The following is a 71,510-nucleotide window of genomic DNA, read 5'->3' on the forward strand; positions in this document are numbered from 1 at the left end:
TCAAATTTGGCTGGAAATCTTGCATTTTTTATTTGTTAAATTGGGCAACCTCAGTCTGTTAGCCAAGATCCATGAGTCCCTGTTCAACTCTGCCTTGGTTTCTCCTTTATTTCTAAATGGGAAAAATATCAACCACCATCCTACCTCACAGGGATGTTGTGAGGATTTGTGGAAGCACTTTAAGTTTTCTTTGTGGTCATGTAAATTATTTTTAAGTATAACTTATTCTCCTATTTATTATTTATATATTTATTTAAGAATCAAATGTAGTAATATTTGTGCATGAATTTGGAAAAATGGAAAAGGAAGAAACATTGCTGATGGCATAGTTATAATGATATTGTAGTGAATTTGTATTTATTTTAGATCTTAAGTGATTTTATATTAGAGAATTTTTAATTGGGGTTTTCAGATTAAGCAAAAAAAGAAAAAGGACATTCAGTTAAATTTTTATTTCAGATAATAATTAGTCATATTTTTAGAGTCAGAACATCATTGTTTACCTGAAATTTTAATTAAAGTGACAATCCTACTTTTGATACTCCTGGTATCTTGTCATTGCCAGCCTTGTTATGCAGTGCCATGTTGAACTGCAGAATCCTGAGTGACTATCTCAAAACAGCAAAAATTGACCAGGCAATATTAGCAAAGTAATTTCTTGGTGGTTGCAACTTATTTATTATGTACAAATAGATTCTCACATTCAAATGATTGTATTTTTCAACACCAGGGTTTATTTTTTTTTTAACTTTAAGATGCTTTTATGTGTTCCCAAAGATTTTTTCTACTATTTTTGACAGTATGGAAATATAAACATAACTATAAGACATTTGAAATATAATTTATTTTCAAAGCCATCAGGTGTTTGTCTTTCATTTGTAGTTTTAATTTGTTGGGAATCTATTTATATTAGAAATCATATTTTAATTTAGGAAACATAAATGATTTCTTTTAGCATTTTGTATATTATATTGAAAATTACAAACCTTTGTGTAGAAAAGCAGAACTCCTTTCCAGAAATGGGTTACAAACAGTAGTCTCTTTCATAGAATGTCAGAAACTTTTTCTACTCCCTGCTGTATATCATTTTACTAATAAAGCTGACTTTAGATTTTCAATCAACCAGTCCATGTGTCTGTATATCTTAGCACGGTTGGGCATTTGGTTAAAGAGGGAAGAGGGTAAACATTATAAGGCGCTTATCAATGATAGAAGAGTAAAACTGATATATATGAGGCAAAGAAATTTAAATTATGATTAAAGACCATGCATATTTGAAAATAAATCAAACAATACTCTGAAAAGTAAAAATATAATTATTTAACTAAAAAACTCAGTGGATGAGTTTTACAACAAATTAGACACAGCTGAAAAAATTGGAGAACTATTTAGGAAATAGAACCAAAGAACTTTATCAAGAATTCACATCAGAGAGATAGTAAGTTGGAAAAAGAAGTTAAAAGGCATAAAAAATACAGGGATAAGTTTTTATAGATGTCTAATTGGACTTTTACTAGCAGAAGAGAGAGGAAAGGATCAGAGACAAATTTTTTTTTTTTTGAGACAGAGTCTCACTCTGTCCCCCCGGGCTATAGTGCAGTGGCATCATCATAGCTCACAGCAACCTCAAACTCCTGGGCTCAAGTATCCTCCTGCCTCAGCCTCCCAAGTAGCTGGGACTACAGGCCTGCACCACCATACCCAGCTAATTTTTTCTATTTTTAGTAGAGATAGGGGTCTTTCTCTTGCTCAGGCTGGTCTCCAACTCCTGAGCTCAAGCAATCCTCCTGCCTCGGCCTCCCAGAGTGCTTGATTACAAGTGTGAGCCACCTCGCCGGGCCCGAGACAGCATTTGAAGACATAATGACCAAAAACTTTTCAGAAATGATGAGAAACAACAATCCACAGTTTCAAGAAATCAAATTTACCAATGATTATATTTCTAGTCGATAAACAAAGACCTTAGAATTTTGACTAACATTTATCCACCTCCTAGCTCATATGCCATTGTCTTTGGGTATTTTTAGTTCACTTTTTCAAAAGCTCCACAAGTCTGCTTGCATGCAGGTAGGAAGGTTTACCTGCATATTTACCAATTTATTTGTTATCTGTTCCTTCTTGTATTATATCTCAGTCCTTCATCGAGGACTAATTTCTTTCCATCACAAAGACAACTTAGAATTTGTGATAATTTCCTGATGATCTGCTAATGACAAGTTGACAGAGACATACCTTTGCAAGCAAACCTTGAAGATATGTTATGACAACATATTTCCTTCTGCATTAGTACCTATAAGACTAGGTCACATACCTGGGTGTCAAAGGCAAATGTAAGCATGCTTTCATACGTATGCATCATGCACTGTTTTCTTTTAGTGAATGGAAGTTTTTGACCGAGAAACATCTTTGTAAGCGAACCTTGAGAATATGTTATATTAAAAAAAGAAAGCTTAATTTCAAGCTGTTCTTAAGAGATATTTTTGCTGGCATATTGTCAGTTTATCAGAAATATTTGCCAATTCTAAACTTCACACTTAAAAATAAGAATCTTAAAATATATAATGAATGGATACATTCTTAAACTATGAGGAGCAACATATAAACATATCATCTTAAGAGGAGATTTAAAATAGACTCCTAGTAGTTGATTTATCTAAGCAAACAAAAAGCACCATAGATTTAACAAATGTTAGCACATTACGTAGCATGACCTAAGGGATATATAACATACACAGCATCTAACAACTTTAGAGTACACATTCTTGTATAAGTACTCATAAAAAAGACGTGCTTCATAATTTCCAAATCCAGTGCAAAGTGAAAATGTGGGACAGTTTGTTCAAAAGTTATTAAAAATTTAGTAATAATAATTGTGACAGCAAAGCATTTACATCAAGTGTGAACCCTTCTCAGTATGGGACCCTAGACAATTACATAGGTCACATGCCCATGAAGTAGACCTTATCCACAGAATATTTATAAAATTTGACCACATTGTGAGGCATAAAACAAGTCTCAACAAATTTCAAAAGATTGATATACAGACCACAAGCTGAACATTTTTCAATTTCAATGAAGTTAGAATTCAACTACAAAAGGTAAGTAGGAAATTACTTGATTTTGTGTGTTGTACGTACAATGTATATATTATGGTATTTTGCATTTAATATAATTTTAAGTTGAACATATTATTATCATTATCTCTCCATACCTTTTTATTTTATGTATGTCTGTGTGTTTACATTCATGCTGCTGTTTGATAAAATTAGATTTGTAATCTGAAGATCACACAAATGGATTAAAGTTATGTGGTAATGGCTTTCGTGTAGTTCGTATCTAAGTCCATGTCTATACAAATAAAATGCATGCCTATATACATAACTTTACTGATATCATTCAAGCCAAATGAGGCAAAAATGTTCGATTTAGCAAATTGTTTAGCTTTTCCTTCTCTCTCATTCTTACTCTCACACCCTTTCTTTCTCTTTTTCATTTTCCTTTTTTGGATTGTTATGTGATACCAAATCTCCAATTTAACCTACCGGATTGCCTTTTTAATGGAACACTTTGCTTTCTTATAGACAGTGACTGTGTAGATGAGAGAGTGAAGAAAATCATTTGGCATGTTTTAAAGGTGATAATGATGAAATTTAGAAGTAGTTTTTTTTTTAAGTACTTATTATTAAAAAATCACCCAATTTGTGCAGAGGTTTTCACTTTACTTACTGATCATATTAAAGATATGAACTTACACATTAAGAGGTTTTGTATAAGGTTGGGAGTAGTTCTTTGATTCATCTCGAAATGGCACTTAAAAACTCCTAAAATTAGACTTTTGGGGTTGCTTTTGTGGCCTCTCACTTCCTTTGGGAAAGAGACCCCAGAAGAAAAATGGCATTTAGTGTTCATAATTTAAAATGAGGCTAATTGGAATCCTCTAAAAGTTTTCAATTCCAAATCGAAGCCCTTTAGAGCAATTAATTGTCTGTTCAGCATAGCTTTATCCACAAGCACTTATTCTGTTTAATGCCAAACTCCAGTTGCACTGGAATTCTTTACTTCTCCAATCACGTCTTACTCTTCTTGCCTACGGATTTCTCTCTCCTGTTGTCCAGACCTGTCTTCCTTACAGGTCCTTCTTCCCTTTGTGTGACTCTTACTCGCCCTGCAGACTCTAATTTAGATTTTCTCATGGAAGTCTAGGCTAGTTAAGTGAGAGAACCTCTGGCTATCTGTTTCCAAAGAACGCTGTGCATTGCCTACCAACAATTTATTAAAACTACTCATTTGTTATCTCTTTTATTCTCTTATCTATGAGATCCACAAGATGAATGACTGCAAAATGCTTCTAAGTCCCTTTCCTACCCTCAATTTTTTGTTGAAAGAATCTTTTCGATATCCTAGCTTTCTAAAATCCAGTCTCATTTTCCTTATCTCAAAATGGAGGCAACAGTCAGTAATATGCACGTATTGTAATGAAAGCTATCTTTCATATGTGATGTTACGTAGATTCTATATAAGCTGCAATTACTGAATAAGCCCTCTGAAGAGACTCAATCTTCTCCATCTCTCCTGAAATTCCCCTGCAAGTAATTACTGGATGTGGGTTGTTATGGCAGGGAGGAGAGCACAGGAAAACATATTGCCATAGAAAAAAGGATTTTAGTCTGTATAACAATTTTTTTTTTTTTAAATTTACTGTTTTGAGTTGGGCTGAGAATGTACTATTTCCTAACTGCATGGTGCAAGTCATCATGAGATCTTTAAATTTTCCCAAGATTCTGCAATGTTGGCCAGTTTCCATCCTTGTTATATTTATCTAGCGATCTAAGGAGGCCAAGGGCCCTGAGGAGATATACTGCTAATAGCAGCAGTAAAATTATTTTTGATTTCTGAGTTTCTGTGAAAATGGTTGGCAGATAATGCTAGATATTTTACGCAAATGTTGTATCACTGCAAAGAGTTAGTGACAAAGACACTTCTCCTACTTTCAATAAAAATAACTATTTGCTCTTCTAAAATGTGGTAATGTCTTTGTCACTATCTCTGGTTCCAAAATGAAGCCTCGCTCCATTGCACCACAGGATCATGCCAGGCTCATTCAAATCAATTTCACAAGAATTATTATCAAACATCTTTAATCTCTGTGCTGGAAACTTCGGGTAACATATATATGAGTAAGTAAGCTGTAATTCCTTTCCTTAAGTACTGGGTAAACAAATAAAGTAGTTATAGGTACTATTATTAAATATTTGACATAGGTACAGTCGAATGTATTATATCCCACATGCATTGGCAAATGCTGTGCAACTCTGAGTCCTCATAGATAATTCCCAAAGGAGAATTTAATATAGTAGCCATTACCTTTGTAACTTAGATGTTCGCAGAAGCCCTCTTGCCCTTGGGAATCTGGTTTAATTTGATGTAAACACTGTGTCTACGGCTTCGTGAGACTTCAGAATCTGTCCCATGAGATCCCAGAGTTTATTCATTTTTCTGTGATTATCATGGCACAATCCCAAGTCTTCACCAAATGGCATCTGCAAAAATCTATTAACTGCAGACTTTCTATGCACTCAGAAACCTGTCGTAACATTGACTGGGGAGGCAGTCAAAGGAAAAGGTCTCATTACAAATCTGCGGTCTGCTATATCTCACTGTTCATCCCCACTGTTTTTCTCTTTCTCTCTCACCTCGGGTTCTTCCACTTTATCATATAAAATAATTCTATTTACATTTAGCACCCTGGGGTTTGTCTGATGTTTTCTCATGATTAGACTGGGGTTATGGATTTTAGGAAAAGCTCTCACAGAGGCACAGTGCCCTTCTCATTACACAGGATATCAAGGTGTTATTTTTTAAGTGGCGATGTTAACTCTGATCACTTGGTTAAGGTGCTGTCAGCCAAGTTTCTCCACTGTAATAGCGCTATTTTTCTTTTCTGTATCCTATTGTTAGAAAGGAGTCCCTAAGTTCACCCCACACTCAAGGGGAAGGGAATTAAGCCTCACTTCCCGGGGGGAGCAGCAAAGAATCTGTGGTCCCAGGTTCCAACCACAACAATTAACAAATATTTTGGGGGAGAAAATTTGAGGCTATGGGCATTTACTTTTGATATCCTTATCTTATTAAATGTAATTTGTATTAAAATCACAGTTTTAAAAGTTCTAAATAATATTGTAATTATAAAATGTTTTATAGTCTGATAATTATATGTAACACAGAGTGCTTACTCTGTGCCAGGCATTGTTCCAAGTATTCTGTCTTTATTGTAACTCTTTGAGGAGGTAAGTACTGTTACTGTCTATATTTAATAGATGCAAATACTGAGGCACAGAAAAGTTATATAATGTACCCTTTATTATATGCCTAGGAAGTTACAGAGCTGGGATTCAAAGCTAGGAAGTATCAGCCTCGTACAGAGCCTACCTTTCCCTCTTAAATATTATGTTATGTTGCCTCTTTATAAGTAAATGGATAGGTAGAGAGATATATTAGGGTGTATTCAAATATATAAGAGAACATTTGTATAATATTGAGGTGTAAGGCTTGAGACTCAGAACAGAAGTAAAATAAATCATAAAACTTTTCTACTAAGATCCAGTGAAATTAAAATTGAATCGGCACATCTAATGGTCTAACAGATTAGTTTTAAACATAATGAAAATTTCATGCTTCTGCAGTTGGCATCTAGACTATATTATAAACTATTATACATCAATAAAACAAGACAAACAATCCAATAGAAAAATGAATAAGAATATGAATCAGCAATTCACAGAAACTTAATAGATTCTTTTTTTTTTTTTTTTTGAGACAGAGTCTCACTCTGTTACCCGAGCTAGAGTGCCATGGCGTCAGCCTAGCTCACAGCAACCTCAAACTCCTGGGCTCAAGCGATCCTCCTGCCTCAGCCTCCCGAGTAGCTGGGACTACAGGCATGTGCCACCATGCCTGGCTAATTTTTCTATATATATATTTTTTAGCTGTCCATATAATTTCTTTCTATTTTTAGTAGAGACGGGGTCTCGCTTTTGGTCAGGCTGGTCTCGAACTCCTGAGCTCAAACAATCCGCCGGCCTCAGCCTCCCAGAGTGCTAGGATTACAGTGCTAGGCCACCGCACCTGGCCTATAGATTCTTAATTTCATTAATTATCAATGAAAATCAAATTTAAACCACAAGGAAACAACATTTCTTATCTATCAGATGGTCAACAATTGGTAAATGTGGTAACACTGAGGTTTGGTAAGGATGTGGGGAAATAGGAACTCAGACACGGCTGGAGGAAATAAACATGCATGTAACTACTTTGGAAAACAGTTTGGTGGTACCTAGTTGAAGTTGAAGATAAGCACATCAGCATTAGTCCTTTTGAGTATCTGCCAGAAATTCTCAACCTCATATATAAGAAGTCACCTCTAAGGACGCTCATGAAGCACTGTTGGTAATAGCAAAAATGTGGAAACAGCTATTGTCCCTCAGGAGTCAAACTGATGAACAATGCAACCATACAGAGTTAAAATGAAACAATTCAATGTGATTGGATTTATATGGGTCTTTATTTATTTATTTTTAGTCTTCAGCATCTTCATTTACTTCAACTTGGTTTTCAGACAGTAGTTCTACGAATCCATTTTACTTCATCAGTAACCCCCAATATCCAAATAGATTAGAAAATTCCATATGCTATCTGATAGGTGAAAGAGATTTTAGCTGTGTTTGTCTTTGATCTGAATCTATTAATGCAATGGAAGACAGCATTCTTTTATTTTTATGGGTCTTTAAAGTGTACTTTACAGTAAAAGAAGATGCAAAATGCTATATTCAGTACTATGCCATTCATGCAGATGTTAAAGCACCAAATATTATATATACAAACCTGCATACGTGATAAAGGTTCAGAGAAAGGTAATGAGAATGACACTATTATCGTAGGATTTGGGCAATGGAGAGAGAAAAGAATTGGTGAATGAGACTTTAGTGCTTATCTAATGTTTTAAATTAAAAAAAGACCTGACCAAACAAAAAAAATTGTTAGTCTTGGAGGTAGGTAGATAGGTAACTGTTATATGCACGTATATTTTACTTTTTTGCTAGAAGGTTTTATAATTGAATGTTAAAAGGGTTAATATGTGGCATTTTTGTCACTTATCAGGGAAAAAGAAGGGGAATTTCAGTATTTTCTCCTTCAAAAATCCCTTTGAACATTTATTTGCCAAGTTTCCTTCTTCCTTGTTACGGGGATTAGTAACCCCAAACCATAATTTACTCCTGTGGTTTCATTCTGAAAAAGAAAATCTGGCTGGTTTATAGACAGCCCACATCAATCTAGATTCTGAGCTAGAGGTTCTAAAAGGAAGTTTTGTCTGGCAGGGCTGCAGGGAAAAGCCAAAACATGTTGATGTTGACACAACTTCTGGTGAAATGCCATGTAGGTCACTGAGTCTGTGATCCTTCATGGTGTCCAAAATACGGGCCTGGAAATTGTCTCAGCCCTGCTTATCATTTGGTGCAGGGATCTTCAGCACAGAGTGGAAACATTCTGGGATCATGCATGTTACTGTTCCTGGATTAATACTTGATAGTTAATGCATTGCTTTTATTTGTTTTTGATATTGTTCTCAAACTTATGTCGAGTGTCTATCTCAATCTTTGCAAGCCAAAGGGTGCCAGCCACTTGTTACTACAGATGGTACATTGCATGTTAATGTTTTTTGGCTTATCTAATACATTTATATTTTATAAAATGGTTATTTTCTTAAAGGTATAAATGTATCAAGTGTGCACTTTTGCATGGAGAAGCAAAGGATTTGTTTCCCTATACAAAGACGATGAATTCTATGTTCTGTACAATGCCTCATACCTTTACCGGCGTTGAATAAAGGGCTCATCAACATTTATGATGACAGTGTTATTAAGAAAACAAAAAAATTATGATAGTGCAGATGTAAAAGTGACATCTAACCTGTGTTATTTGAAATACTTGTAATCCAGAGAGATGCTTCCTGTAAAATATTATTGAATATGGAAAATATCTATTTAATACGTTTTACATAAAGTCTCTAGAAGTGGATATAGTTGATTTTAAGTTAACTGGTATATGATTGTAAAATAAACAAAAGATTATAAATACCATAGTGTTCAACAATTTGTTTTAAATCACTAGAGAAACATTAAAAGTATACTACTTTTGCTTTTTGTAAAAGTAAATTTTAAGTAAATAATGCATGCTGAGCCAAAATGAATAAAACTTTGGCTTGCAAATAGTATTTTAAGATTAAGGGGACAGATTCATAAATGACTAGCATGTTTTTATTTTTCCACATTTTAAAAGTATAAAATTTTATTCTAATAATGATGCACACTCACTAATTTTTAAAATTAGTCTTCACCTTTTTTCTTCATGCTTATTGTCATTCATTGTCATTTATCTTTAAAATATAAAAAGTTTTAAAATACTTCAAAATTATTTTGTTCAAATTATGTTTTCCAAAAGAGAGGGCTCTGTATTAGTCATCTTTGAAGTTTGTCATGCCATTTGCTGAAACTCTCTGAAATGAAAATTTCAGATGGGCTTGATGTCATCTGGGCCTCAGAAACAGCAAATGACGAAGCAAAGGGGCAAACTGTCTCATATTTTATGAATCACGGAGTGAATGGATCAATCTAGGACACTGCAGCATTGCCCTCTGGAGTCTGTCTGTGAGTCTGCTGAAATTCCAATCTGAGCAATAGATGGCGTACGGACAATATTTATGGCTCCAAAAGGGCGTTAGGACCTGTAATTTTGAAGTGAAGATGACGTTTTGTTTCCCATTTGTGACAAATCCTAGGAATTGCCATACTAGTATTCTATTTGAATAAGAATATGAAAAAGCAGAATGAGGTGTCTCTTATGAACAGTAAAAATATATCCTTTAAAAGTGTTGTAGTGTTTAATATCAACCCATATAGCCACACAGTCAAGATACAGACTATTTACAAATGTCTCCAAAGTTCCCTCTTGCCCCTTTTCAGTCACTCTGACACCCTACCAGTCCCAGATAACCACTGATCCAATTTTATCAATGTAGAATTTTATATAAATAGTATAATACACTATGTACTCTCATGTTTAACTTCTTTCATTCAGCATGTTTGTGCAGTAGCTCATTTCTTTTAGTTACTGAATAGCATTCCATACCATAGAACTATACTGCAATCTTTTATACTTTCCCTGTTTTTAGTTTTTGATTATTTTGAATAAAGTTGCTATGAATATTTTTTTACTATATATCTTACTATATATTTTTATGGGCATATGCTTTCATTTCTTTTGGATAAATACCTAGGAATGCAATTACTGGGTCACATAACTCTGTAGATGATTTTATGAGAAATTGACAAACTGAGTAAATGAAAAAATTAAGAAGGGAATTTAAAAATTTCTTGAAACAAATGTAATATAGTTAGATCGTTTTGTCTCATTTTGTATTCCATCCTGGGATCTCTCAATCTCCTAAATACTTTTTAAAAAGTTTGCATACTTTAAGGTTCACTCTCTGCACTATAAAGTTCTATAAGTTTTGACAAATGCATAGTGTCCTGTATACATCATTATGGTAGCATAAAAAATAGTTTCACCACACTGAAATATTCCTTGTGCGTCACCTATTCAAACAATCCCCCACAAAATTCCTGTCAACCACTGGTCACATAATTGGAATAATATAGTATATCACCTTTTTAGAGTGGTTTCTTTCAGTTAGCAATATTCATTTAACATTTAGCCATGTCTTTGCATGGCTAGATAGTTCCTTTCTTTTTATTTCTGAATAGTATTTCATTGTATGGATAAACCAGTTTATTTATCTATTCACCTATTTAAAGACATCATGTTTACTTCCATTTTGGCAGTTATGAATAAAGCTGCTACCAATATTCTAGTGCAGGTTTTTCTGTAGATATAATTTTTCAAATCAGTTGGGTAAATACCTCAGAGCATGACTGCTGGATTGCATGGTAAGACTATGTTTATCTTTGTAAGAAACTGCCAAATTGTAATCCAAAGTGCCTATACCATTTTGCATTACCACCATCCAAAGAAGAGTTCTTATTGTTCCATATTCTCTCCAGCATTTAATGTTGTCAATGTTTTGAGTTTTAGCCATTTAGCTAGAGGAATAACCACAGCAAAATAGAATTCTAATAGGTTTGCAGTGATATTGCATTGTTTTAACTTGTAATTCCTTAATGACACATTGTGTTAAAGATCTTTTCATATGCTTATTTGCCATTTGTGTATCTTCTTTATTAGAGTGTCTGTTCAGAATTTTTGTCCATTTCTTATTGGATTGCTTACTATTGAGTTTTAAAAGTTCTTTATATATTTTTGATATAAGTATTTTATAAGATACATAATGTCCATTGATTTTTAATTCAAATCCAACAATAATATATTGGGCAACTACAATGAAATATTTCAGGGTGCAAGTTACCTAGAATGCAGACATAATATATGGTTCCTTTTCACAAAAAGTTTATAATAAACTAGGTCATGAGATGAATACGAGATAAACTAAAAATAGTCCTTCGATGGAGAATATAAAACGACCACATAAATGACATAGCCAACAAATGACTCTTAAGTTAGGGGGAAAATAAGAGGGCTGAAGGCAGCTTGATAATGTACCATCATAGAAAGACAGAGCTACTGAGACAGTTGAATAAGAAATAATTATTTTGGTGGTGATAGTGAAGAAAAAGAGTAATGATTAAATGATCCTGCTTCACAGCTGAGGGGAGAAAAAGGAAGCCTGTAGTGATAATAAAAAATTGAAACTTTACAATTTGAATGTTTCTCTGCTTCTCCACGGGAATGACAAATAAATATGTCATTTGGAAAGTACAAACACAAATTGATGAGAGACTAAAGCGATCAAGATGGCAAAATAGAAATTTCCAGCCCTCTTCCCCTCACAGAGACACCAATATAAATAATCATTTATACATAAAAATACTTTCACAAGAGCTCTGAATTCCAGGTAAGAAATTATAGCACCTGGATGGAGGACAGAAACAAGAAAAGGTGAATGGAGGAGGGTAGAAAGGACAGTTTTATATTGGCTGTGACACCCTCCCCTAAGCTTGTGCAGTACAGTGCCAACAGGAATACCCTCTGCTTGGGGAAGGGACAGTGAAATGAGTATTCTACTTTACCCTAGACAACAACACCAGGCCAATCCTAGTGCACCCCAGTGCTATACCAGCCATAGACCCAAGCTCCAGGCCTGTTCCTGCAGACTCAGGCTCTCAACCTTTCCCAACACCAGGCTAACTCCCATGGATCAGGACCTGTAATATATTATGGTAAATGAAGTAAGTCAGACCCAGAAAAACAAACACTGCATATAAGACTGCTTTTATATGCAGAATCTAAAAGAGTCCAAATCACAGAGAGGGAGAACGATGATTGCCAGGAGCTTGGAGGAGGGGTAATGGGGGAGATGATGGCCAAAGGGTACAAAGTTTTAGTTCTTCAAGATAAGTAAGTTCCTGAGATCTATGACACAGCATAGTGCCTATAGCTACTAATATTATATTGTACACTTAAAGTTTGCTACAAGTGTAAACCTTATGTTGTTTTACCCCCCCAAAATAAAAATAATAAGAATAATAACAATAATAAGGGGTTCTGGAGGAAACTTGGAGGCAACGGTTATGTTTGGGGCCTTGATGCTATGATGGTTTTGTGTGTGTATACTTATGCCCAAACTCATTGAGGCGTATACATTAAATATGTACAGCTTTTTATATGTAAATAATGCCTCAATAAAGTGGTTTTTAAAAACCATAAATTTATCACAAAAATAATTATGCAATAGAATTTAATTAAGTTTAGTAATAGTGGTATATTTGAGAATAAGACTGAAAAAATGGTAAGACACAAGGCACTGTAGTCGGAGTTTCAAAGCTATCTACCCAAAGTAGCCTAGGACCCCTTATAACACAGGCACTGCAAATTTTCCATTAGCAGGATTGTTGCAATTTCAGGCTCTGTTCGGAAAGTACCTCTTTTCTCCCTCAAATTCCCCATTTACTCTATGTCTGAAATTCTTTTGTGTAGATAACTGCCCTTCATTCTCCTTCATTAGACACTTGGATTAAAATACCAAAAACAATGGCTCAATCACTCCGCCCAACATAAAAAAAAAATTGATCATGGGGAAGTGCTAGAAAGAAAATAAAGAGATTTAGAGAAGGTAGTTAGGCGAAGAGGAAGACAAAATCCCCTCCTCACAGCTTGGTCTACTTACTTCTGTGGTCACTGCTTTTGGTTTCATTGTAATTCACTCCTAAGGAGATATGGCTAGTTATTTATTAACCGACCTAGTATGGCAGAGGGGAATGAGCAGCATTTCAGAGGGCAAACAGACTTCACACATTCGTTGCTCTGGGTGGAGCAAGAAATTTAAGCGGATAGAATAAACAGGTGTGGCTTTGCATTATGTTTTATCCTAACCGAACCTACAGGAAATAAGTTCCTTAAGCAATGGTGCCTTCCTTTATGGTGATTCCGAGAAAAGAGTTCTGGAAAATATTATTCTTGGAAAAGCCATTTCATTTTTTTCTCTGTGATCGCTTGATAGGAGCAGACAATATTTTTAAGAGTTCATCTCTGGTGCTTTTGGCAATCTCACTTGCTCCATGCATTCCACTGCCATTATGGTAGATAATTTTGTTTTTACAGATACATGGAAGGAAGAGGAGGTCTGTGGAAACCCCTAGAAAATTTTATATATTGTTTATTCATCTGTTTTTTTAAAGGGAACACCAAATAGTAGTTTTGAAGTTAAGACAGATTTGTCACATGATTAAGGTGGTGAAATGACTATGAGAAACTGAGGTAATAGGAAATACGACAATAGGAAAATATAATTATTTTCGTGTTCCAGGATGCACACTTGGTATAGAAACTCTCTTTTTTGTGCATCCCCTTTTATTTTTCACTTTCTAACATTTTATTGCTTAGAAAGACACATGATTTTTCTTAAAATAAAATTAACAAAAGTAGTATATTTCCACAATTTCAGAGCCAAATTAATTCCTCTGACAGGACTAGCAAGTCCACACAGAGAAGAGTCTGCATTTACCACATCCCCAAAGAGGCAGGAAAGATCTTTGTTAGAATTTCCCAACCCCAAAATACATTTAATCCTACATTAAGTATGGCGGTGGCCCTAATGCATCTTTATGTTTTTGAGAATGGATTGTGAGAATGGAGGTTGTGTGCGTGATTTTTGCACCTGAAGTACGGTGATGGTTCCCACACTGCCAACAATAACACACAGGGTCACGTATCTGCTGCTGAATTCTTAGAAGTCCCTGAGGAAATTCCTAAGTTCATAAGGAAGTTAGCCAAGGTTTCGACAGGAATAGAACAGACAGAAAGTACCAAGGTAACATACATAGTTACTGCCACAAATAGAGTGAGAATGTAACTCGTTTTTCAATTAGTAAGAAACAGGTGACAAGGCTTCTAATAAATTAAATCATGACATAAAAAGCCCAGACTGATGTTATCTATGGATGTAACAATAGGTCTTCTGGTTATGCAACTTAAAAATTACTGGGACTTCCATTCCTTTCCCCAGCCTTGAATATTTTCTTCCATTCACCTGTTATTGATTCATCACACCTTCCTTTTAGAGGTTCCTGGGAAGTGGATGACAAATTATGGGGTATACTTCATTAATATAAATTAATTTGTCAGGTAACCCACAGAAAGTCCTTGTACCAGCTTCTATACTCTTATCCAAAAATGGGAGGAAAATAGTACTTTGGAGCATTAAATGAAGATAATTTATAAAATGCACTTGGTTCAAAGTAGATGTCATCAAATATTAGCTATTTAGCAGTAGGTCATTAAATATGAAATGTCCGATTTTGCTTTGAAAGTTTAGTTTATTATATCACAAACAAGAAGCAGTACAATCAATCAAAGTATGTGCCTAAACTACTGATGCAGTTTTGCCATCTAAATGGTAGCTTGTTTATGCCAGAAGCAAAGAAGCCTGAAGAGCAAGTGGTGATGAAATCACAAAGGGCATTTTCCAGAGCTTGTTGAGAATTGAATATTTTCCCTTACAAGAAATGTTCCAAAGCCTGGAGGAAGTGGTAGTCAGTTGGTACAAAGTCTGGTGAATACAGTGGATGACAAAGAGTTTCCAAGTCCAGCTCCTGCAGTTTGAGCAGCATTGTTTGTGTGACATGTGGTCTAGCATTGTCTTGCAAGAAGATTGGCCTGTCTCTATTGACCAGTCTTGGCTGCTGAATCACAACCATGTTCATCATTTCATCCAGTTAGGTACAATAGACATCCACTGCAATTGATTGACCAGGTTTCATGAAACTGTAGTGGATAATACCAGCGCTGGACACCAAACACACACCATTAGCTTTTTTTGATGAATATTCGATGAATATTTGGTTTGGGACTGTATTTTGGTACTTCATCTGTATCTAATAATTGTGCCAAATGCTTGCAATTGTCAAAAGGAATCCATTTTTCATCACGCGTAATGATACAGTGTAGAAATGGTTCACCTGTATGTCGTGACAGCAAAGAAAGGCAAGCTTCGAGATGATTTCTCTTCTGATGTTCTTTTTTTAAATTTTTTTTTTATTTCAGCATATTATGGGAGTACAAATGTTTAGGTTACGTATATTGCTCTTGCTCATGTGGTACCCATCTATTCAGATTCTTTACCTTGCCAATTTGCTTCAAATGGTCCAATATTGTTGGCCTAGTAACGTCAAACCTTACTGCTAACGCACGGGTGGGTTGAGATGGATTTGCTTCCACTACAGCATGCAGCTCATCATTATCCACCTTGGTCTCAGGTCGCCCACATGGTTCATTTTCAAGATTAAACTCACCAGAATGGAAATTCTCAAACCATCAACGTACTGCGTATTCATTAGCCACATCCTTCCCAAACACTTTGTTGATATTTCAAGCTGTCTGCATAGCACTGGTTTCACGATGGAACCCATATTCAAAAATAACACGAAATTTTGACTTATCCGTGGTTTCACAAAAATTGCTCTAAAAAAATTTTGAAAGATAATCACAAGCCAAACTATGCATTTGAAAGAATGAGGATGTAGCTTCACAATAAAAATAAAACAAGAGTGTCAAAGTGAACTGTCAGAGATATCAACTGTCAAACTTGGTACTTAAGGAAATTGGACATTTCATACTTAATAACCCAATATTATGTAAAAGGATGAAAAGAAGAGGTTCAGAAGAGCCAAGATATTACGTTTACTCTGCCACAAATATTTAGATAAGAAAGAGATTTCTTGCCTGTTAAAATGCTTATTTACAGTAAGAAGTAAGTAGAATACCAGCTGTCACAATCTTTCTAGGGTTGACCTAGTTAGATCTTTGTATTTCATGAATAGAGGGTAAGGCATAATCAGATCAAGTGCTAGAAGAAAAGAGGAAGGCAATTGAGAAAAGCAAAAAGCTTGATTCAGCAGAGGATTTAGTGCGTCATGTACACCACATCCTGTTATTCTGTTGGGTCATTACCCGATGTTATGTGTCCCAGCAGCACAAGGATAGTTCAGATCAACTTTACTCAACATCAGCAATGATTGCCGGAGGCACCCAACTCTTGCATTATCAACATGGCCATCAAATGACAAAGAAAAGAACAAATGAGAAATCTCCTTATAATCCAAGTATTTGAAGACACAATAGATGAACCACAGCACTTCATAGATATAGAATTATATTTTTACATTCAATCATAATAATTGGAGTGAAGAGACCAAAAACTGTTAGAACGTTTTAATGTATTTTCTCTGTTATTTCTATTTTCTCTCCACTCCCCAATATACATACACATCTTTAATAAGTTCTTAAGTCTCCCAAATATTAGCTCATATCCAGTCATACTATTCAGAGTTTCTACAATTCATAAGCATGCTTAAATATATTTGGAGCCAATTCACAATTCCAGCATTTACCAAAATGTTAAGTACTAAGATTTGTATTGCAGGTATCAACATGATTAAAGTAACCAGGTTGGTGAAACCTCTCTTAGAAATGACATCTCAGTCAGGGAAATGCACCATTGGCCATGAATATTGTTTTTATTGGAGATCTCTGATTCGGCACTCCAACATCTCACACTGCTAAATCAACAGGCAACTCATTCTTACCTCTGTTGTTAAATATCAAGCATTTTCCAAAAGCCACAGTGTTGGATGAGTTGACCAGTAACAAATGAATCTTTAAGTCAGACACTGAAGCAGAAAACCGTTGTGGTTGAACATGAAGCAAACATTTAGATGTAAAATCCAACATTTAAATCACATCTGCTATAGGACTCCAGGGAAAGAGATCTACTCAGAAAGAGAGAAGAAGATAGATGGAATGAGTCTTGGAAAGGCCCCCTCTAAGCACGTTCCTCCGCAGAGAAAAAGGGCTACCCAGACTGCCTGCCATGGTGGGCAACTGTGGTATATGTAAAAGAACCACCAACCAACCGAGGCTGTCACAGGATGAGGTCTGGCCCCAGCCTTGCAGCTGAGTCGATCAACTGCCCTGCTAGGTCTTTCTGTGATAAAAAAGAAGAGAAAGGTGGAAGTGAATACGGCTTCCCTGAGGACAAATGAGGAGGATAAGTCTCTGGTGCTGCTTAATCTCAGACACAGGCAGCGCTGGCCTGGGCATGAGGCACAAAGGGCAGTGGAAGGCAGGGCAGAGGCACGCAGGAAACATGCTGTCCCAGCCGGGCATCTCTGGGCTGTGCTGCCCTGGGTTCCAATGAGTCAGATCTAACTGGGGCAACTTAGTATCAGCCGTCTGGAAACTACGGCATTTGAAAATGGCTTGACAGTGAGGGAGAATATAAATGCATGAGTTATTTCTAAAGAATAACAGACTTTGTAATTTAATAACGTGCCTCACATGGCAGATGCTTATTACAAGTTGGTAAAATGGTGTTATGTTTAAGGATTTAAGCCTTGTGAAATTCAGGCTTAAATGATATTTCAGGCATTAGAGGAAGAGAGAGGAGTCACGTATTTCTCTATCTGAGACATCACTATTTTCAGATAGAAGCAGTAGGGGCATCTTTCTCGTGGCTGCCTGACTGTGAACTAAAGAGTCTGACAAACTGAGAGGACTAAAGGATCCATATTGATCCCTCCTATATCTCCTGGTCTTGACAATACCACCTAGAGATGATGTGGCAGCTGTTAAACCCTTATTTCTGCCCAGAGCACTCAAATTAATACATAATATGTGAAAGAGAGAAAAGCCTAGAAGGTTTTATGGGAACTGTTCAAGATGGCAGGAAAAGAAGACACCTGGAAACTAAACTGTAAGTCAATAGCTGTGGTCAGCAATTTTGCAAACAAACCAAAGGGAGGAATTTTTCTCTTACTAGAAGCCCAAGCCTTTCCTTAGCCTCCCAGGAAGACCTCTCTGAAGGTTGAGCTGTAGCTGCAGAACTGGTGATTGGATACGTCTCCACGTCCATGACAGAATCCCTGATGTCTTGCAAAGTATAGCTGTCATTTAAGGACTACATCTTCCCGGGAGGAGGCTAAATCATCCTAGAGAAATGGAGCAGGAATGATCAGTTGAAAGAGGAGATTGATGAAAATCGGTTGACAAGGTCCTGCTCGGGAGGTTGCTCAATGACCAAAGACTCTCAATATTTCTGAAACTGTGGTCTTACTATTAAAGTCTATTGAGTGGATGTTTGAAATGTGGGGAAGAGAAAGAAAGGAAAGGGAGGGAGAAAGAAATGAATGGCATAGAAGGACGGGTATGTGAAAGTCTTAATACCACCAAAAGGCAGGGGAAAATAAAAACCTCTTACGTGCTGATGCTGCAAAAGCAATTTCTGAGGACAGTGGAGCAATAGAGCAGATCAAGTTCATGTAAAAAAATGTAAGAACAGATGCTAGCCACAGCTAAATGCTGAGTGACCACAACATCACCCTAATTTTTGGTGGTTACAATTAGAATGTGGGAGAAGTGAGAGAGCGAAGTGGTATCAGAGGCTTAACATAGGGAGAAGAGGAGAAGGACACAAAGTCAGCCCTGAGGCCTTGGTTCCTGCCTTGGCTGGAGGCACTGCCGTGGCCATGACAGAGACAGCGTGTTGAGGCTGTGCCCACTACATGAAAAGCTTTGGAGGTTGTGGGTAGCCATAGCTCCTTCTCGGAGTAGGCTGTACATATCTTTAACCCATGTAAAACCAATGATGCAGTGATATACTTGGGTTTCTGCTACCACCACGGTCAATGTCATTACCCACCAGAGGAACCATGATTTGGAACCAAGAAAATGGCCCCTAAGAATCAGTCAGAGAACCAAAGGAATTCAAATGGCACAAAGCTTTCGTCTCTTAATGACAAACCAGACTCAGAAGTACTGAAGTTTATTTTCTAACTAGGAAGCCTGTATCAGAGAATTAACTGAAGATAGAAGGAAGGACAATTTAAGAAAACCTTTTCTGATTATTGCCTGTCTCTCCTATCACTTAATGTTAAGAGAAGACAGCCTTGCCCCTCGGACAGAATCAGTAACCAGCGATGTCTGTGGAATAAATGCATCAAGAAATGAATTAACAGCAATAGGCCTTTTGTGGTTTGAGTTCTAGTGCCTTTTCAATCCGGGGTACATTATGGAGAGATTAAATTGTTTGAACAAATTATTACATTAAAGAAACAGATGGCCCTGGCTTCTCCATTGCATGAAGATCCAACATGAACCACTGTGGCAATAGCATTAACAGGTCTGTTTTTCTCCTCGCTAAGGTTCTGGTATATTATCCCAAGAGTAAGCTAGTAAAAGATAATCAGCTTGACTACCAGAAGCTAGACATGGGGAGAAAAACACAATAATCAATAATCTCTTTTTCTCCTGAGCATATTTTTTGAAGATCTCAAAAATTGAGTTCAAATAGCTTTTAATTGAAGAAAGCTTCATTCCATATGTATTAGTAGCATATATTAAAGGGGAATTCAAGGCCAGGGTTAGGTACTTTCTCTACACAAAATGAATGTTGGCTATTCATGAGACAAGACATCAAAATGTTAAATGATTCATGGCAGTGTTAGAATAAACCTTAGAGAATTACTATATTAGAGGTTAGTGACCTAAGGACATCCACTATAAAATAATTGGCTAACAGTTGGCTAGAGAGTTAGCATAGGATCCCATTAACCACATATCTCACCCATTGAAAAAGAATGCTGGATAAAAGCATGCAAATGTCTGTCGATTATGATACTCTTAATTGTCTATCGAAGGCTGGACAAAAAGCAGTAGTTCTGGCTCCCATGCCAAGCAAGACAAATTTTTCAGCTTGCTACAAAATTAGCATTTTATATTTAAGAAGATAGCACCAGGTACTAAAAGATGATGAGAACTAGGGAAAACCCACCTTTGCTCAATGTAGTTTCTCATGCCTTTAAATAAATGTTTCAGGAGATGCATCAGAAGCCCCCGATCGGTACCAATATTTAATGAAGAAGGTGGTCTATGGTGAGCTCCACCTACAGCAGGTATAGTAACTTCAGCAATGGGTAGTGGCAGTATGGCAGAGATATCACATTCCAGCAGCAGTAGCTGCACAGTTCTATGATAAAATCCACTGTCCTGCACTGTAAGTGTGTCAGTGATGCAAGCTGTGGTGTCTATGAACAGCGGGAAGAGCTTGTGTTGTCTTCACTCGCCTGGTTCTGCCATGTGCGTTTGGACATTGTTCTTCAAGTGGTTCTTCTGACACTGGCTCTCTGGCCTTCCTGGAAATTCTGTGAGCCTCTCAGTATCTTCTCAATACATTTCCTCTCTGCTTCAATTGTTGTTTGTTACTTCCAACTAATGATCTCACTGTCTTTAGCAAGATACTGGGGTTACACAAGAGCCTGCATAAAGTCTGTTTGAATATCTCTCTAGAGAGGGCCAGTTCTTTGAGGCTTTTATATACAACAGGGAGCAGATCACACACCAGGAGGGAGTGAGCAAGAAAGCAAACAAAAGGGATTCCTGACATTTCACCAATGATCAGCATAAAGATCTCCCCTGGAAGCAAAGTAGCAAAGTGAAAAGATCATGGGCCTTGAAATCAGAACTCTACCATTTATACAATCTAAAACAAGTTGATTAAACTCTTTGGGATGTTCTTATTCTTGTATGTATACAACGGAAAACAGCATTCATTTATTTTTCAGGGCTATCATAAGATTTATAGAAAAATGGAGATGAAGAACTTAGGCAGATCCTGGAGAAAATAAAAAGAGTTGGGTAATGCAGACAGAAGGAAATGACTTGAACTTGAGACACACATGCTTTTAGACTGGAGACCAGAAAGTATCAGTGTCTTCCATTCATCATTTGAGGCCATAATTTCTTTCTAGATCTCTCACTAGCTGGATTTCATAAGTAATTCTCTAAGCAATGTCTCTCATATAAATAGCTTCAGCACAAACTTCTTCCCTAATTTCCAGACTCATAAACAACTTGCTCTATGGCATTTCTACTTGGATATTTTACAACCATTTCAAACCGCAGGTTTTTAAAAGAGGATTTTTAATTCTACTACCATGTAAACATGTTCCTCCTCAGTCTTTTACATCTCAATAAATGCCATTACCTTACATACAATTATTTCCATCGAACAACTAGGAATAATTATTGAATCTTCTGTTGCCTTCATCTAACCCATCAGCCTGTCCTGAAGTTTGTATCTATGAAATATTTAGAGAATCTTTCAATATCTCTACATCTTCATTGATATCCTAGTCCAATCCATCCTAATTTCTCATCCAGCCAGGGCCTGACAAGCTTTTCTATAAAGGACCAGATTATACATATTTTTGCTTTGCAGGCTACAGTGTTCCTGTCATAACTACTCAATACTGCCATGGTAGTGTGAAAGTAGCCATGGGAAACAATGCATGCAAATGATCTCAGCTGTGTTTTACTGAAAGTTTACTTACTAAAACATGTGGCAGCCCAGACTTGGCCCATGGTGATAGTTTGCTGATCTCTCACCAGACTGTTAGAGTTGCCTTCTAACCTGAATTTCTGAATCCAAATTTGACACTGATATATTTCTACACTGAAGTCACAGATTTATTCAAAACACAAAACAGATAAGATCTTGTAACATAAAATCCTTGAAAGGCTTTCTATTGCAAATAAAATAAAATACAAACCTTATACTTTGGCCTAGAAATTTCTGTATGACCTGGTTTTTGCTTACCTATCTGACCTCACTCATACCACTCATTTCTAAGTTCTAACCATCAGCAGCCTACTTTCAGTTACGAACACACAGCAAGCTTTTTCCTGCTTCTGACTTTTGTCCTGAAGCTCCTTCTGCCCAGAACCCTCCTCTTTAGACTGTTTGCAGGCCTGTGTAATTTTTATTCTTCTGGAGTCAGCTTAAAACGTCACCTTTTCGATGACTACTGTTGTAACATAGGCATTCCCAGCCCACGCTACCTTTTTATCTAGTGATGAAGTTACTCTGACTCTTTCATAGCATCTACCATGGTCTCTATCTTGTTTCTTTGTTTATTTTATTTTTACCTCTCCAAACAGATTATAAACTCCATGAGGACAAAGTCCTCTCACGACAGCCCTACTCACGACAGCATCTTGAGCTCTCAGCACAAGGAAGATTGTCAATAAATAGAAACTGAATATTTGAATGAATACAATGAAAACAGGCCAAGCCAGGTGCAAATATACAAGAGTCTGAAGGCCAAAAGAATTAAGAAAGTTTTTACCAGAGAAAGAGAAATAGAGGAAGAGGGAGGAAAGGAGAGAAATAGAGAGGGAGACAGACAGAGAGAGAGAGAAAGAGCACTTGAAGAGACCAGACTAGGGAAGGTTCAAGTTATTCCTTATGGGAACAGACGAAAGAGTTGACCAAGACCAAAAAGTCTTTACACGGCACTGAGTCAGCAGAAAAAATTGGAGAACATCACATCTTGTGATCTTAATGATTGCACGATTTTTAAAAATTTGCTAGACACATATGGTAGCCATTTTTATTATTATTATAGACTTATGTAGACTTATGAAAAATTTCATTTTTATGAGGTCCTGTAAAGGTATATTCTGAGGACTTGATAGGAAAAAAAAGACTGGAAAGAATAGTCTAAGCACTAGTAAGGTAATCTTTTTTATGAATGATTTAAAGGAATACTTCAAAGAAATGCTTCTCAAACATTAGTCTGCATAAGAATCACCTTTTCATTGAGATTCAATTTACACGCTATAAAATTAATCCTTTTAAGGTGTTGAATTCAGTGGTTTTTAATATATTCACAAAGTTATGCAATCATCACAAGTATCTAATTCCAGAACATTTTCATCATCCCCAAAACTCATACCCATTGGCAGTTGCTCCCCATTTCGCCTGTGCCAGCCCCCTGGAAACTACTAATTTTTCTCTCCTATGGATTTACCTATTCTGGATATTTTACATCAATGGAATCATCTAATATATAGCTTTTTGTGTCTAGCTTCTTTTACTTAGCATAATGTTTCCCAGGTTCATCCATGATGCAGCATAAATCAGTACTTTTTATGGCTAGATAACATTCTATTGTATAAACATAGCACATTTTGTTTATCTGTTCATCAGCTGATGGACATTTGAATTGCTTCTAGTTTTTGGCTATTGCAAATAATGCTGCTGTAAGCTTTCATGGACACATTTTTAGATGGACATATATTTTCAATCCTCTTGGTTATACGCCTAAGAGTGAGATGGCTAGGTTGTATAGTGGCTCTATGTTTAACATTTTAAGGAACTGTTAAACTGTTTTCTAAAACTGCTGCACTATTTACATAGAATAAGGTATGCTATACAGTCTCCTCAAAATAGAAAGTGAAGTCCTCTCAGAGGGTCAACAGAGGTATTAAAGGATTGCCTGGACATGTACTTGGTGGTACTAAATAGAAACTAACAGGAGTTCTCCCTCCCTTGATTTCAAACCACAAGAGTGGTAACAGCCATTCCTACAGCACATACACACTAGCCTGTTACATTTGTAATATCCCTAATAATGATGTTATTGGCTTTGTTGCTAGGTTTTTTGTATTTGTTTGTTTTAGATTTGGTTAAGGGTTATGGCTGCCTAGAGGCATGTGCTTTGGCATGGAGATTCTAGAAGTTCCATTCAAGATGAAGCTAAAGGAAAGAAGAAATTTTAAAAGCTAAAGAGAGGCAGGAAGCATCCAAATTGGTCAATTCTACAGCCCTCAGCTTATGTTCTAGTTAGTCATTCAGTGCAGAGCCAAAGCAGCACAACAGTCTGCAGTAAAACCCAATATTTGTACCCTGAACATTTATAGAATTTGAGGACCCCCAAATAGGCATGAAATAGCAAACTATTAGAAAACTTCAGCCTACTTAGTCATGGCATGGTGCAGCATATTATCCATGTACAATGTACAGGAAGAAAAAGAAAGAAGCCTGATTATACATACAATGAAAATCTCTTACCAGTGAAGGAACCAAACTAACAGTTTTTGGGCAAGGATGTGAGATATTCCTCCCAGGAGCTGGAGCTTTTTAAGAGCCAAAAGGCTAAAGTGTACAAAGAAAAAGGAGCCGTTAATGTTTAGGCACATCATCAGATATATAAATGAAATTAAATTTGTAAACTCATGAAGTTACTCTGTAAGAAATCAGTGCAGCTCCTTGGACAAAGACTGGGCTGTGCAGGCATAGGGTGAGACTCTGTGAGGCCTAGAACACATGGCCTCTTGTGTGACTGAGAGCTGGATGGTGACACTAGACTCAGGTAGTAGTAGGAATGTTGGGGCTACAGCTTAGGAAAAGTAAAGCGACCTTGAATATCTCTGATATTCAGATTAGGTGCCAAAAAAGCTTTGATGTGTGCCCTAAAGTAAAGGACATGCCCTAAGATTAAAATCAAAATCAAATAGAAAAATAACCAAGCTGAAAGGACCAAAATAATCTGCAAGTAATTTAATACTTGCCAGGGCAAAAATCAACACATCTTATAAAAGAAAGCAGCATTATCCCAATTCTTGGGAAGATTCAATACACAATATTTGCATATAATCAAATACTGCTAGATGTATGAGAAGTAGAAAATATGCCCCAAAATCAAGAGAGAAAAGAACTCATTCAAATAGGACCCAAGGTAAACCAGACATTAGAATTGGCAGGCAAAGATTTTAGAATAGCTATTATCAATATTTTCAAGAATTTAAAGAAAAACAAAAAGTCATAATGAGTGAACAGAATGGGAATATTAAAAGAAAATGGTAACTAAACTGAAAATTTAGAACTTCAAAGTGCAACATCAGAAATAAAAAATTCACTGAATAAGAAGTTGAACACAAATCAAAGCCACAATGAAATATCACCTAACTCCAGTGTGAATGGCCCTTATCAAAAAGTCCCAAAACAACAAATGCTGGTGAGGATGTGGAGAGATAGGAAAACTCTTACACTGCTGTTGGGACTGCGAATTAATACAACCCCTGTGGAAAATAATTTGGAGATACCACAAAGAGCTAAAAATAGAAATACAATTTGATCCAGCAATAGCACTACTAGCTCTTGCTCCACTCCACTCTCCCATGCTCCATGGATTCCCTCTGGCATATGTTGGCAGACATGAGCTCAAGCCAACCAAGCTCTCCCACAACTGTGATGTGGGCCAGGAAGTTCCCCGCCCAGAATCCCAGTCTGAGCTGAGAGTGCAGCCCTCCTGTGTGGGGAGGGGTATCCCACAAGAATTCTGCAGCTAGGACCCACATTGTACTCTCCCCGCCCATCTGCCCATGTGGGTTCCCTCACCTTCCAAGACTAATTCACAAATCTTCCCTCCTTGCCCCCAAGCAACGTGATCAAGACCTGGGAGTATGGGATCTGGCCTATGGGCCCATTCCTAGGTTCCCAATGATCAATACTTGACCATGACAGGGAGAAGCATACTGGTCCTGAGTTGCCCATGGGGTGCCCAAGCAGGTTCAATGTCCCTCTGTCTTGGGCATGCCCCACTTTGATGGAGTCACTGCGCAAGCAGCACCAGGGAGGGCCAGTTGGCAGGGTGCTCGCAATGCGAGCACCCCTCGGTCCACTGCACAACCCTAGGAAGAAAGGTCTGAGCCCCATTCACTGTGGGAGCCTTGGTGTGATGGCTCAGTTGTCTCTTTTGGCAACTATGGGTGGTAGAGAGGAAAAAGAGAAAAACAATCTAAATGAAGAGAAGCTAGCACTCTGGTCACGGCCATCCCTCAGTCTGGGAGGCTGTCTGCCAAGAATGTCCAGGCACTGGAGTCACACAGATCACCTGGGACCCACTGTACCCCTGTGGCTCCTGCAGACTGAGCCAGAGTTGGGAAATGTCTATGTGGGAGTGAGCAAGATGAAACCTGAGGAGTTGAAGCTCCCTGGGGAGGAAAAAGACGCATGGTGGGTAGAGAAGCAATATGGTGCCTGCTGTTAGGGATTGGGTCTATGGGGGACGGAAGCACCCCAGGAGGGCTGGGAGCCTGATGCCCTGTCCACAAGAAGCTCCCAGCTCACTGGTGGCAGCAGCCTCTGGGCTTGTGTGGGCAGAAAGTCTCTCCAGCAGCTCAAGAACCCACTAACTGTCAGAGATGTGAGCAAGGAAGAAACAAACCGCTCCACCTACCCTTCTCGCTGGACTCCAAGGCTCTCGGGGGTTGATCTATGCCGATACCTTGCTCCTTCCTGTTCTGCTCCACAACTTCTTCCCCTGGAGTCTCCTGATGGTTTTGACACCCTTCCCTCAGATCCACACCTGATCTCTGTTTGTCTGTTTATTCATATTTTCTCTTTCATCTAAAACTTCTTACTAAGATGCTCTGGCATTTTAGTTTCTCTGATCAGCCATCTTGCTCTAATCTTGTTTACATTTTTCAATAGTCATTGAACTGTACACTTAAGGTGTGTGCATTTCACTATGTAAATTTTACCTCAACTTAAAATATAAAAACTAAAAAATATTTTTAACATTTTTTCATAGCCATCTTGTTTGTTCTTCTTAATAGTTTTATGAGGAAGAAAGCTGGTATTGGTATTTTCATTTAAAAAAGTGATAAATTGCTTGAGATCATACAGAAAGTTTTTGGTACAGGAATGACTATAATTCCTGACTGAAGAAACCTTTTTTTCCCTTATTTTTGCCTCAGTTTAAGTAATTTGTTTTATTTTTAAATCACCACATAAAACTGGATATACTTTGAAATAAAACTTTCACAACTTTCATTTATTACAAAGAACTGTATATAGTCATATTGTGTCAGATACCAGTGTATGGTCTATTTCTAATATATTAGCCTCTATTATATTTCTCTTTTCTATGACATAATCCCTGGTCATAGCATTCATCACTCTGGTATCAAACTTCAATTAGGTAAAAAAAAAAAGTAAAAACTGTTTGCATGGAACATTCTGTTCCAATGAAAATGACTTCCAGTCTGACTTACTAATACTGAATTTTTTGGAAACCAAAATGATTCAAAGTCAAACATTTTGTTAAAACAATTTAAGTCAAATTACTTTTCAGAGGAAGCCATGTTTTAAAATCCCAACTGGTTAGTCAGGGACTCACAGTCCAACATTAGCCAGAATTTCTAGGATTTTGTGACTTTTGGCTTGGTATTACAACACCTTTTATGTCAGCGTGAGCAATTTCCTAATGCCCAATTCTCATAAAAATAACATTTTAAGTGTGCATGAAAGTAGTTTTTCACTGGGAATTCATAATCAGATTTAATGAAAAATTGGTGGCAAAAAAATCAACTATAAGATGGTTTTGTTATCTAGGCTTTTTAGCCTTTGGATGTAAGACAATTTCTATTCTTATTTTTTTCATTTTGTCTTTGTTTTGTTGGTGGTGGTGATGGTCCTGGTTGTGTGTATGAGTATGTTCATCCTTTATGTTCATGAACATTGTTGTGGATACTTGGCAAATGACAGGTCTTGGCTATCTTTTCAAGCAGTGACAAGGGAGGGAAACAGATGGTTTTGACTGTCTAGGATATACGTAAGTCACACACATACAAATAGATCACAGTTATACCTATTTAAGCCATGATGATGAGGTTCTACTATATATATTAAATAATAATGAGATATATTGTGAGGTTATGGAGAAATAAATATTCTGCTAAAAAGTTACAAGGTGTGAAGGTAATGGTGGTGAGACATGATATAGCAAACGGCCATTATTAAGCACAGTATTGGAAGTCTAACGTCCATAAAGGACCTTTGCAATATCATACAAATGCCATCTTACAGTTATTTAGAGAAGTTACCACTAAAAAGATTTTCGTTCCTTTTCCTTTCCTTTCTTTTTTTTTTTTCTTTCTGAAAATTTCTGAAGAAAGAAATGAAAGCAACGAATGCTTCTTATTTCTGCAAACCCAAAGCTTTGGGAAACACTTAAAACTTTAATCCTTACCTTTTTTTTTTTGTATGCATCATCTCTTGTCAACAAAAACATTTTTAGGCTTGCACAGCTAGACAAAAGATATCTAGCTACCCCATTTACCCAGCAAGTGGCAAGGAAAAGCCCAGCTATGGTTACTTGGAATCTAGGTCAGTAAAAACCCAATGAAGTTTTATTGATTTACTCCTTTTTCAAGCAGATTCAATCTGTAATGGGTAGCAAGAAAAAACGGATAACGAGCAAAAGGAAGGAAAATATTTCTAACATTTCACAGTAAAGTTAAAGCAATTGAAGCAAAGTTCTTCTCTGAATGCTGCTGCTTCTTCAGTGGATTGCCAAGCCCAGTGGGGAAGAAGACAGACTACCCTGACATTGCAAAGCAAACTCAAGAGTAAACAATTATTTTCTTCCTTATATTGATATCTTAGGTATTAGTAACCTGATAAAATTGTGTCTACATTGGTAATTACTGCAATTGTATAGCATTTCTAAAAGATAATATAAAGAATAGTAGATATAAAGGAAAATAGAAACTCAGAAAAATATTTGAAAAGGCCTATGTCATACTAAACCACATAACTAAAGGCCTCTCTGATTTGTTGGGAAAGATCAATTTAGAATGACATTCCCATACTGTTAATATTGAACACAGTATAATTTGATCAGAATTTCCTCTTGTCACTTGTTATAGAAAATTTGAAATTTGGTTGATACTTTGGTGCTTTAGTTGGGTAATTTTTTTTCTTTTTTGAGAGACAGTCTCCCTCTGTTGCCTGGGCTAGAGTGCAGTGGAGTGATTTTAGCTCACTGCAACCCTGAACTCCTGAGTTCAAGTGATCCTCTTGCCTCAGCCTCCCAAAGCACTGGGATTAGAGATGTAAGCCACTATACATAGCCATAATTTTCTTTCTTTTTATAGGAAAGGTCCTGCTGCGTTCTGAGCATTCTTCTAAACAGTTCATATTTTAAAGACTGAAATTATCATTTGTATTTTCTCTGAGATGAACCAAGAAACAATGTCAACATAGAAGAAAGCCAATTCAAAATAGCAGAGTTAAAAAAAAATAGAGAAGTTAATGACAGTAAGCAGCCCTATCCTTTCCTCCTTAACTTTTAAATTCTACTTGTAAGGCAAAAAAAAACAATGTCAAATACGAAGTTATTATCATTATCCACCATTGAACAGTCGTAGACTGCTCACTACTGAACTTAGAATTTATGGGAGCTTATGTGAGAAATATTAGACATCACCATTGATTTTAAAGAGTTTATAGTTAACTTGAGGGAGATAAAAGCAAAATTAAGGAATAATTGAACTCTGTCTCATGAGGTAGTATTATCAGTACAGTAGATGTTCAAATTCCACAGGTAGAAGGAATATGTTTTAAATGGCTTTGTCCGAATAAGCCTTTTCAGAGAAGGCAGGACTTTGAATCTGTCTCGAGAAAGTGAGGGATTTAGAAAGCAGAGAACAGGTTCGGGCTGGGTAACCTGGAGATCCCTGGACCTCTGATATAATTGTGGCCTCAAAGCCAGGAGCGGATACGCTGAGGATTTCAACAGCTTAAAATATGTTTGTTGGGCAAGACAATTCAGTGGTTAACCAGACTGTGGAGAGCCGCTTGGGGGGGGTATCTTTCAGGGACCATGAACATAGCACTTTGTTAATCTGGAAACCATTAAAATTTTCATGGGGCAAAATTCTCTTCTAACACTGGAATTTCTGCTACTTAACTCTTTCTCCGGCTTTAGTTGCCCTAGCTGGAAATTGGGGCAAAGAATTTCTCTGATCTGCATCAAAAAAAAAAATCAATTTAAAGCTCAAGAATAATGAGCATGAAAGTGTTTTGGAAGCTGCGCACCATTCGGAATATCTTTATTCCTATTATATTACTCTGTGGTATGATGACTAAAATTAGATTCCTTTTGACAGACAGTAAATCTTTCAGGCTATGCCAGTATCTGGATTGTTTTACTGCAGTTGGGAACAAAAATAACAACAGTTTTTCTCTACCACCTGGACACAGTGAGGGTAAGACAAATAGCTTCTCTTTCAACTGGCAGGAAAGAAGCAACTACTTTTAAAGTGATCTGTCTCCAGTGGTTCTTGGTGTTGTCATTCCCAACTTCAGGGAGTCTTTGGGCCATCCACACTCCTATCTGTCTGCACAAGGCCGTCATCAGAGATGCCCAGACAGGAGCCAGACATGGGCACTGGGACAGAATAATTTCAACGCGAAGCCAGGTAAAGTGACACTCTGCTTCCTGATTAGCTAGGGCAACACAACAGCCCACTCAGGTGGGGACTTTCTATTACCTGCGTGCCAGCTGTAGAAATATTTTTTTTCTCCTTATATCCTATAAAGAATCTAGGGTGAGTCGATTCAGAGTGCAAACCAGTTGATGCATGAACATCTATCTACATGTGCAGCTGTCAGAACGTCAGGAGGAACTGGCAATCTTTTCTCATGACCCTTCTCTGATCTTCCCATTTGCTGCCAAAAATTAATTCATATTTTCACCTATATTTAAAATACCTATTTGAAACTAACCCCCACACACATACATACGCACACACACTTTAAAACTCAAAAAAACTATGTCATTAAACTTTTTTTGTTAAGTGAAGTCCTATTGTACTGTGGTTTATTCCCTGCGGTTATATTGAATTTAATTGTCCGAAATCTTGAATCACTTTTTGAAGTTTTCTAAGCATCTTCAGCAAGGCTTATCTTTTGGCCTTACTTCTAAAATGTCAATATAATACATCTGCAGGCTGTTTCCTACCGATCCACTGCTCAGAAGGATGAAGGATGACATTTGCTGAGTCAAGAATGATGCTGATGGTATGAGGAAGCTCTGAGAACTTCCCATTGACCTTCCCACAAAGTTAAGGGCCAAACCTCCCAGCTTTCCTCAGCCAGAGACTTACTTAAGTTTCCTTCCAGAATAAAAGTTGTAAAGGTCTATGACACCTCTTTCTTGCTCACCAGGGGAGGTGACGGGTGGGGGAGTGAATAAAATTCCCCAGTGTCACAGGGCACAAGGAAAAGATTTTCCTTCCATCACTGGTTTTGGATTCCCTTCATGTTTACAGATTACCTTAGCTGGCACACCTTGAGGACGAGGGTCTTGAGAACAATCCAGAAGAGGATCTAGTTAGATTTCCATGAAAGAAAGCCTATGTGCCATTCCAGTAGAGTCAGACACGTGGAGGACCTGGCCACAGAAACTTCCAGAGCCAACAGAGAAAGGAGAGAGAGAGGGACAGGAAAGTGGAACCTACCTCACCCTTCCATTGCAGGTGGCAGCTCTGGGCTCACTGGGGACTAGAGCAGGCCTGTGGAAGCAGCCTTACTCACCGATCATCATGAAGCTAGATGGTTCCAGAATCTTGTGGGGGACACACGAAGTTGTTTGAGGAAAGCCAAAGTGGATGCTGTCTTGCTGCCAGATTGATTCAAAACCTCAGACCAAACTTCCAGATGAGGCCGTCAATCTCATCAGCTTCCCACAGCTTCTCCAAATCCTGTCAAATACACACGTGGCTGAGGAGCCAGAGCTGGGGCGGGCTTGGGCTCTCTGGCATGCCTTAGTCTGCCCTCACCCCACCACCTCACCCCCAAGGAAGACCAAAACCTCTTCTAATTCGACACCATATTAAACGGCCCAGTACAAGCTATTATCTTCCCCAGCAATTTGCTGGGTCATTTTGGAGTTTTTTGTTTGTTAAACCACCTCCACACACACACACATGCTGGCTCCACGGCAAGTATAGAATTTCCAGTAAGCAGCCTTGATTTCAGCGCCCGTTTGGGTCACTGACTTCAAGTGGGAGTAAAGACACTTTCATCATATTTTCTTGGCTTCTAAAGCTGGCCGAAGCCCAGAGGCTGGTAAGGTAATTCAAGGAGCCTAGAATGACCTGCCTGCAAAGAGGCGAGAAAGTTCTTTCAGTTTAGCACATTACTAATCAAGGATCACATTTCCTGAATAATAATAATGATCAGAAGAATCGGAAAGGGTTAAAGACATTCTGATATTTTTCTAAATTCCAAAGCTCTCGCGACTTTGGTTTCAGTCTTTCTCTTCTGGCTGGAGACCAGGAGCCTCTCCCAGGAGGCTGCGTCCCCCTAGAGAAGTTGGCCGCTGCAAGCCCCGCGGGCCCCAGGGCAGGAGATTTCTGCAAGTCTCGCTCTTCGCGTCTGGCAGTAGGAGGTGCTCCCTGCACCGCAGGGCGGGGCTGGCAGTCCGGGGTGTGGGTGCAGCAGCCCCTCCCCGCCTCCCTCCTCCCCAGCTCGTGCTGCTGCCCAGCTCCCCTTCGCCAGCCCCCCCCCCCACCTCCCTGCCCCCAGCCCAGAGATCAGGGAATTTCCCCCACATCATCCCCAAACTTGACTTTCCTGCCTGCGGGAAGGGGTGAGCGCAGATAAAAGGAGTGGGGAGGGCAGGAGGCAGCCACAGCGCTCTGGAGCCTCAAATCTCTGAGCTTTTTTCCTGCCCTCTGGAACCCTCCTCGCTGCGCGCTCTCGGCCGCTATGAAACTCCTGCCCAGAGGCGTCGCCCGCGTGCCCGGCCCGTCCGGGTCGCTGTGTGCGCTGCTGGCGCTGCTGCTGCTGCTGTCGCCGCCGCGGCCCCTCGCCAGCGGTGAGCGCGCGGGGCACGAGGGACCGGCCGGCCGGGCGGAGCGGCGCGTCCCGGCCTCTGCGTCCCGGGCGCGGGGCAGAGCGGTCCCCGCGACGCCTGTAACGCTGCCTCTCTCTTTCCTTCCCCAGCTGGTCCCGTCGCGGCTGTGGTGCGAGAGCTGCGTTGCATTTGCCTAAACACCACTCCCAGAGGGGTTCACCCCAAAAACATTGTTAACCTGCAGGTGATCGCCCCAGGCCCGCAGTGCTCCAAGGTGGAAGTGGTGTAAGTCCTCCCGCACCGCGGGTGTCTACCGTGACCTTGAGGAGAGGGCAGTCCCCCCAGCCTGGGCCTTCGACCCCTGTGGCTCAGGCATGCATCCTCTTTGTTTCTCTGCAGAGCCTCCCTGAAGGACGGGAAGGAAGTCTGTCTGGACCCAGAAGCCCCTTTGATCATGAAAATCATCAAGAAATATTTGAACAGGTACTTGTCACTTTGGTCTTTGTGGTTTCTTAATCTCTTCCAGGGAGAGGATAGACTTCATAAGGCCGTCCTTCTCGCTCTAGGATTTGGTTACCACATTCCAGACTGTGCTTGGAATGAAAAGATTGTTCAGAAGAAAAAGGAAAAGTTTTTCTGGAATGCCCTTTGAAGACCTTGCTCTCTAATCATACATGTAATCGCCTGAGCGCTTACGCAGAGTTCCTTACCTAGACATACTTTTTGTCTACTGTTTGTTTCTATTGATTTGTATTTTTGTTTTCACCTAACGTTTTAAACACTGTGTTTTGGGAAAAAAAAAAAAAAGGTGGTGAAGAGGAAAATGTTGAAGTTTGGTTAAACTGATAGAATTCTTTTCTCAACAGTGGAAACAAGAAAAACTGATGAAGAGAAAGAGCCATGCACTGGAAAAACTGCCCAGTCTTCAGCAGAGCGATTTTCTACGGGTCTCTAGACTCAGTGAAGACAAGAAGGAAGGGTCGAGTTTTTCCAGCAGTCAGCTTTCTTCATGGTTTCCACACTTGGAAGAGGGTAGAGAAAACCCATGTTTGTTCCTGAAGCTTTCGGCTCAGCTCATGAAGTATTTATCATTGCATTTCCTGCTATTTACCGTTATTTTATCTGCTATGTTATTGGAATATTTGGTAATTAACTATATTGTGAGCCAAGAATCACTGGTTGTTAATCTTTAAAATGTGTTGAAGTGACTATTGTATTTCTAGAATATATTTCATATAGTGTTATCTGAATGATGTTTTATTAAAATACTGCTGAGGGGCATACAATTGTTATCCTCACTCTCAATATTTTAGCGTTGTTTTAGGGGGAATATGTAGGAGAACATCCTTACTTTTGAACACAGGATGCTATTTAAGTTGCATTGCATTAGGAAGCTGGGAGTATCATACCATTATTTGTAAAGAGTGTATTTCCTTATTAGAATTTCTAAGTGTTTAAGTTCTATAAGGACTAACATATTCTCTTCATATAATTTTAGACATTTAATGTCTTCTTAGTATGGCATAATGTCATGATTTACTCATTAAACTTTGGTTTTATGAGCTATTTATTATTTTACTAGGAATACTATAATTCTGGTCACTGTATGTTATGAATAGAGGAAGAAACTAGGAAACAGGTAAATTCATGTCTTTTACTTTTTATAGAAATGAATCCTTTTAGTCTTTTTAGAAATAAAACAAATTTAACATTAATCTACTCTGAAAGTTTTGGAAACATATTCTAACTATTTGAGTATAAATCCATCATTTAGTCTTCCAAAAATATATAGCATTGCTAAAATTTTTAGATGCCTATAGTGTATCTTTTAAAGGTTTTGACCATTTTATTATAAACAATCATGTATGTATCACATCTACTATATTAAAATTGTACTTTTTAACCATGTCTCATCAATTTATACCATTTTGTCCTTTGGAAAAAAAAATAAAAGATCTCTAAACTTACATGTTGTTTCTTCTTTCTTATATTGTTACAGTGAATTTTATTTTCCTTTAGTTCTACATTATTTAAAAAATTAACTCTGTTCCTCTCTGGCTAGCAGAGAGGGCCCTCATTTCTCAAATTCATTGCATTCGTTCAGCTTTTCTCACTCCCCTTTCAGTTACTCCTTCAAGACACCAACGGCCTCCAGGCTTTCAGAAAACACAAACAGGGTGTGAGACTTCCCTATCTTAAATCCTCACCTGGCTCCCTATTTCCTAGACATGGGATAAAAGTTGCTAGGCATGACACACGAGGTTCTGTCTCATCGCAATCCTGATTCCTACTTCAACTTCACTGCTCCCTCACCTTCTTTGCAGTCAGGCATTTACTTCCTTAACAGAGCGAGTTCTTTTCTGGGTCCTTGCCTTTACATTTGCTGGGGCCTCTACCTGGAAGGAACTTCTCTTTCTTCTGCCTAGGGGAGGAAGCTTATTCATCCTTCAGAACACATCTCCTTCATGAAGTTTTCCTTTGCACATCCAGCAGAGCTTGTAGTTTCCATTTTGATGTTCCCATAGTATTATCTTGTAGATATCAGAATTATAACAAATATATTGCATTGCTGTTATTGCTTTATACATGTATTCACCCTACTCTACTAAGGGCTCCCCCAGAGCAGCAGCTATATTTCATCCATCTCTGCACCCCCAATGCATGCCACGGAATGACTTAATGAATTAATAAGTGTTTTGATTCTCAGGTTGTCTGATAATATTCTAAAATCAATAAACTGGCTCATGGCAGGTGTTGAATACATCGTAATTTCTTTACCCTCTTTTCTCCTTCTTGTCTACAGATAATCCAACAAGGGCTTTGACATATGTAATCCCCTCAACCTATAACATTTACTCCTCACTTTCACCTGGCTAATTCCCATCCTTCCTTCCTTTAGGAATAGCTTACTTGTCATTTTCTGGATGCAACTTCTCTGATCCTTCCTCCTACTAGATAAAGCCTCCCTTTATGCCCTCTCATAGCATTTTGTGCTTATCCTACAGAACATTTTCTCACCAAGATGACTGTAGAGTTTATAGAGCTGATATACATGTAGTCATTTGTTTAATGCATATCTATTCCAGCTTCACTGTAAGCCCCATGAGGGCAGGGACGATGTTTATCATATTCACCTCATTTCCTAGGAAAGTGTCTAGCACATATTAGGTATGTAAGTAGATGAGTGATCTAGGCTAAACAAGTTCCACTTTCTTTCAAATATTAAAATGCCAATTTCATATAAATAACCCATTCTTAGGAAAAGCAAGGAAAGGAAAAGAAAGGAAAAAGCTAATCCAGTTAACACACACATTCACACTGTGATTGGATTAATATATCATATATGCTTACATTGGCATTATTTGTATATATTAGAATACGCTAATATATTGTTAGCATATCTATATCCATCCTAGGTTCTTCTGTATTTCTTGATCTCTCTTCTCATATATAAAATATCAATTAGATTAATATTTTTTCTATTATATGTATTGATATAGCTATATAAGATAAACAGAAAGAGAGAGATACAGAGATATGGAAAAACCTAGAGTAGATTGAAAGAGATGGGTTTGCTGACAATTTTTTCAATGATATAGAAAAGTACAAAATAACTCTAATTTTTTAAAAAATCTTTAAACTTCTGTGATATCTCTTTGTTTTCTCAAATAGTATCTTTTTTTTTTCTGAACCTATGAATTATCCACTAATCTTGGGGAAACAGTAAAAAGCAAACCAAATTATCAGAAATGTTTGAACTCTAAATTTCAGTGTTTATACAATCCTTGATTTGTTATGTCACCCTGAAATACTTATTAAATAACAACCAAGAGTAATAAATTAAACCATATTAATTGCACTTTGGATGGGTAAAATACAAGTTTTGTGAAGAAATAAACATTACCAGCAACTTTCTTTTTTATCACCATTCAAGATCTTTGTTTTTCCCTGAAGCAAAAGTGGTAAGTTTAGTTTACTCATAGACCACAGAATAAAACCTGATTTGTAATATCCTTGCAATTCTAGTTGTCCTGTCCATTCTACAATTGGTCACTCCATAAGGAAAATAGATTATAGTCTATTACCAAACAGTAACCTATGCAAGAACCTCAGTGACAACTACTGCTCACCACTATGACCACTGCTACTTGATCCTGCCACTAGCAAACTCAGGACTAACATATCTGGTGAAAATTAATATAGTGTATGTCTTCTGGGGATATGTTTTAGATTACTTGGAATTAAACAAGTGCTCAGCTAAAATCTAATCTATATTACTGCCCCAATCCAGGCAATTTTCAACACATAGTTAACGTCCTTCATTCTACCAGACTTTCCTGCCTGGTGTGACACATTCACATAATCCTTCAATTCCTAAAGGTATGACAAGATCTATGATAACATATGACTAGTGGCTTTGTTTTATATCATAGTTTTAATCCTTGCATAAGGAAAAGAATTGCTGTGGGTTACTCTCATGTTGTGTGTAGTCAGAAGTCCTTCCTGGATGTTACAAAATGAGAAATTTACCAGACATAAAGAGCACGTAGGGATTTCTAGTTGTCTCCCTGACTAAATCAAGGAAGAGAGTGTACCATGATTCTGATTTTGGCTGACAGTTCTGGTTCATTCTTAGCAAAATTAATATTATATTCTTAAGAAAGATTGTTCATACTTCAAATATGTAGGGGGAGGTAATAACATAGAAAGACCTAGAGTTCATGTCTAAAATTTTGTGTCTACAAATTCTAGAGTCCTGTTTATTAAATACAGAGAAATTACATGGAACTTTCCCTGGAAAATCTACCTCTTTAGTGTATATTTCCCCTCACATAAATTTATGATGTTTGGTTTGGATCCATCTCTAGGATTGGACAAAGAGAAAAAAATAGTTGACTTATTTACAGCAAGAGAGGCTAGTTATACTTCTTTACAGTTTGTGTGCAGTACAAAGTCAGAGCAATTGCATTTCAAATCTAGTTCTGAGTATTTCTACCTATGAGACCTTGACAATTTGTTTTAACATCTCCATTACTCATTTTTCTCATCTGTAAAATCGGTATACTGTCTATCTTACCGGCACTATCCTGTAACAAAGTAGATGCTTGATAGATACTATTCAATTGTTCCTTTCCCAAGTCTCCTAATCCAAACTCTGTTTTACAAACGAGAAAACCGAGACCTTTTTTTTTATTTATGTATATTCTTTCTATGTATGTATGAATGATTAATTTTTAGTGCTCCTAAAAATTTGTTTCTATGAGTCTTTTTAAAGAAGCTTCTGGAAACTATATATTTTGTATATATTCTCTGTCAATTTATAGAAACTATAAAAATGTATTTTCCTTCATATAAACATTCATCAAATATCCATTTATTGATAATCTTGTTACATAGCAGACCTTTTCTATTAGCTATTAAAATAAATATGTAGAGACATTGGAGGAACATTATCCGTTAAAATTAAGACATTAAGATTATCTCTCCCTTCCACAGAACATTTTGAGCTGACATTTTCCAAATTCTTCCAAGTATAAAAGAAATAAACTGTCCACCCGCAAATCAATCTTAAAAGCAATTGATACAGGAGATCCCAGTAAATTTTTATGATTTGAAGATTATGAAGATGAAGAGTTTTCAGTCTAAGTTAAGGTCTTTTTGGAGCAAATACACTCAGTTTTCCCATGAACTTCCTAGGAAGGAGAGAGGAAGAAAGGGGAGGAGAGATGAGGGGAAGGTCTAGGAAAGGGAGAGGAGAGAGGAGGGACAGGAGGGAGTGGAGAGGCTTGTATCTTGTCTTTTTTTAACTTCGTTTCTATTTTCTTCCTTCGTTTGACCTCCCTCTTCTCCTGTTCCTTTTCTTCCCCTTCCCTCCTCTTCCTCCCTCCCTCCCTCCCTCCCTCATTTCTGTTATTCCTGAGACATAAAATAATGCTACTTACAAGAAGAGGAGAAAGACAAAGGGGGCCCAACAGAAATCTCCCCCAGCGGCCAGGATCAGCTACCTCCCATGTGAATGAGGCCCTTTTTGACATTTCAGCGATTTTATTTGCTTCTGACTGCATCCACTGAAGTGAGTTCCGCTGAAGAACCTCTCATTAACAAGTAGAACTGTCAGAAATAAGTAAATTGTTGTTTTAAGCCACTAGGTTTAATGCTGGCTGACTTGTTACATGGCAAAAAAGAATTGCTGGTGCTTCGTAACAACTTTTTTGTTTTAATTTTTAATTTTTTTATTTCAGCATTTTACGGGGATACAAATGTTTGGGTTATATATATTGCCTTTGCCCCACCAAGTCAGAGCTTCAAGCCTGTCCATCCCCCAGACAGTGCACATCGCACCCATTAGGTGTGAATATACCCATCCCCTCCTCCCCCCTCCCACCTGCCCGATACCCGATGAATGTTACTACTATATGTGCACTTAAGTGTTGCTCAGTTAATACCAATTTGATGGTGAGTATATGTGGTGCTTGTTTTTCCATGCTTGTGATACTTCACTTAGTAGAATGGTCTCCAGCTCTATCCAGGATAGTGCAAAAGGTGCTAGATCACCATTGTTTTTTGTGGCTGAGTAGAACTCCATGGTATACATATACCATAGTTTATTGATCCACTCATGGATTAATGGGCACTGGGGTTGTTTCCACATGTTTGCAATTGTGAATTGTGCTGCTATAAACATTCTTAATGTGTTTCCAGGCCCTAGAACAACACTGCATTAAAATGTCCTCAAATGAATAAATAGGTAGTGAAATGCATGCATTTGAGGTTCAAGAAGTGACATTAATCAACATAAAATGAAAATAAAATTTCTAGGCCTGCAAAACATAGCAGAACTACTATGTAACCACACCCAGGAAACTATCCCCCCCCAATCCTCTTTCCCCTTCCCTCTGTACCCCATCCCCAACCTGCTCCTCAGTCCTGGGCAGTAGGCAACAGAATCTCAATAGCTGGAGGACCAGAGTAACTGAGTTCTGCCAATTCTTGTCAACTCCGAGCTATACAGAAACCACATTTGCTTTCAGCACTTATAGAAATTCTTTTATTGGCTAGTAGTTCAACTTACTGATTAAATACTTTAACAAATTGACCCAATATTTTACTAGGATCTTCTGTATCAATTGCTTCTGTGATGGACTTGCAGGTGACAGCTTATTTTTTTTATACTTGGAAGAAGAATTTAGGAAATGTCAGCTCAAAATGTTCCATGTAAGGGAGAGATAATCTTAATGTCTTAATTTTAATACATAATGTTCCTCCAGTGTCTCTAGATACTTTTTAAATAGCTAATGGATAAGTTCTGTTTGGTGTCTTAGAAAACTTGCTCATTTCCTAAATGACTCTATTTATAAGAGGACCTAAAAGGAAAAGGGATAAAAATAACTTACCACCACCCACCACAAAAACCCAGGGTGACAATGTCAGATTCATAAAAAGGGCTGTCAACGTACTTTAAAACCCAAGAACCTCTGACACTTGTTTCTGTTCCTAGCATTCATTTAAATCATAATTTTGAATAAGCTAACTTCTTTTAACTGAATAACTGACTTTAAAATACCTTTTACACACTTTTATAGAGTCAGTTCATCACCATTGGTATGGTTGTTCTCATCATGGAAACTGAAGAAAATGACGTAAATGACAGTAATGCCAGTGAACAGTAGTAGCTGTAATAGTTTTAGTGATGGCAGACTATTTGTTATATCCCATTGTTTTGCACAAATATTTTAGGTCTCATTTTAAAAAAAGAAATAGTTAAATGACCAGTCACACAGAGATGAGAACTTCATAGTGCCTGGCACATAATATAACAGATGCTCAATCAATATTTTTAGAATACATGAAATGTAGCAAAAAATTCCTTTATATCAAATGCTGACTAATACATTTGTGAAATTTTCATGGCAAGAAATTTGTTAATACTTCCCCATGAACCTTGCTGACGATGTATCTTTCGTGACAAGACATGTGTCGATTAAGACAATGACTTGGTGATATTGTGCTGTCTGCCCACCTCCTCCCTGGCGTTAACCAACTCAGATAGCATCATCACTGCAGCGCGCTTTTCATATAGTTCCCTGAAAAGGATTAGAAACTTTTGAGTAATCTTAGAGTGAAACGGAAAAGAAATTTGAGTAGTGAAAGTATGAGAAGAAAAAAGTATCCAGTGAAGCCAATAAAATATTCTCAGTGGTATATTTTGGGGGTTGTAATGAAAAGAAAAAAAAAGATACATTAATAATGTTAAAAACCTTTATATTTTGCTCTGGAAATAGTTTTGAGCTTAGGTTTAAATAAAAGTACATCTGACTTGAGAATTAATATTTCAATCATAATAATAGGAAAGGGCTGCAAAGTCATCACTCAGGAAGAACTAGAAAGAAGTAAACTCTCTTTGTTTTTTGCTGAGCTTCTTCTCTCTGTAACCGACTCCACATCTCAGCTATTAGAGGGGTAATAATTTTCAGCTTAAGCCCTTTCTCTAAGCTTGCATCTTAGATGATGAATTTTTCTGTTGGGACAGGTGGAAAATCATTTTGGTTTAACATGTTCTGCTGCTAAACTATAATTAAAAAGAAAAGCTGAGGTGGAGAAATATAAGGAATATTATCAAAAACAGGACCTAAGAACTTAAGTGGGCTTAGTCAGTAACCATTAAACAACAGAAAAACATGGGTTTGAGTATTTAAAAATAATAAGGTCAGAAAAAAATTGTTATATTCATTCTTTTGAAAGAAAGTAATTTTGTATATTTAATATTTTGAGAATATCTTCTAAAATTTTAAAGGTACAGAAAGTGAACAAGAATATGAGAAGTTTCAATAATGTCATGTTAGGGCCACGGCTGCTTGCACCTGCCTCTGCCTTTATTCCCAGTCTTCCAAATCTCTTTTCATTCCACAGGTGCTTTGGTTCATATGGAGTTTGCTTTGGGAATTGTAGCTGATTAGAAAGGAAACCTTCATCTGATACATATTCATTGATTTATTCACCAATGCTGTTTAAGATCTAATGTGAATTGCATTATCTTACATGCTATGATGATACATAAGACATTAAAAGAAACCCAGGACATGACTGCACAGTTTAGTTGATGAGGCAAGTCCTATAGATGGGACACAGGTCCAGACAATGACATTCAAGCCGGCATGGGACGCAGCATGACATACACACCTCTGTATCTCTGTGGGCTTCAGTTTATATCACGTAGCATCTCAGACCAAGACGTTTAATTAAGGTCTGAGAACTCAGGAACAAAGATTTTATTACAATTGGGAATAGTGCAAAACCGGAAACATGCTCAAGGTCACCAACAAGGCTGAGGTTGAACAACTGTTGTCCCTACTATAGGATGTTGTGTAGCCATTAAAAAAATGGGGCAAAACTCCACTGAGCTAGCATGAAAGGATGCTGAACACATATTTTTAAAGGACAAAAGTAAGTCGTATAATGATCTGTGTAGAATGATTCCATTTATATAAAGAAAACCTATGAATACCTTCATGTACATGTGTATTTCTATGTATTTTGTGTATCTCATTTAAATGCATATATGTATACGTGTGTGCACATGAATGCAGATAGAATAGGAAACTAATGCCAAATTGTTCCCAATGGTTATCACTAGAGACTAGTAATGTGGAATAATGATGAAGAGGAACTTGCATATTTTATTTCACATATATCTGTAGTATATGAATCTTTTACAACAAATTATACCTATTTTTTGTTAGAATAAAAATAAAAGAAAAAAATGAATATGCTGAGTCTTGCTTTTTAGGGTATACTCAGATGGTAGAAACAACTAGCTTATTTTATAATAGAAAGGAAGATGAGTTCTGCTTGTAGTTCTGAGATAAAATTACAAAAGGTAATATAGTTGGAAGAAAGAATGAGCCCATAAGCTAACATCCAAAATGAGCCTTTGTTGCTAATTGGATCACATTTTACCCACATACTCCACACCAATCCCAACATTTATCAGCAACCAGAACAGGAACATCTGCCTTCTTTGACAACCAAAAAGGAAACAAAACTCTCTTTTTCAAAGTCCACATGTTTGTGGTTTCACGTGCATATAAATTGTCTATTAAGCCTATAAACTGCACTATAGGAATGGCAGGGCATATTGTTACATAGTCATACAAAGGATGTATGGGTAGCATTTCAGTCTAGTTCTTACTTACCTCTAAGGAGAGTGCTTTCACACATGTGAGAGAGACAGGTATTCAGAAAAAGAGTAGGAATGGGAAGTGATGTATACAATGCAACTGAGCAGGAAGTTTGACCTATCTTGTCTTTATTTGGGTTGGGCACAGCTTGTATATCACCAATGCCCTTATTTCCCCCTTCCCTACCTCTTCCTCCTTACTGGCCTTGAGGGACTATATATAAATGACATCTGAAGGGCACAGGATTCCACTTAGCTGCAGACTTCTAGGCAGCAACTCACCCTCACGCTGAGGTCTCCTGGCTCTAGAAACAACTCTAGCTCAGTCTCCACCATGAGCCTCAGACCCAATGCCTTCACCTCCTGTACCAGTGCCAGGCCACTGCGTGTCCTGCAGGTGTTGCTGCTGCTGTCACTGCTCCTCATCGCTCTGGTTCCCTCCACCATTGGAAAAGGTAGAGAAACTTGGGAAAACTGAAGGGGGAGGCTCTGCTTCCCTGCAGCTGTGGCTGCTTCTTCTGTAGCCGTGTCTGGGGGAAAGACTATCCTGGTGCTCCTGGGGCTGGGAGAGCCCATGCACTGACAAGTCTACATGGAGGAGGCAGCGTAGTGGGCACTGCCCATGTGCCAGGCGTTCTGCTCGGGACGTCACTAAAGGTTTATAGACCATGTCTGCAATGGCCTTATGAGAGGTGCAACTACCCTCAACTTGCAAATAAGAGAAGTGAGGGTAATAACCACGATCCGTAATGGAATCACATTTTGTACCCTAGGTGGATTTGTAGATGTTGAGCCATACCTTGAACTGCGCTGCGCATGCGTGAAGACAGTCTCTGAAATTCATCCCAAGAACATCCAGAAATTGGAGATTATCAAGCCAGGAGCCCACTGCAACAAAGTCGAAGTGATGTAAGTCCCTGCTTCTGTATTATTGCCTCTTTAGGGAAGCCCACCACCTCCACCCACCACCTCCACTGTTTTCTCCTGACTCACACATCTGTTCTGATATTCATATTCACCAGGACACACACAGATAATTCTGTTCTCTCTTGCAGAGCCATGCTGAAGGATGGAAGGAAAGTCTGCCTGGACCCAGAAGCCCCGATGGTTAAGAAAATAGCCCAGAAAATGTTGAAAGGTGACGGGTCAGCTGCTTAATCTGTTCACCCTCTGCCAAATCTTTTCACCTTCCAGGAAGGGAAGCCTTGACTTTCTGGAGTTCTTATTTATCCAGGATACCTATTATCACTATATTAAAGTCTGGGTGTGTTTTTCATTCTATGTTAAAAATCACATTTTATTCTGAGAAGGCTGTTTAAAAGATGACAGAAAGCAGATGAAAATAAGCAAACCTAGTTTCAACAACTAATATATGTGTTACTGCCTAATTCTTAGATAAACCTTGTACAGTGGTTTGCATTTCTTTATTTGAAAATTCCTTTCCAAACACATTGATGTTAAATTTCTTGCTCTACTTTACTGTTAGACTAGCCATGCCCATGGTGATTGGTAGATTTCATAATGATCAATGACACTAGGAATCACACAGAGTCTGGAATAGAATAATTGCTCAATAGATGTTTGTTGTCATATTTAGGGACTTCATAGAGTTGTTCAAGGTCTTAGTCCTTGTATGTCTTGTTTCAAAGCATTCTCTGAAAGGTTTTCCTAATGTTAATTTTAGCCTTCAAACTCTAAAAATAATAAAGTTGTAGAATCTGAGTCTTGTCAGTAGTGGTTATTTCCTTTAAAGTATAGAGCAAAAATATATAATGAAAAAGCATTAACATATTCCATTAAGAAAAACTCCAGTATTTTCTGCAATAATAAAGAAAGAACAACTTGATTTTAAATGTTTTACCCTGACATTTTTTTTATGAGACAACTATGATCTAGTTAAAAGCACATCCTGTGAAGTCAGAATAACTAGGTAACCTGGCTTCACCATTTGCAACCTATATGACTTTGGTCAGGTTGTTTAATCTCTTTGGATCTAAAATGAGGGTAATAATATCGCCTGCCTCATAGAGTTGACATGAAGATTAAAAGAGTCAATACATTCAAGATATTTAAAATCACGCATGTCATACTATAACCTATACAAAAATGTAAGTAATTATTTGTTATTATTATTATTGTTAGCATTCCCAGTATTACAGACAAGAAAAGTAAAATTTAAAGAGAATAAAAAACTTGCCACTAAGTAGATGAGGCTGGGGATTTGAAACTGTGTTCTCAACCACTACACCACACCACTTTCTGTGATGCTTCTTTCTCTAATGAACAGCTTACTGTATATATGTTATATATATATATTTATATAGTGTTACTGACACACAAAATAGGACTTGACACACAAACAGCGAACTGTATATGCCATACTGGTTATAGGAGACGAAATGAGTTTGCCCACTCCCGTCCCCCCTCCCTCCCTGCTGGTGTGCTAAAGTAGTGATAAACTTTATGACCTCTAACGTCATAGAGTTTTTAATTTAGGGAACAGAACCCTTTTAAACATTTTTAAACACACACGCACATATCTGTAAGTATAATTCGTGTGTGTGTGTGTGTGTGTGTGTATCATCTGTAAGAAATAGGAAAAGCAGAGGGTGGTACAAGATAGAAAACCAAGGGAACATAAGTAGATAACAGTTGTCAGGGAAGGGCCCTCCCAGGAAAGGATATTAAACTGACACCAGAAATATGAACAGGACTGAGCCAGCTGAAAAGACGTGTGGTTGGGGAGCAGGAGAAAGAAAATTCCAGGCCCAGTAATTAAACCGCTTATTCCTGCAGAAGTCTGGTCCTGCTGGGCATGAGGACGTCGGCTAGTTCCACGCAGTGGGGCCCTGACACCCTTCTCCACTGTTGATCAGTGTGGCAGGGAGCGTCAGGTTTGGGTTGAGGGTGGACCTGCCCTGATCAGGAGCCAAACTCATTCTCTTTCAGCTTCGCACAGCGGCAGTATCATAGCCAATAGGGTTTATCCAAGGCGTGATTATTGCTAAGTGAAAACTTTCCCAGTACTCCACATGATGACGTGCAACATAGTTGGCACTGACAATTTTTGACAGTCTCTATGGAGACTGAAAAAAAAAAAAAAAGAAAGAAAAGAAAGTCATTCTTTTTCAGGGAAGGAAAGATAGTCCATGTTGATCACCTCACTTTTCCTGTGTGGGATTCCATTCCATTCCACCCCCCGCCCTGAGCTCCCCAGCATCTTACACTCAACTCCCAGGTGCTCTGTGTCCTCCTTCAGAGAGCATCGTGGCTCCCCCACAACAGTGTTGTCCCCTTCCCCTGCCATTGATACTGGCTGAGGGTGCAGCAGGCACTGGGAGACGTGACCCTGCAAACTCTCCTTGCCCCCTCTTCTGGGCTCTTATCCAGGATGGACCCAATGGAGGAACATCCAGGAGTATTGAGTATGCATTCAAATATTACTTTTGTAATTTTTCTAAGAGTAATGTATATACTAGACCTTGCCTCCTACAGTCTATTGGATGATTGTCGGTAGAGCCTGGTGAGCACCATCCAAGAGACTGGGGAAGGCTTCCACATTCAGGGGAAATTCAGAACAGTCATTGCCTGGAGACTAAATTCAACATTTTAGTAACAGGAAACAATTACAAACAACACATCTTTAGCAAGCACCGCTGCCAAACTCAACTCAATAGTAATTAAGGGCAAAGACGGGTGCTAATGGGCACTTCTTGGTAATGCCCTTGGGAGTTGGGAAGGAAACAAACTGTCTGGGTCCTGAAGGGTATTTGCTGTGTCACAACCACTACAGAGAACTCTACTATTACACGTGAGGAAGAAAACCTACATCTTGCAAGATTCAAGTACTGTTTCTAACTCCACAAATGTGCACATACGTAAGTTTCAGTTGGAGGTGTAGATTCTACTACCAGCTCCGAGTCAAGGGAAGCTGACCACAGCCTTTTGATGGGTTTTTTTAGTTGTTCATTTTCTAATCTTGGCTGCCCAGAGCCCCCAGCTCTTCACAGCGCTGTCTTAGCTTCCACAAAGCAGTTCCTTACCACCCACCCCAGGCTTCCGGACTGGGAGGACAGGGGGGGTTAAAGGCCTCTGCTGAGTTCCTGCAGCCACTGGCCTTCAGAGCTCCACATCCCCTGCACACTTGGATCCTGCTGGAACCTCCAGGACATGAGCTTCCCAGCGGGCTCAGGGGTCTCTTGCCCCCGGGCCAGCCCAGGGTTGCTGCTCCTGGGGCTGCTATTCCTGACAGCTGCTGCGGTTGCCACCACCAGCGCCAGCGGTAAGAGCAAAAGCAAGGAGGGAGGGGACCTGGATTGGGAGCCGAAGGGAGGACATCCCAGGAAGCCCCTGGGCTGGGGAGGAGTCCTTAACGCTAAGGACACCAGCCACATTTCATTGCATGCTTGCTAAGTGTGCTAGCGCATGGCCAAGCGCTGCATGCGCACTTTCCCACCAACCCAGTACAACTTCTTTCTAAGGGAGGTATGATTTGTGGCTAAGGAAAGGAGGACCTAAGCTACTGCAAACAATCGCTAAGGCCCCTCCCGCCACTTATGGAATCACCACAGCCTCCCCTACTCCTGTCTGTCTCCCCACCTCCCGTCCACCCTCAGCTGACCCTGAAGAAGGCGTTGGGGACCTGCAATGCCTGTGTGTGAGGACCATCTCCCGGGTCCCTCCCAAGCATGTCGCCAGCCTGGAGGTGATCAAGGCCGGACCCCACTGCCCCACTGCCCAACTGATGTGAGTCTTTGCACTGCTTCAGTCAGGGCCCACTCTGTGCCTGCTCTGCCCACCCTCCCCTTGTCCAATCACATCTTCAAACCCAAAGACTGACGGTCACACCTCTTCTCTTTTCCCTGGCAGAGCCACGCTGAAGCATGGACAGAAAATTTGCCTGGACCCGCAGGCCTCTATACATAAGAAAATAATTAAGAAACTTTTAGAGATTTAGCTATTAGCTACCTTAATCTGTGCCTTTGCTATATAATGCATTTTAGTTTCTTTTTACTTTCTGTCTAACTGAAAGAATTTTCTGCTGTTTGCTGTATTCTTCTAATCTTGAATAAACAAAATAAATTAAGCTGTGTTATAGTCAAAGTATTTCTTAACGATAGAACAAAAAATAGTGCTGACACATCACCATTTCATAGAAGAATAAATTTTCAGAATTTTAAGCAAAAAACATTTTGAAGGAAGGGTTGGTTTAATAAAGACTGGTTTTGCTTGGTGTTATATATTGGCTGATACATATTGGTATGTTTACATGGTTGTCTTACTTCATAGTTACATATCTACTTTAATGTTATAATTAGCTTTGCCAATAAATATAAATAGCACTAAAGTATTGCAAAACTGCTTTTAAAAAATAGTAAATAAATCAGACTCTGCTTTTGTCCCCATGAATTCCTTAACATTGGAGATATTAAGACTGTGGAAACCAGGAGAGGTGCCAGGTGGTGTTTTCATTCATCCTTTAGGGAGACACTGGTATATACCTTGGGGAGAAAGGCAAGGTGTTGCAATATGGGTATATCAGTTACCTATTGCTTTTGTAACAAATTGCCTCAAACTCAGTGGCTTAAACAAAACAAACTTATTAACTTGCAATTGTAGAGGTCACAAGTCCAAAACAAGGCTAGCCTCAAGATGTCCTTAGAACTGTGATCCTTCTGAAGGCTGTAAAAAAGAATCTATTTCCTTGCCTTTCTCAGCTTCTAGAGGCCGATTGGACTAAATAGATCATACATGCAAAACACTTGGCATAGTTCCTCGTACACAGTCTGTGCTTAAAAATTAGCAAATATTAATTATATTATTGCTATCAATATTGCTCTCATTGCAGCATCCCACTCAGTTTGGAGTGTTGCATAGGTATTAAACAGAGCAATTTTTGGTGATAAGCAGCAGAAAAGGTTGAAATAGCAATAAACTTCCTCAGATCAAATGAACTTTGATGCAGAAAATATTGGAAATGAGGTGTGAGTGGTATAGTATTTTTTTGCCCATTTCCCATGTGCTGTCTGCTCAAAAAACGTGCTTAGTTATATTCAACAATTAGTAGATGTGACTCAAAGGGTCAAAGGCCAAAATAAATTTTGCAAAGTCAGCCAGTGATGGAATGCTGGTGGCTCGTAAATTCTTGTTTCAGATTTACCTTGGTCTAACGCTATTCTGAGAATGCTTTGGAGTTGCTTTCTTTATCAGCAAGGGCATTGGGAGAGGGCTTTCCTGATGGGAAATGCGTAAGTCACAGAGCAACTCCCTGTATACTCACAGAGTAATAAAGATTAAATGTACTCCAGCCCCACAACCTGCAACCCTACTGGTTGGAGGCAGTCACCAGAAATTGTCCACAAATGAGGCATTTACTGCACAGTCATGGCTCCTATCAATCAAACAAAACTGCCAGAGCATATTTTGCTCTTGGAAGTGGTTCTGCATTTTTGTAATTTTTGCTTCTTTTCCATGTAAGGCCTTTGTGGTAAAAAGGGAATTTCCTCTGTAATGCATAGAACATTGAAGATTTAGTTGGTATTAAAGATATAGCTATATTTTTCATTATAAAATACAACACATATTAATTATAGATAACAGAAAATATAGAGGAAATAAAGAGAAAAATATTTTTTTAGAAATCCATAACTTCACCCCTCAAAACTGTCCTTTTTCTTTTTTAAAATATTAGTCATTTGATTTGGTCATAAGGTGAATTGTTAATTTTCAATAAAGTGTTATTTATTTGCACATAATCATAAAGGAAAACACTTAGTATTTACTTAATTCCCTTGCAACTAGTTAGGAAACATTCCTGTCTCAATTTTACAGATAGGAAACCAAGTCCCAGAGTAATAGAATAAGTTTTCCTTGGCCAGAGAATGAACCTGCTACTCAATATGATCTGGCATTCACTTATACATATGTAAGTCCTGTGTATGTTTATATGCATTGTGTGTGTAGGTATGTATGTATGTGTGTGTATATGTGTGTATACATATATATGTGTATATATATATATATATTACCATACATGCCCATAAACACACACACAAAACAAATTCACAATATAATACTTACACTTGCTTTATACTGTGTGTCCTGATATTTTATTTTCATACTATCCTATTCTACTGTATTCCACTTTTTCAAAGATGTTGGCCACAATCCCATAAAGTTTTCTCTTAACCCACTGATGAATCATGACATGTACTTTACAAACACTCTTCTAGTTCTTTTATTTATTAATAAGAGTCAAGTTTCAACATTCCATATTGGAGCCCATGCTCTAGATAAGATACTAGGAGAGTTGGCAGGCCAGGATGGTCAGGACCAGCTCATAGTTACATCCCCTTGCCCGTAGCCTTCCTTCCATCTCAATCTCCATCACTGACCTAGGGTCAGAGTCTCTGGGAACTCCATGAGGCACGGCTTTGAAGGGGAAGATGTCACACCAAATGGGATGTTGTCTGAATTGCTGAGATTCTAGGTCCTTTTTAGCTGCAGGCCCCTTATATTCACGGCCCGTTCTGCTTCAGCCATGTACATCCTGCTTCAGTTTCTAAAATTCAGGGCAGAAAATACATTGTATTCTAGGGGGCTTGTAAAAAAGCAAACATATGCACATTCAGTGCACTTAGCTGTTTTATACTCATTTCTTCTTCCCATATGGCTTTTTCCCCTCTTATTCCTATATGCGCTAGCTTTTTTAGCCCAGTGGGCTTTTGAGTATGCCAGGCTTGGGTTGCATCTCAACTATGACTCTGTGACCCTGAGTCCCCTCAGCTTCCTCATCTGCAAACCAAGAGCAATAACGTCCACCTCATAGGCCTCCAGAGAGTAGTAAATCACATTATTAATATAATAGGACTCAGCAGATGTTCTGACACAGAATCAGAATCTAGTAAGTGAATGTGACTGTCCTTCCCTTTACTTGCAGCTTTGCACTCAGAGCAGATAACATTTCCAAACAAGCATGGCCACAGTTCTTGAGCTAGCAAGCAACTCATTAAGAACACAGCCTCAAAGCCAGAACTTCCCCTGCACAGAACCACAACCCAAAGCTTGGGTGCAGAAAGCTAGTTAAGGAAAACATTTAACGCGATAGACATTAGTAAGTGTTTTCCAATCACTATAACAACTAGAAGAAAATCAAATGACCAAATCCCAGTGTTTTTCAACTAGCATATCTATGGGATAAGATATTAAAATACACAGAACATCTGGTGATTGGGAGCCTGTCTTAACTGTCTTTCTGGGAAAGAAAAAAAAGGACAAAAAATTAACTTTGGATGTAAATCTGCCAAGCAGTTATTTCTTCATTGTGAAAGACACAGTGTGGGCATTATGGCATTATCTAGCTGGCAGTAAGAGGCAATAAAACTTGAAAGCGGAGCAGTCATCAAACAAAGTTGGAATAATCAGCTCTTACCGACTGTGTTGGAGAATGTCTCCATTTTCCAGTAATTTTAAAGATGACTAATAGGGACTACTAGCAAATAAGGAATAAAACACATTATACATACATCCATAAGAATAGCTATTAAACTACACTATGATTATTTGTTTTTTCTGTTTTTCTACTTTAAATCAGGGAATAGTTGGGGATTTTTTTCCAAGGTGCCCCACTAGGAGCATTTCTTGCACACCTCATCCACTTAGGAGAACCAAAATTGTATGTAGACAATCACATCTTGAATGTATTATCCAAGAGTGAACACAGGAGCTCAACAGAAAAGCAAAAGAAGCCCCAGATTCCGGTAAGGAGAGGAGGAACAGGCAGCCCTTGTGGCCAAGACTGGCCCAAAACAGGGAGTGAATCCCCCATATGGGAGCTGGTGAGTGAGTGGCTTTTGGCGGCCACTTTCCTACTGGGGAATCCTACAGTCCAGGCCACGGGAGAGTACTGTGATCCTCCCAGTCCCTGTGTCTAACTTAGCCAGTGGCTGGGAGACTGCCAGAAGGAATTACTCCAGGGAGCATCCTAGGTACTCCCTCAGACCTAGGTGGCTACAGAAAGATGCGATTCTTGACCCTTGCTCTTACGAAAACTGTGCATGGTCCTGGAAACCCGTGGCACATTAGAGACTTGGGCTGCCAGTTGTGAACACCGGGCTTTAGAGGGGGTGGGGCTCCCCCAACCAGAACTGAGGAAGGAGTGTGGTGTGCAGTTCACCACTTGTACCTAAACCAGCCTCACCCACCGAGACGTGAGCAGGAGAGTTGCTGTGGAGGCTTGGTATTAAGCTCGGCGGCATCTCCTATGTTCTGGGGCTGCATTTTGAATGCAATACAATCTGCTGTGACTAATTGATTAGCCCAATTAGCTCCTACAGTTGCTGGGGGTGGGATCCCTGCAGAGACTGGGGCATGAGAGGAAAGCAAGCCCCACTCCTACCAGCCAAAGCTATGGCCACTGGGACCACCCCACCCTTCCCTTGCTAAGCTTTCTGCACAGCAAGTTTCCCCTCACTCAAGTATTTCACCAGGGGCCTGAGGATTTCCATGCTCATCAAGGCTGGTGCATGCACCTGCCACTGGGGGGTCTGGGTGCAAGCTTGCCCAGTCCCAATCTGCCCAGCTTTGCATCCACCTTCAGAGACAGAGTGCAGGATCCAGGCTCCTCGGGATTCCACAACCCAATCTACCACCTGGGACATCAGAGCACTTCTCCCAGGAAACAGAGGTCAGGCATAAACCTTACTGCTGTCACTGCAGCTGACTCTTACCTACATGTGCCACCTACTGGCCCGGAGGCTGGCCTGCACAGCCCATTGTACAACTAAAACAAGAGCACAGCACTCAGAAATGAAAAGAGCTTCTCACGGCCACTGCTTCCCCTGAAGTCCACGCCATCCTGGCTTCCCAGGAGGTCGGTAACATTTCCTGACTGGCCACTCACCTACCTGGTATACCACTAGTACAACCAGCTTTCAAGAAAGCCAACCACAGGCCCAAGAATCAGCCTGCACAACTGTCAACACAGGTGCCAGCATGTGCTGCCCCAGGTCACAAGGATAAACATGCTTTGGCTACCACCACTACCCCTGAAACCTGATGAAGAAGCCATCTGTCCCCAGCACAACTTCACCATAGCCCCCATCCAATAACTACACCCTAACACAGAGGAATCCACAGATAACAGTAAGGCTATTTATAGCCAAGGAAATCATACAGTCTTCACCACTGTATGCACCAAGAAGCAAAGTCAATGGCCCTACACAACCAACATACCCCTACTGGGTATCTACTTGAAGGAAAAGCAATCATTATATCAAAAAGATAGCTGCACTTATATGTTCATCACAACACTATTCACAATAGCAAACATATGGAATCAACCTAAGTATCCATCAATGGATGGTTGGTTAACAAAAGTGTGGCAAATGTGTTATATATACAAAATGGAATATTATGCAGGCATAAAAAAGACCTCGACATTTGCAGCAACATGAATGGAACTGGAGGCCATTATCTTAAGTGAAACAAGTCAGACACAGAAAGACAAATACTACATGTTCTCCCTTATAAGTGGAAGCTAAATAATGTGTACACATAGTTGTAGAGTGTGGAATAATAGACATAAAAGAAAAATCATGCCTTATGCAGCAACATGGGAGGAACTAGAGGTCATTTTCTTAAATAAGTCAGACACAGAAAGACAAATCTATCAGCTTTTCACTTATAAGCTAAGCTAAATGATGTGTACACATGAATGTAGAGCGTAGAATGATAGACCAGGGACACTTGGAAGGGTGAGAGGTGAGAAGTGGATAGATGATGAGAAATTACTTAATGGGTACAATGTATTTTATTTAGGGATGGATATTCTAAAAGCACTGACTTCACCACTATGCAATCTATGCATGTAACAAAATTACACTGGTACCCCATAAATTTCTACAAATTAAAAATATCAGGGAATAAAGGTTAAGCCCATTTCATCTTCCTTCTAGATTCCAGAAAAATGCCTGACAGAGTAGGTGCTAATTTTTTGCTGCATATTAACTATTTAATACATGGAGAGGAATAATAAAGTAGTTAGTACTATGATGTAATGGTGGATTTGGGTGCTGAGGATAAGGCATCTCGCCAACAGAAAGATGGTTCAACATTAAAGACTCAGTTTTTTCAACTCCTGTAGTTGTTAGGATCAGAGATTATGCCAAGTTATTCATAGATATTATAATGCACTCATGCCATTTTCCTCATCAATGACCTGTTTGATGTTTTAATTACAGTCATATCTGTAAATATCAGTGAATCTGTCAAAAGTTCGTCTCGTGTCCATCCACACTCTCCTATCACACACAGATGCTATAATATGCGCTCATCAAACATTATTTGATTACAGATATTCACATTCAACATGTAACATACATACATGTAAAATATGCACAACCAAGCCCTTGTTTCTCCACTTCTACCATAATTTCCACCGTATCTAATTAGATTGCGTATTTATTTATTGTTCTTAATTATTTCAGAAACGTTAATTAATGAGCTAGCTCAGTCACACAATAGCAGAGCCACCCTTTGAAATCATTATTGTTGAAAAAGCTCTGCTTCAGTGATTACCTGCGTACATGGACAGAGCCTAGAAACACAAAATAAAAGCAAAAATATTTCTGACCAAAAAGCTGGGAGATAATGAACATTGAAAAATATTATGGACAGCACAAGAAATTTTTTTGATGATTCATAAATTTCCTTGTTGAAGACTATTCTATGCATATTATTTTCATTTGTGGTTTATACATTTATCTCAACTTTCCAAATTTTATTTCTATGCATATTATTTTCATTTGTGGTTCATACATTCATCTTTCAACTTTCCAAATTTTATTTCCGTAATACCAAAGCCATAACAATGTTTTCATCTCCAAAACAAATTTCTTATGCAATGATTTCCAAGAGAAGTTTTCTCATTTCCTTATTCATTTGAAATTTTCCCAATCCTGTGTTTCTGTGATGTCATTTATTATCACTTCCCGTTGAAGAAACAAACTTAAGAAAATGGAGATATGCAGCAATTTATAAAAAAAAATTTTAAAGTAATAACTGCTCCCACAAACATGACAAAAGTGAATATATTGAATGATTCTCAGTGTTACCCGAATAGTTTTAATTATTCGTAAACTGACCATCTCATCAGATTGTCATGCCAGGAACAGAAGATTAAATGATCTAATATTGCAGAAGGAAGTATATAGAATAAATGAAGAATTTGACATTAGAAGTTTGACTTTCTCCAACTTTACCTCTTCTACTCGATCTATCACTATGCCTTGTACATATAGATGAATAAAAAATGTGTGAAAAGAGTAACTGCTATCCATTCACCTTCCGCCTACCATGTGCCTTTAATGAGCTGGATCTTCCCATCGCCTTGGGACAGAGGATCCAAAAATGCTGCACACAGACACTCCTGCTCCATCAGTGACAGTCGTGTCTGTGAGCTCCCTGGCTTTATTCCTGACCTCGCTCTCATTCTGATCCAGACTGGGCAGCTCAGGCCTGCTGGTTCGAATGCATTTCCAGGGGCCATCTGTGTTCCTTGGACTTGCTGGCAGACCTTGTCCTCAGAGCTCTCTAAGGACTTTAGTTCAGCCTCATTTCTCTGGCTGTCCCAGGTAGGACACTCTTCCCCAGCTCTTACTCTATAAAAGAATTCACCTCTGGTTCTGACCCATTTGTCTCATCGGGGTTCACTATATCCACTGAGAGATTTTATTCAGGCACTTAGTGGTCAAAATAGGCAAAAAAAAAAAAAAAAGTAAGGAATTGCTGTAACCCGCCAAAGGCAGTTTCCTGATATCCTGACCTCAGTACACTTTGGTTATGAAACAGTGGCCAGAAACCACTTATTCATGCATTATTTCAACAAAGAAATGCTGAGTGCTTGGCATGAACTAGGCTCTTATTGGAGACTGGTGGATGCAAAGAGAAATGCGATGCAATAGCTTTCCTTGCAGAGTGTATAGCCCAGCGTGGGAGTATGTAAACCAGCGGCCCCCATCATGTGATCTGTATCCAGGGGCCAAGACAACCCCTTGAAAAGAATTACGGGCTTTTGATGAGTGTGCCATTTGTAATGGTCCCTAAGTGATAAGAAGGAACCCCAGTGATTGGGGCAGAGCTACCTCCCTGCTTGATCTCTCTGTATACTCTGCCTCAATGTTAAATTGCACATTAAAAAAATAAAGTGCTGATTTTTGTTCTCAGGTCATACCACGCTTTGTCCAGCTTCCATGCTTTTGCTCGTTTGATCCTCTTTTTCTGGAATGGGTCCCCTGCCCACTCACCTTATGTAGCACCCTCCTCCAGAACATTTTCTTTGGAAGCTCTGACCCTTCCGAGACAGAGGGTCTGTCTCCTTTGAGCGCCTATGAAGCTTTGGACATGCCGAGTGTCTTGGGCCTCCAGACAACTCCGTACCATTTTGCCCTACTCCATAGACTGTGAGTAGGACGTATCATTAGTGGCAGAATCTGTCTTTTCCCTCTTTTAAACCCAGTTTAGAGCCTAATTTAGTTCCTGGTTTATAAATGGTAGATAAATGGTGAATGGATGAACGGATAGAGGCATTAAAAAGAAATAAATGGAGCAACTGTGTTGGAAATTATCTTTAGCAGATGTGTGGAGGATGGGTGGTGTTAGGCAAGATTGTTTCACTGGCCAGAGGCAGATTTCTAAACTGTCTTAAAAAAAAAACAAAAAAGAAAAGAAAGTAAATCTATAGCCTACATACTGGAAAGCCCACAATTAAATCAGAGCCAGCCAGAGGGCCCAGGTGTCCAAACAACACGCTTAGAAACTTGCCCCCTTTATGCGCGACCTGCGCTTTCCTCCCAGCCAGCTTCGTTCTTAGGCAGGTTGTCCCACAGCACTGCAAAACCTGAAGCCCTCATTTTACCAGCTGAGCAACCCCAGGGGAATAAAGAACCTCTTTTTCAATTGTTCCAGCAAAAATTCTAGAGAATGTTTCCGATTTGGCTACACTGAGGTGACTTGCCCACCTCTGAATCAATCAGCGGAGGGGTGGGGGCGGGGGTGACAGGAAGACACCGAGGATGAGTCATTCTACCTCATTCCCAGGGACTGAGTAGGCAATCAGGGTGTGTTACCAGAGGAAAGAGAAAGGGGAGCCAGACAAGCAGTCCCTGGGGAGGCTGAACAGAGAGTCTGACCCGACTCCAGCACACACTATGCCCTTGGACTGTGGGGGTGGGTGGGTCCAGGGATTTGGTGCCATGTTCACACCTCCTCATTCTTCTCCCCTCAGAGCTAGAGCCATTGCACCAGCAGAGATGACTTTAGGGCAACAGGAACAGTAGTTGGGAAGGAACACGTTTCTAAAGCAAGCTGGGGTAGAGGAGAGCTACGCTGCCTATTCGTGCCCGATACTCAGCACGGTTACTTCTCAGCGTGGAGCAGTGCCTCAGTCTAGGCTCCCCCAAAACGCAGAGCCTGAGTCATGGGCCTGCCATGCAGGTTATTTATTTGGGGAAATGTTCCCAACGCACAGGACTGAAGAAATGGGAAGAGCAAATAGGAAGGGAGGATGGAGGCAACTGAAGTGCAACCCAACTGGGCCCCTCTGTGAAACAATGTAGAATTTCTGGCTGAAACGTGAGAAAACAGGAAATATTTAATTGGCTCCCATTCCACATGAGAAAGGGATGTTCCCTGGCAGCAACAGAGAAACACTGGGTCAGAAAGTGACAGACACTCGATGCCGCTGAGGCAAGGAGCTGCCAGGTGACATCTGCAGGCAGCTGGTTGCTGCAGCAATGACTGGGTTGAAACAGCGGCCTCGAGGAAGTGAGCACCTTGGATTCAACTGTCCATTCTGAAAGGTTCCATAATGACTAGAGGACAAGTGGGATTCAACCACCAAAGCTTCCATTTGAAACGATTCTTTCATTTCTTTAAGGATCGTTGCTCACATAAGTTTAAAGACTGCATAGAAACCTTTAAAAAGAAATTGACTTGGAGAAACAGTTGTTCAAACTAGAGAATGAACTTATTTGTTGTACAAGGCTACAGCATTCCTGCACTTATACATTTGGGATTAGGGTTTATGGAGATCTCTTGAATTCAAGTGGCACATTAAGAAGAAAATAACAACAATTTAAAAACAAAAAACCTTTTCTTTTTACTTCATTGACAAAGACAAGTGATTTTGATTAAGTCATTCCCAGGAGTCAAGTTCTGCATAATCTGCAAACGTCATCTGCTCCTTGGCACGCTTCACTGGCTTCATCCTTTTGGCAGGTCCTGTGGCTAACTGGAGCTCTACTCTCTTGAGCTCTGTCGTGATGTTATTGTTGGGTTGGGTCTGGAGACCATGACAGCAACACTCTCTGTTTTTCCTCAGTTACAAGATTAGATGAGAGAGTCAACATGATTAATGCGGAAGGCAAACTATTTAATCCTATGAAACATGATGAAGTGTCCAAACTGGGACAGCAGATATTTTCAATTTTTACATTTGAGCAAATATGTATTCAAGAAAAATTCAATTTCCTGTCTAGAAAGTCAACAGGTAAAGCCTGCCTGTCCACTGATTTCATTTTGGTGGCATTCCAAATTAATTTAGGAAGAGAAAAATTCTGAAAAAGAAACATTATTTTGGAGTCATTTTAAGTTCACAAAAGTTTAAAAGACAATTCAGTGTCTGCGTACCCTTCATCCAGTTCCTTTATAGTGAACATGTCACATTACCATGGTGCATTTGTCAATGCTAAGAAACCAACATTGGCACATTACATTTACCTAAACTCCAGACTAAACTGGATTTCACCAGGTTTTCCATTAACGTCCTCTTTCTGTTCCAGGATGCAATCCAAGGTACCACATTGCATTTAGGGTTCACATCTCCATAGTTTTCTTTGGATTGTGATAGTTTCTCTATCTTTCCTTATTTTTCATGACCTTGAAAGTTTTTTAGAATACTGCTCAGCTATTTAATATTCTTCAGTTTGGGTTTGAAGAACATTTTTCTTACAATTAGGCTTTGGTTATGAATTTTTGGAAAGAATATCAAATACCAAAGTGATATTCTCATGCCCTTCTTATGACATCATATTGGGGTACCTGATATCCACGTGACATCACACTGATGACGTTAACTTTATCATTTCATAAAGGGGTAGTTTGCCAGGTTTGTCCATGGTAAAGTTGCTATTTTATTTTTCAGAATCGAGCACTTTAAGAAAAGATAACAAGTGATATCAATGCCACAGGAGAGAGTTACGTGTTAGCGAAACAAAACTATGGAGATGTATGGCCATTTTGCTGTTTTCGTTTTAGAGTAAGTAAATTTGAACCATTCCACTGGGGAATAACAGACAGATATTTAAAAACTATTCCTCTCCTGAAATTATTAATCACATATCACACAGCTTTTTTCCTATCATAGCATGATTAAGAGCCATTTTCTCTGGATTTATTTCCTAGGCTCCACGTATGAATTTCGGAAAGTTACTAACATCTTTGCACCTCAGTTTCTTTATTGGTAACCTAAATGTCCTGCAAAGGTAATAGTATCTACTTGACAGTGGTGTTTAGAAGATGAATGAGTCAGTATTTGTGAAGTGCTTAGGAGAGCACAGAATCAATGCTCTGCCCCTTGGAGGGGGTGCAGAGGTTTAGCAACTTGCGTGTGGTATGTGGCAGCTAAATAAAGGAAGCTGCATGTTCCATATTTACCCAGAATCCTTAAGCTTTTATAATGTAACTACGTTTGTTGAAGGGAAAAAAAGCAAACTTTCAGTAACCTGTTAAAGTTTGTTTCATAGACAAAAGTTGAAATATGAGAGAAATAAAATCTTCATGCCTTTCTGACTTTTATAAACTTCATAAAATGAACATGTATTAGAACCACAATTGGAAAACAAAAGAACATATTTGTCAAGTTTTAAAGAATCACTTTCATATTTTTGGGTCAGTTTCCCATCAAATCAAAGAAAAATATTGATAAAAAGAGGAGTAACCATACAAATTCTCAGTTATTCATGAGCTAGTCACATATTTCATAACCTTTAGATTATTTCTCATTTCTTACACCTTAATACAAATTTTAATCTCCATTTGTACATCCTCTCCATTAAGTAAGACAGAGAGTCTTTTATTCGAAGTTTCTTTTTATAGATGAAGTGATTTAAAGTGGGACTACAAAATAAATCAATGATCCATTTCAACAGTTAAAAAATAAAATTCCAAGTGTACCTCCAAGTACACTGCAGATACGCTTTTCTTTCTGAAAACTTAAATTTAATTTTAATTTTTTATATTTTATAAATTCTCAACTGAGTTTTTTTAATAGGTTGGAAGTCTGCAGCATTTATTACAGGCTTGAAATCGCTGAAGATTTTTGGGACACTTAGTATTTTGGACTCCATTGGATCGATGCTTTTCTTGTATCTTTTCTGTCAAGGAATTTAATTAATTAGGACGATGTGAGAAAGGAAATTTTTGAAAAAGACTGCTGCACATATACTATCTATAGTGTTTGTTTTAAAGCAACACAATATTCTCGCACACTTTTCCACCCTTGACCAAGATTACTATAATGGCAGAACAAGTATCCCTGACCGCCAGTAACCACAAGGGCTTTTTGGAAACAGAGACAGTGGTGTTTATATGCAAATTCTTTCTTCTACTACCTGCCTTCATTTCTTAAGGGCTCACACTGCTCCATTTGAAGTTGTACAAAGTTAGGGATAGTTGAGTGGCAGTAACAGATGCCGAAAGTTTTAATACAAAAAAAACTGGGAGAGAAACTTTCCATTAGATTTCTTTCTTCCCTTCATAGAAGAATTCCCAAGGTGAGCTTCCATTTAGGCAATGTTGGGAAAAGCTATTTTCATTTTATTTATTTAACAAACATTTATAAGGCATTTACCTCCTGCTAGCGCCCACAAATGTTATACTCATTTGTCATAACCACCTTGGGGTGAGAACAGAGAGTTGACAACTTGCAGATGATACGCAGCAACTAAATGCAGGCAGCAGAGTTGCATGCCCCGTGGTTGGCTATGGGCACAGGCTCCTGTCCCTTGAGCTGGGCTGTGTAGAGCCGTGTCCTGGAGACATTTGTCCCTGGGGCAGAGGCCTTTCCTTTCTCCTCTCCTTCCTCCCATCTGATTCCAAGTCTCAAAGAGGTCTGAACCCACCTTGGAGAATCACACTTAAACCCTCTCAAACCTAATGATGACTCAAAATAAGTTCTCTAAAACCTCTGGAGAAAAAGTGACAAAAGACGTCAGGTTAAACATCATTGAAACTCCAGGTCAGAAAACAGAGACATGTCAGTGTTGCTAGAGAAACGGGGACCAACACTGAAGAGCAGAAAATTCCGTTGTAAATGGAATGTGATTTTATACGTGATCTGGAGTTTCCTATGTCATCCACATGCATCTGTTTGCTGCTTCAGGGGTGACGGTGCTCCCGTACCCGGCCCCCACTCCCTAGTGTCCGTGCTCTGTGCTGTCCAAAGTCGGAGAAGAAAAGGTGAACCCCATGATGAGCCTGCTTTGACCTGGCCCCTCTGCAGCTTCAGGTGACAGCCAGCTCCATGTTTCCCAGGTCAAATCTGGATGGACCCCTCACCAGGGAAAAGGAGAGCTGCAGGGAATTTGGGGAGTTGCGGCAGTTCAGAGGGAAGAAGGAAGTAACTCAGGATATGAAAGAAGAGGTCACGTTATAGCCCTGGGTTTCCCTGAAACACACCGGATTCAGCCTTTGCCACTGATCCCTGTTCCCACCAAATGGAGAACTAAACGGGATAGTCTAAGTGTGATTGAACAATATGTAGCACGAGGGACAAACGGAACAGGCTTCACTGGAATTCTAGATAAAGCTGTGATTTTAACAGAGCATTGATCTCAGATGTATATGAGATACTTAAAACTGAAAATGTGTGTGTGTGAGAGAGAGAGAGATACGGATGCGTAATAGGAATTAGAGACAGAGGAGAGCTAGCTCAGCAAAATCTGGTCTGTCCCCTCATCCCTCCCTAATGCCCGCCAGGTCTGACAACGAAGGAGGCACAGTTCTCCTCTTCTAAGGATGTCCTGCCCGCCTGTCGTGGGTCCCCCCGGGGTCCGCCCCCAGCTCTCCCCCTCCCCGCCGCGCACACGGACGGGCCGTACCCGCAGCGCCGCGGGCGACTCGCTTCTCCAGGGACTCGGGGCGGGAGGCGAGTATCCCGGAGCCCCAGGGTGCACGGGCGTGAGGCGGGAGGGCGAGGCAGGGGCGGTAGCGGCGGGTCCCCTCCCACTGCACCCCAGGGGCCGGGGCCTCCCGCCACCCCCCGGGACTCCCGGAACCACCTGGAGCTTCGGGAATTTCCCGGGCCCCGCGGACTCCGGGCTTTCCCGCCCCAACCGTGCATAAGAGGGGTTCGCCGGCCTCGGGAGCCACAGACCCGCACCGCAGACCCGCACCGCCATGACCCAAGTCGCCCGTGTCGCCCCCGCCGCCCCCCGGCTGCTGCCGGCCGCGCTGCTGCTCCTGCTCCTGGTCGCCGCCGGCCAGCGCGCAGCAGGTGGGACCCGCGCCCCGGGACCCCCACCCCTGGGGCGGGATCGGGGCTTGGGGGGGGCGCCCATCCGGGAACAGCCCCGCTAACCCAGTCTCTTCTGCCCGCAGGGGCGCCCGTGGTCGCTGAACTGCGCTGCCAGTGCCTGCAGACCCTGCAGGGAATTCACTTCAAGAACATCCAAAGTGTGAAGGTGACGCCCCCGGGACCCCACTGCGCCCAGACCGAAGTCATGTAAGTGCCGCCCCGCGCTGCTGCCGCCGCTGCCGGGTGCGCCCGCCCCTCCCTCCCGCTGCCCCGCGCCCCGCTGTCCCGCCCTGACCCCCCGCCCGACCTCCTGCCTCATGGGACCCCCCTTCTCTCTGCAGAGCCCAGCTCAAGAGTGGGCAGGAAGCCTGTCTCAACCCCGCAGCCCCCATGGTTAAGAAAATCATCGATAAGATGCTCAACAAGTGAGTTACGGTTTTATTTGAACATGGGGCTGGACTTGGTCAGAAATAACTGGCTTCTGCCCACTGGGTTATATCAGGGAAACTGAGGGATTAGCGGAAGGGCTAAAAGTTGTGACTATTATTTTCACAATTAAATTTTCCATTAAGATTGTTAATTTGCTCTGGTGCCAGGGGATTTCTAGTGTCCCCCGTCCCCACCCTGACCCTCTGGCCATTCCAGTGACCGTGGGTAAAACTGCCTCCCTTAAAACGCTCACGGAGTGTTGGTTGGTTATGCTAAAAAGCTTTCACCCTGTTAAGAAACACAGGCTCTTTTTTCCTGCCTCCCAGTTCCTTCTGGGCTTCAGACCTGAAAAGCAGACCCTTTGTTTTTTGCAACATGGACCCTAAAGTTTAGTGTTTAAAAGCAGGTATTTTGCAATGATAATGCACACGGGACAAATGTGCATTCCACGACCTGTTAGCTATGTGACTCAAAGACATATTAATTTGTCTAAGCCTCCAGAAAACAGGGAAAGTAATATTAGCTACCTTATGAGGGTGCTCTGAGGCTCAGTTTGACAGACTTCTGAGGTTATATGAGGCTCAGTGTGACAGAGAGAGAGCAATAGGTTCTGACTGTTTGTAGCCAATAATACAGTGGAGACCACGGCACCTCACCCCATATCCATTCCTAAATAAAAGCATCCAAGAGCCTAGAGGTCACAGGCCATAACCACTAGGGGTGCTAGGCTGGGGAAACGGTCTTCAGAAGTCTGGAGCCTAGGGGGCAGGACAGGAGAAGAATGTGCAGTCAGCTGTCCTGAGCACCTACCAAGGACAACCATTTTCTCATTGTAGTGGCAACTCCAGCTGACCAGGGGGAAAGAGGAAGCTCATCTGCGGGTGGTCCTGAAGCAGGCCCTGCCTTTATAAGAACAGAAGAGAAAAGAGAAAACAGTTCCTGAGACTACCTGGACTGAGTTTTAATGCATTTAAGCACCTCTTATGGGAGTTTTTCTATTTATTTATTTGTTTGTTTTCAACTATTCTACGTTAATATTTTACATGTAAAATAATTAAGGGTGTGATTGAATCTGCTTAAACACTATACCATTATATTTATCGCATGTCAAACTTATGATCCTTATTTAATTTGAAAGTAAAAGGTTTTCAAGTGTTGCCCAGTCATTATGGTAATATTTCTGAGGAACTCACCACCTCTCAGCCACTGTGATAGAGACATAAGCAAGTTGACAGTGCGATCATTGTGAAGGTAGAGGAATGTGTGTTTCTGTAACTGTTTAAAGGAATGTCATTTGTTATTTATTGAAATGATTTTCCAGTGCGTGGCCAACGTATCTCATGTTGAAGCTTTAAGAACTACAATGTTCTAAATATTCCTTGGACATTTTATGTCTTTCTCGTAAGGCATAATGCCTTGTTTAGTGTGTTAATTATGCAGTGTTTCTCTGTGTCTTAGAACAAAGAGGTTTAAATATTTATTGGTGTTTTCACAAAGAACATGAAAATAAAATATTTAAAAATAAACAATACTTATTTCATTTTTTTGGGGGGGAAAAAAGGACTATTTTTACTGGAGACCCTGATGGTTTACATGCATGTTTCCCAACCTTTTTTGCCCTTCTTGGGCATTCAATTTTATACACAGATAAATCAATCTGGTGATAGATGTCACTTCCCTTGGTTTTTACCTCTGAAGAATACCCATTTCCAAACTGCGGGCTGACCCCTGATGGGAAAGTCACTAACACATATTGCTGTTTTTATAAGAAGTTACTTGCCACCTTGCTACTCAAGTTTACCTCCTTAAAAATTCTTATAGCTAGCTTAACAAAAGCTCTCATTTCATTGCTTTCACTAAATAAAATATTTTTTTCACACAATTGTTGACAGTGAAGCTGGCAGTGAAATTGTGGGAAAGTGGATTTTTTTTCTTCCAAACTCAAATAATTTGTGTCATCAATAGAAGCAGAAAAGGTGTGTGGCTGAATACTTCACCTGTGGAAAGATCGAATTGAAATTTGGGTTCAACCTTCTAACCTTTGTATATAAGTAACTACCACTAAATTCAATGTGGTATCAAATATATCAAATATAATTTTTCAGATTTGACTGCATTAGTTCCTACCCTTCCTGATGAAATTTTTATAGGACCTGGTAGATTGTTTGTCCCAAGAATGCCCTCTGGGGAGCTCTGTAGTCAGTGTTGCTCTAGGATGACAGCAGCACCCCAGGTTTCTAAGACAGAACCGAAGTTGTCATGCAAAAGAAGAAAGACCCCAGTAATCTAAAAGAAACCACGCTCCAAACCTGAAAAGGTGGGATGTCTATGCACGTATGGGGTGTGTGCTTGACTGTGATTCTGAATTCATTCAGGAAATCCTGAGCCCTGGCTCTCCACCTCCAGCAGAGGCAAGACAGCAAGGCCGACAACTTCAATGCTTGGGATCAAATTCTGCTTTGTCCCAAGTAGCTGGATAAATAGGGACCCTCAGTAGCAAGAAACAATGTCTGTGAGTTTTTTCACACCTAAATAGCTTAAAAAACAATAAACTCTTCACTCCAAGGTTATTAGTTCATTATGAATATGATGAAAAGAAAGAAAATGTGGAAGCTGTACAGAAATAAACAAATGCAAACCGTTCTAGGAGCTCCAGAAATGCTAGCATTCACTCCATGACCCCAAGTTAGAGGACGCTGCAAAATGTTTACGAGTGGTGTCCCAGGGACCTAACAAAGCCACACCTTACACCCAAGACCTGTCCTTACCCTTAGGCATTGTCTGGAGCTTGCTGTACTGGCTACCTAGCTCTTGTCTGTGTGGAGTATGGAACATAAGAAAGACAAAGGAGATGCTTTTATTCACATAGGGGTTAAGATTGATGTTGGAGTAAATTCTAGCTCTATCACTGTGATCTTGGGCAAGTTTCTGTACTTCGCTCAACCTCATTTCCCCTTATACAGGATGAAGACCATAACAGAATACACCTACTGAGTGTTGTGGGGATTAAATGTTATTGATGGCTCCAGAAATCTGGTTCTTATCTCTGGTCCTCAAGCCAACTCTATGGACATTGTCTCAGTCTCAGTCTTAGATCAGTGGACATGTAAATTGTAGTTTGCACGCCAAATTGCCCTGAGACTTTGGAAGTGCAATGCGGCCTGTTGGGAGTATTACGAAGGGACCCAGGGTGTGTGAGGTGGTGATCGTGGGGTAAAGGAAGTAGGAAAAGAAGACATGTGACACATCACAATTTCAAGAAGCCATCAGCAGGAAACAGCGATGGCAGCAGTGACTGAGGTTTCCTGAGCAATGTTACCCTGGGGGCTAGAGAAGGAGAAAAGGAAATGTAGCTAATGCTACTCTGTCACCGTGGGTCCTTCTTTGGAAATCCTCCTGAGACATCCTCTCAGGACTTCCAGAAGTAACTGGAGAGATGTTGGGGGAAGGTGGAGGTGGCAGACCCACAATAGAACAGTGGGGGCACTCCAGGAAAAAAGATGTTTTATCTAATAATAAGGAAATAATAAAGACATAGGGCTTGTCCAGTCTTCGCCATTGCTGCCCACTCCACAGCCCTTCACTTGCCAGTGAGTTCGGCAGTTGCCGTGGCCAACAGCTTGCCAGCTTACGCTCCCTGTTCTTCTGCTTCTCCTCCTGGGGACTTTCTTCATCTGGGGATGGGAGAGGGGGCTTGACAGAGAAAGTTTGCTCAGCTCACCGGAGGGATACCCACGATTTAATGCCCTCAGAGGCAACCCTCATGCAGACAGATAGGAGTTAATGGGTTAATATTCTATTTTCCCAGCTTTTCGGCTGGATAATTCTAGAAGTTTTTCTCTCTTTATATATGTATATATAATAAAATAAATTTTATATATAAATGAAATAAATTTCATTTTATTTTAAAATAAATGTAAAATAAATATACAAAATACATAAAAAAACTTTCTGCTTCTCTCTTCAGTGGACATGCTTTCTTTTAAACCCCTGAACATATTTATAATAGCTATTTTCAAATCCTTTTCTGCTAATTCTATCATTCTGTCACTTCTGAGTGTTTATTAACTGCTTTTTCCCCCCTCGTTATGGCTCATGCTGTTCTACTTTTTAGCATGTGTATAATGTTTGACTGGCTGCAGGGAATTTTGAATCTTGTGTTGCTGAGTGTCAAGATTTTGTTTTCTTTCCTTAGGGTTTTGATCTCTTGTTCTGGTGAGTAGTTGCGTTCCTAGAGTATCAGTCTGATCTTTTTGAGGCTTATTTTTGAGCTTTATTAGGGTAGTCTAGAGAGTGTTCTTTGGTCTAGGGCCTGTTTAGATATACTTCTAAATCATGGTTCTCCTGTATTCCCTGAGTGCTAACAAGGTCTCTCCACTCCAACAAGTCAGATCTCAAATATCTCCCTGTGCCGTGTGCGATCTGAGAATTGCTCAGCTCTCAAATCCCCGGTTACTCTGCCTGACTGATGGAGTTTTGCCCTATGCATGTGTGACTTGGTATTGATCAAGGAGATCTCTGGAGCTCTGTATTCTGCACGATCTCACTTTTCTGCAACTCTTTTCCTTAACTTCTAGCCACGCCGATTTCCCTGAATTCAAACCTGTGTCCCCTCAACTCAGTAAGCCCCCCATGTTCTTGGAATCTCCCTCCCTGCAGAGAGGCCCAGAATTACTCCAGAAAAAAGGCAGAGTGGTCATATACCATACCTGTTTCCTTTCTTAGGGATCCTAGTCCTTTGTTGCCTCTTGTGCAAAGTCTAAAAACAGTTGTTTCATATATTTTGTTGGTTTTTCTAGTTGTTTATGGCAGGAAGTTAGGACTTCCGTTTTATTTCGATGTGTCTGGAAATTGAAGTCGTGGTGGGACAATTCTGAAGAACATTTTACACAGTTTCTCTGAGGCTCCAGAGCAAAATTAAGCCCCAGTTGCCCACAGTGATATCTCATTCATTACATACACTTTATGAGCTTTTGTCTCTCCCTGACCTCACATTCCCCACTCCCTCACTTGTTCTTTCTATGATCATCTCCAAGATAAACTACTGCACATAAATCTTTGTATCAGACTCTATTTTGGGGGGAGCCCAAACTTGAACAATTAGGAAACCAAGAAATTAGACCTCAAGGCAAAGACTTATGTGCTACTTTTTTTTTTAGGAAGAATAATACCAGGCCGAGCGCAGTGGCTCACGCCTGTATTCCTAGCACTCTGGGAGGCCTAGGCGGGCGGATCATTTGAGCTCAGGAGTTCAAGACCAACCTGAGCAAGAGTGAGACCCCGTCTCTACTAAAAATAGAAAATTAGCTGGACAACTAAAAAATATATAGAAAAAATTAGCCTGGCATGGTGGCGCATGCCTGTAGTCCCAGCTACTCGGGAGGCTGAGGCAGGAGGATTGCTTGAGCCCAGGAGTTTGAGGTTGCTGTGAGCTAGGCTGATGCCACGGCACTCACTCTAGCCCAGGCAACAGAGCGAGACTCTGTCTCAAAAAAAAAAAAAAAAAAAGAAGAAGAAGAATACCAGAGAATCAGGAGGAAGAAAAATGTGAAGTGAGGCGGAAAAAAATGAAAGCTAATAGGAGACTATATGAGCACACTGGTCCTTGCCAGGCACAGCTGAGTTCTTAATCTTCCAAGGCGCTATTGTGAATGTTTCCCTTTTTTATTCTGCAGAAACTGTGACACCACCTCAAACCGCGAAATTAGAGTTGCCATTTTACATTAGAGTCAGAAATCATCCAAACAGCAGGGCATCAGCCTCTGATTTCTCCTTTCTGGCTACACTTAAAGTTAAAACCTGGAAGCTGGATCCAGGCCCTACAGCAGGAGGAAAAGAGTCTACAAAACCACATTATTTGTTTTGACCTATGAGGAGATTGGTACTCCTACTGCCATTTTTGCCCTCCACATTAAAAGTGATAAATCTTATCTTTTTAAAGTGAGAGGTAGTTGGAGTTGTTCCTGTTGCTTTCAATGATTCTCCAAAAAATAAACCAGATAATTTGGAGAGGAAAAAGCAAATCAAAGATGAAGACCAGGGAATGATCTCTTAGCACCCAGGCAGGAGTTTTGTTTGAAACCTAAGAGACCACAAAAAATATCAGTCTTCTCATTTTATAGATGAGACTGTGGAGGTTCAGAGGCCACAAAGGAGTTACCAAATGTCACAGAACTATTTTATTTCAAAAATGGGCTAGAATTCAGCTTTCCAATGTTTAGTCTAAGACTATTCACATTAAACTAGATTATTTTTAGGATTGCTGAAAATTATTAGGTTTTATCTTGGTTGTAGGGTTGGTTTTCTAAAATTTGTAGAACCAACCTCAGGGTAACTACTAGCCATTCATATCACTGTAGGTTAGTCTAGAGAAAATAATATTGTGGCCAAACAATTCGAAGTATAAAATGTGTCCAGCCACTTTATGTAACCTGCTAAATTATCAGTTATTTGTCATATCCCCAAAATGCAATGGGTTAAAATAACCACCATTTTGTTCTGGCTCATAACTTTGAAGGTCATCAATTTGGGCTAGGTGATGCAATCACTTGGGCTGGGCCTAGCTGGGTGGTTCTCCTGATGGTTTCGTCTGTTGTCACTCATGCGGCCGCAGTCACTTGGTGACTTGAGTGACTCATGTGTCTGGTGGTTGGTGCTAGCCATTGGCTGGGCATCATATCTCCAGCAGATGAGCTTGACTCTCTTTGTATGGTGGCAGAAGCATTCCACAAGGGCAGGAATAGGAGCCCTGGGTTTTTTGCCTTCTTGACCTGGACCATCCACAACATCACTTTACCACATCTTATTGGTCAAAGCAAGGTCAGCATAGAGTCAAGGGGGTTGGGAAATAGATTGTAACCCTCAAAATGAGAAGAGCTTTATAGCTGTTTATACTTTCTCACAGTTATTAAATTCTATTTTCTTGTCTATAAGATAGGAATACCCTTTGTAAAGTTTTCAGATAACTTGCAAAATTTCATAAAGCTGTGCTGGCCCAAAGCAGAATGCAATAAATGATTGTTATTATTATTACAATACATGGGATTTCAGTGTAGTTGCATATTTTGAAGAATGAGACATATGGCTGCAGTTAACAATGGAATGTTTTTCAGTGACTTTGCATATTTGTATAGGCCTCAGGGTTGTGTGAAAATTCAATTAAAAAAATAGATTGTATATAAAACCTGAAAAGTTGACAGTGTCAATACTTTAAACAAACTAGACCTAACTGTAAATTAATTCTGCTCCAGATCTAGCATAATTTTAATACGTCTAGAAGTAGAGACCCGTATGTGATAAGAAAAATCACTATCTCTTTAACATATATATATAACTCCTTAATAACTATCATAATGTCCTAAGCCTGTCTTTGAAGTTTTGGGAAACAAAATTATTTTGAGTCTTTCAACATTTGGCTATTTAATCTTTGTATACTTTTTTATTATCATCATAATATCTGTACACATTCATTGCACAGAATTTTATTAACTTTACTTGGTACAGAAGGAAAATAAGACTCAAAAAATTAAAGTTGTCTCTGAATAGTACTTCTAACTTATTTGCAGCTTTTTGGTTTATACAAAGGTCAAGAACTGATCAGTCAATTGAATGTTGTCAGATTATTATAATAAGACATCTCATTTTAAGATTAATACAGCTTTTTTTTTCCTTACTATGCCAGGATCCTTCACAAAGCTGTACCTCTTTGTGCATTTCTCTGTTTCAAATGTTTATCAGTCTTTTTCTTTTTTTTTTTATAAAGAGCTTCTTTTTATCTTTTAACAAATCCAATGTTACCTCCCTTGTAAAGTCTTCCCTGACTGGGGAAGTCTTTTGCCTCCTCCCTGCCGCCACAGTGCCTGGATATACATCTGTCATAACACAAATCACCTTCTAGTGTAATCTGTTCACATGTCTGTCTCTCCAAACAGGCCATAAACTTCTCAAGGGCAGAAACTCAATTTTTATTATCTTTAAATATTTAGTGTCAAGCAAAGGCTCTGGCAGGTAATAGATGCTCAATGAGAATTGGAAAAAGCCTTGTTATTTAGGCTAAGTTTACCCTCATGCTATATCATCCCTTCAGTAATCACTGATTCTTCAGTTAAATGCAATTATGGGTTAAATTATGTCTCTCTCAAAGGTATACATTGAGGTCCTAAGCCCCAGTCCTTCAGAATGTGACATTATTTGTAAGTAAGGTCTTTAAAAAGATAAT

General features: G+C 39.4%; 5 protein-coding genes and 1 non-coding gene across 6 annotated transcripts in view; all 6 read left to right on the forward strand.

Moving 5' to 3' along the window:
* Positions 1-1,118, forward strand: part of CXCL8 (C-X-C motif chemokine ligand 8) — a 3,395-nt gene extending 2,277 nt beyond the window's left edge. Inside the window, exon 4 of the mRNA XM_045532422.1 lies at positions 1-1,118. This exon is cut by the window's left edge and continues 451 nt beyond it. The gene's annotated coding sequence lies outside the window, so the exon portion shown is untranslated.
* Positions 1,119-32,923: 31,805 nt separating this feature from the next.
* LOC123624256 (alveolar macrophage chemotactic factor-like) lies at positions 32,924-35,022 on the forward strand. Its single transcript, XM_045531885.1, has 4 exons — positions 32,924-33,134; positions 33,263-33,398; positions 33,513-33,596; positions 33,980-35,022. Exons 1-4 carry the CDS (start codon positions 33,026-33,028, stop codon positions 33,996-33,998), a joined length of 348 nt encoding a protein of 115 aa, XP_045387841.1. The 5' UTR covers positions 32,924-33,025; the 3' UTR covers positions 33,999-35,022.
* An 8,491-nt stretch (positions 35,023-43,513) lies between these two features.
* Positions 43,514-44,487, forward strand: LOC123624135 (pro-platelet basic protein). Its single transcript, XM_045531748.1, has 3 exons — positions 43,514-43,745; positions 44,064-44,199; positions 44,346-44,487. Exons 1-3 carry the CDS (start codon positions 43,625-43,627, stop codon positions 44,446-44,448), a joined length of 360 nt encoding a protein of 119 aa, XP_045387704.1. The 5' UTR covers positions 43,514-43,624; the 3' UTR covers positions 44,449-44,487.
* Positions 44,488-46,237: 1,750 nt separating this feature from the next.
* Positions 46,238-46,376, forward strand: LOC123624930. The gene has a single exon (XR_006730288.1). It is a non-coding gene; the product is annotated as a U4 spliceosomal RNA (small nuclear RNA).
* Positions 46,377-47,373: 997 nt separating this feature from the next.
* LOC123624136 (platelet factor 4-like) lies at positions 47,374-48,376 on the forward strand. Its single transcript, XM_045531749.1, has 3 exons — positions 47,374-47,572; positions 47,907-48,036; positions 48,160-48,376. The coding sequence occupies exons 1-3, from the start codon at positions 47,461-47,463 to the stop codon at positions 48,245-48,247; spliced, it is 330 nt and encodes a 109-aa protein (XP_045387705.1). The 5' UTR covers positions 47,374-47,460; the 3' UTR covers positions 48,248-48,376.
* Positions 48,377-62,718: 14,342 nt separating this feature from the next.
* Positions 62,719-64,815, forward strand: LOC123624110 (growth-regulated protein homolog gamma-like). Its single transcript, XM_045531699.1, has 4 exons — positions 62,719-62,842; positions 62,947-63,070; positions 63,205-63,288; positions 64,129-64,815. Exons 1-4 carry the CDS (start codon positions 62,746-62,748, stop codon positions 64,142-64,144), a joined length of 321 nt encoding a protein of 106 aa, XP_045387655.1. The 5' UTR covers positions 62,719-62,745; the 3' UTR covers positions 64,145-64,815.
* The last annotated feature ends 6,695 nt before the right edge of the window (positions 64,816-71,510 follow it).

Source organism: Lemur catta, chromosome 19 (assembly GCF_020740605.2).
Source record: "Lemur catta isolate mLemCat1 chromosome 19, mLemCat1.pri, whole genome shotgun sequence".
NCBI lineage: Eukaryota > Metazoa > Chordata > Mammalia > Primates > Lemuridae > Lemur > Lemur catta.

Coding starts and splice junctions, on each gene's coding strand:
- LOC123624256 (XM_045531885.1), top strand. CDS start 33,026: ATGAAACTCCTGCCCAGAGGCGTCGCCCGCGTGCCCGGCCCGTCCGGG. Junction 33,135..33,262: donor GCCGCGGCCCCTCGCCAGCG/GTGAGCGCGCGG, acceptor TTCCTTCCCCAG/CTGGTCCCGTCGCGGCTGTG. Junction 33,399..33,512: donor TGCTCCAAGGTGGAAGTGGT/GTAAGTCCTCCC, acceptor GTTTCTCTGCAG/AGCCTCCCTGAAGGACGGGA.
- LOC123624135 (XM_045531748.1), top strand. CDS start 43,625: ATGAGCCTCAGACCCAATGCCTTCACCTCCTGTACCAGTGCCAGGCCA. Junction 43,746..44,063: donor TCCCTCCACCATTGGAAAAG/GTAGAGAAACTT, acceptor TTTGTACCCTAG/GTGGATTTGTAGATGTTGAG. Junction 44,200..44,345: donor TGCAACAAAGTCGAAGTGAT/GTAAGTCCCTGC, acceptor TCTCTCTTGCAG/AGCCATGCTGAAGGATGGAA.
- LOC123624136 (XM_045531749.1), top strand. CDS start 47,461: ATGAGCTTCCCAGCGGGCTCAGGGGTCTCTTGCCCCCGGGCCAGCCCA. Junction 47,573..47,906: donor TGCCACCACCAGCGCCAGCG/GTAAGAGCAAAA, acceptor GTCCACCCTCAG/CTGACCCTGAAGAAGGCGTT. Junction 48,037..48,159: donor TGCCCCACTGCCCAACTGAT/GTGAGTCTTTGC, acceptor TTTCCCTGGCAG/AGCCACGCTGAAGCATGGAC.
- LOC123624110 (XM_045531699.1), top strand. CDS start 62,746: ATGACCCAAGTCGCCCGTGTCGCCCCCGCCGCCCCCCGGCTGCTGCCG. Junction 62,843..62,946: donor CGCCGGCCAGCGCGCAGCAG/GTGGGACCCGCG, acceptor TTCTGCCCGCAG/GGGCGCCCGTGGTCGCTGAA. Junction 63,071..63,204: donor TGCGCCCAGACCGAAGTCAT/GTAAGTGCCGCC, acceptor TTCTCTCTGCAG/AGCCCAGCTCAAGAGTGGGC.